Raw genomic sequence first — 72,089 nt, forward strand, 5'->3', positions numbered from 1 at the left:
TGTGTGTGTGTGTGTTTAATATAGGCCATGACACAAGTGTGGAGAATAGAAGAGCACTTTATGGCATCTACATTTGTCTATCTTCATATGGTGATCCCAGTGAGGTCACAACCTTGTACAACACAGATATTTCTAACAGAGCTGTCTCATTGATGCTCAGATAAGATTAGTTGTAAAATTGTAAAATATTGTTTGTTGTGTTGTAAACATGTTTTCATTGAAATATAATGGAAAATAGGAGAAATTGAATAATAAATCCTATTTGTGAATGAAATGACATACTGTTATCATCTTTGTTTTTGTTTTTATTGCATGTGGAATCAGTTAGTTAGTTAATTCTGAGGACCAAACATTTGCTTATAGCACTTTCTCAGAACAACAAATGAATGTCAGAGAATAATTTCTGTGAGTAAAGATGGTTGATGCTAATCCTGATGTCCTGAGTTCAATCTCTAGGAAACTCATATGACTCATACAAAATTTTATCTTCTTTCTACATTTGTGGTATGGCATATGCACACTCATATACCAGCACATACAAAAATAATTTAAAAACCCAAACAAGTGCCACTGAGGTCACTGACAACCAAATGATTTCCTGTTTTTACTACAGACATGTGACCAATAACAACATACATAAAATGTGAATAAACATTTATATCCTAGGATCCAAATCTCTAACAGCCCTGGTTAACATACTATTTATCTCTGGGAATTTTTAGAGGCAGTCCTGTTTTAGCTAAGTTGTTCTTTGTGTAAATTATTATTTCCTAAGCATTGGTAAATCCTTTATAACACCAATTATAATCTTCAAAGTTGCAGCTATTAAGTGGAATGCTACCTAGTACATAAGATGTCATTTACAACTTCCTTAAATTAACTCCAAATGAATGTTACACTTACATGTCAAATGCAAAATGCAGAACTTTGAATGTACTTGAAACTAGGCCTTTCCAAGTTTGGCAACCTGCATAAGCTTTGAGAGGTTTCTCTAAGAACCTGATGTATAAAGCAAAAACATCTCCACCTCCAATACTAGGAATAGGCTTTGGAGACCTGGTAAAAGAAAGGGTTTCTTCAGATCCTCAGAACCCCACACTTTTCACACAAGGGGCTGTGGTTATCAGTCCCAACACCACCGTGGACTTTCTTTATAATTTTCTTGAGTTATGCTGTGTTCTTCATTTGCAAAATTGTCTGATTAGCCTCCTTTTGACTTGATACACTTCATTTTAAATCTGAACCCATTAATTTTCATTAGCAAGAGACTGGCTGTTGAATTTGGCACAAATCTCAGGCAGCTGGGAAATGTCTGTCCTTAGATTGCAGTGCTGGTCTGGGAACCACTGTGTTGTGTTCCTTCTGCTTACCTGGTCCTGTCACTCAGTCTTCACTAGCCAATCTGAGCCTCCAGTGGATCCATCAGTCACATGCGTGTGTTCTTTCTGGAGCCAGCCATCTGGTTCAGCTATTTTCCTTCGGAAATTGGAAGTAGTCACATGTGCTGTGTCTTGGGCTCCTTCTTGGAGAGAGTGAGTCAGCTCAACAGCAGCACCATGGCGAGTGAGGAGTTGCTCTCCATGGATGTGGAGGACCATTGGACCAATATGAGTGAGGGGCCGCTGTCCCCAGGTGGGAAAGAGTGGCAAGCAAGGTGAGTAAGAGGATGCTGTCCCCATGCAGGCAGGTGGATCAACCCACTGAGGCTCTGGAGCTGGTTTGGAGGGTCCTCTTCTGGCTGGGTGGGAGAAAGCTTCCAGAAATAGAGTTCAGCATGTTGTTGTCTGCATCTGCCTGGTCCACCATGGCCCTATGTTGTCCTTGTAAGTCCCTGGGTGGGGCTGGGTGCTTCTGAATAACTTCACTCCCTGGGCTGTATCTGCACAGAGCATTGGGAGCAGATCTGTTCTGAGAACTGTCCCTGTTGTTAATGCCACTGTGAAATTCTGGTGCCTGTAGTGCTTATATTGTCAAATGTGGGGAAATTTCACCAGATTTGCCAAACTTAGAGGATGCCATGCCTGGGAAGAGTAATAGGAAGTACTCTGGGAGATTGGTAGATTTTACTAAACTACCAAATCCCCAGATTAGGGTCCTGTCTGACCATAGTATGGAAGGACACACCTGAGGTTTTTGCTCTCTACATCATCTGATCTCTGCTCACCCAGTAGGGTAAATACTAATGTCCCGAAATACAACTGGGTAGTCCTAGCTAATGAGGGACTCAGGAAGATTAAGCAATCAGTAGCACCAGTAGGAGGTAGCTTACAGGTTCTTTCATTCTTTCCAGGATTCTCCTCTTGTTTTGTTGTAGGGACCTTTAAGGAAGCCCACAAGCTGTGCCATGGTGTGTGTGAGGGCCACTGTCCCTAGACCAGCAAGAACAGGTTGTTTGAGCTATCAGAGCAGCTTGGAATGGGATGGAACATGAGCCAGACTGAGGTCTGTTGCTCCTACGGTAACCTGAGTAGTGGCCCTTGTCCTCTGAGCTTTGTGGAGTGTGGATTCCCTGAGGATGGGAGGCTCTGCCATCCTGGCATGGGAGAACATGAGCTTGTATTACCACTGCATCCTGCTATGTAATTGAGAATTGCTTTGAACACCTAATCCTGCCTTTGCTGCCCAGTGCTAGGTACACAGTCCTGCAAATCCTATCAGTCTGGATAATAGAATGTGCACATAAATGACCCTGTGTTTTGGATGAGGAATATGGAGTGCTCTAGGAGAGTGGAAAATGTCTTCTAAAATACAAACTTTCGTGACTAGGCACTGTCTTCTGGACTGAAATGGCAAAGCTGGAAGCAGTGTGCTTTCTGAATTGTTTAATCTCTGAACACCCAGTAGGGGAGCTGTTAATATTCTGAGGCCCAGGAGGATAGCCTTAGCCAATGAGGGACTCTGGGAAGGCTTAGCAATGTGGAGTCCTGGTGGCAGGTAGCTTGTAGTTTAATTCCAGGATTCTCCTCTGCTTCTCCTGTAGGGAGTTGTAAGGAAGACCAAAAGCTAAGCCATGGTGGGTATAGAGTGTTCAGAGCAGGTCTGTTGATCTGTCATTTGTGCTGGAATTCATATAGACCATGAGGCAGACTGTGCTTCTGTTGGTCCATATGGTGGCCTTGGCAGTTATCTTTGTCCTTGGAACTTCCCTGTGGATGGATTTCCTTGGGAGGGGAGACTCTGTAGCCCTGGCATGAGAGGATATAATGCTTGTAGTATCACTGTTCAGTGTGCACACATGGACATGCTTTTGGTGTGAAGTGAGAAGGCAGATTGGAAAACTGAAGGTCTGGTTTCTAGAAGTTCTGAACATTGCACTTCTCTTTCATGATTGTCTTATAAATGCTACAAATAATTTAGAAACTGATAGAAAAGTGGGGATGTGGACCATCTTTCAGTAATATGTGATTAGAACCTTCTAACTTTCTGCTACCACCAGCTACAAAAGTGTTTTTCAGTGAAATTTCATTCTAGGGAAAAAAAAATTCTGAGCTGCAGAGGTTTATCAGGTGTGCATGGTGTTGGGTGGGTGGATAGGGCAGAATCAACTCTTGGGCCATAATTTATGTGACAGAAAGTATTCATAACTTATAGGAAGCCTTTGTTTCATAATTTGGGAGCTGATTGGTGGTTCAAAAGAAAGTCTGCTACATGCCCTCAATTACTGTCTCAAACTGGTTGCTTCATTTTTCTTATTTATATGTCTATGCACAGAAATAAATATGAGCTGCTGAGTCCATTTGGTATTTCTTCTATTTATATGATTTCAGTGCAGCCCACTTTGTTTTGGATAACCAACTAGGAGGCTCATCCCTGGGAAAAAGAATTCTCCCTCTTAATAGTCATTAGTTTCCTGTAGTACATTGTCTAGGAAGAGAGTCTCATTAGACTCTTCCCCTGAAAATTCTACATTAGTATGTGTACTGGCCATATTTTCTCATTTACCTAAGATTTCTTGCAGGGCTCAGGGTCTGTGTACCTTGACAGCTGTGATTCTGGGTTCCCAGCTCCTGTATGATTCCAGCTCTGGAGGTCCAGGACTTTATCAGGGCCCTGTGGGTACACTGCATGGACTGTCCTGCTGTCTCCAGCAGCTTGATCTTAGAGCAGCTTTTCAATTTACATGACAAGCACTCCTCATCGTGTATCTATTCTCAAAACTGAGGTTATCATAGGATCCTTAGGTCCTCTGAATGAGGCTAAAAATATTTTCTAGCAGGGTATTTCCAGGGAGGGGGGAATGTCTGTGAAGCATGTTTTGTGGGCTTGTCTCTGAGGGTCTTGCCTGGGGGTACATCTGGAGATTGCTGTTCTTGTGAGGAGAGGACTGATGTAATTTCTGTTGAGTTTGCCTCAGGGAGAAGTTATGTTTAGTAGGTGATCTGCAGGCATGGCCCTGAGAGGGAGGAAGGCAGGGCTGCAGAAGCTCACAGGCCCTGTGCACCAACCCAGCACTTGTCTTGTCTATCTCAAATGTCTGTGGAGCTGAAGGGGGTGTTCATAGAGTGGCCCCAGCACTGATTATTTGCAGTCCTGGAACTATTCCATGCAAATCTCTAGAACCTGAATCGAGCTGGAAAAGTTGTTAACAAGGTGGGTGATGAAATCCTGGGAGGTGGAGGTCTTCGTGCTGCTACTGTGAATGTTCGGAGTGGCAGGATGCAGGAAATAACCCAGGAACAGCTAGCCATGTTCATATGGGTGAGAACCTGATGAAGGCAAATTGAGGTAGATATCCACCTACCATTTTAAATTACCTTCCTTCTACCAGATTACCTTCTGATTCTTTAGCCTCTAATCCACTCTCCAGACCCTTCTTTGCATCCAAATTCTTTCCAAATACTTCCTGGTGCCCAGCTGCTTTACAGAGCTTTCCATGGGTCCCCAGTTTCTCTCAGATTTCAGGTATTGATATGTAACATAATGTTCCTTGGACTGCATGGGTGATCCTCACAGGTGAGGTAAAACTGGAAATGTTATAAAGTAATAAGCTCATAACTATTGCTTTGAGACATTTGCTATTTTGTATTTAAAACACTTATTGTATTGTCTATTATGAGAATTATGGAGCTTCTTGATATTATAAATTATTACTGTTTCTATAGATTGTGGTTTTGGTCTGTTGGAAAGAGTTGTGGTAATTGCATTAAGAGTGGCAAAGACCTGCCAAACAACTGACAACAAATGTTGAAGAAGTAGGGTAAAAGAGTAATGTCATGAGCAAGAAAGATATGTGTAGTTAGTGTGACAATAGTTATATTTTATGATGCTGATGGTCATCACACCAAGTTAACACTCGCGATTACTAAGTTCCTAAAATTCCTTCCTCAAGGCTGCTCACCTGTTCTAAGTAGGTTTGCTGAGGGTCAGGTCCAGTCTCTAACATACATCTGTTTTGAGGATTAGGATCCTGGGAGTGCAGGCAGATGAGCCACAGAAGACCCAGCACCATGGACTAATGAGCCCTGACTACGAAAAGTAGTGGTGGAACAGAAAAAGGCATCCTGGGAAAGGGAGTAAAATACATACTGATATTGGACTGTTGTAGAGAAAGGCATGCTGGGAAATGACCTTAGGGGCATGATGGGAAATGTAGTTTGTAATACACTAATACTGAGAAAGGCATCCTGGGAAATAAAGTCCAACACCTAGTGATGATCTAATGTGAACTGGAGGTTTCCTCCCAACTCCAGAGCCATGACGGGATATGCAGTTTATAGAACAATGACGATGTAGAGAGAAAAGCATGATGGGAGATGAAGTCCAGACCTGAGAGACACCTAACTAAAGCTTACCCTAACTTTGACTCTGACCCTGACCTTACCTCCTGACCCTAACTCTGACCCTAACACTAACCCTAACCCTAACACTAAACCTAAATATAACCCTAAGCATAACCTTAACCATTAAACCTAACCCTGACACTGACCTCCTGACCCTAACTCCATGACCCTGATCCCATGACCCTGATCCCCACCCTCACACTGCTGAGGGCACTACAAACCTGCAAAAAGTCATGTCCACGTGCTGAGGCCTGGGACACATATTGAGGGCCCTGGACACCTGCTGAACAGAAGAGGAAGCACCTGAGGACACAGAATACCTAGGAAATAGAGTCCAAATGTCAGGGTGCTGTGGAGAAAGGCATCCTGGGAAATGAAGTCCAAAGCATACTGATAGTATAAAGAAGGAACAGGAAGTTTCCTTCTGACCCAAGAGGCATTTTGGGAAATGTAGTTTCTAGAACCATTCTAATGTACTGAAAAGGAATCTTGGGAAATGGAGTCCAATCCATACTGATGGTGTCATCAAAGGCATCCTGGAAGATGACCCAAGAGGCATGATGGGAAATGCAGTTTGGAACACACTGCTGATAGAAGGGAACCTGCAGAGGGAAAATGAAATTGTGGAGGAAACAGGAAAACAGCATAGGATCAGATAAACCTCCTGAGAGTAAAGGACATGCCCATAAATGTAACCACAAACCATAACCACTAACCATAACACTAAATCTAAACTAACACTAACTCGAACTCTAACCCTAATCCTAATCCTAATTCTAACCACTAAATGTAACCACAAACTCCCCCTAACCTAACTCTAAAAACCCCTAACCCTAACCAGAAAACACTGACTGTAACCCTTGACACTAACACTAACCCTAACCTGTAACACTAATCTAAACCTAACCTAACCCCCTGACTCAAATACAAAAATCCAATAACCCTTAACACTAATGCTACCCCCCTGACCCTAACCCTAAAACCCCTAACCCTAATACTAACCATTCATATGAACCTTAACCCTAAACCTAACCTAACTATAACCTTAACCCTAAGGCTAACCCCCTGACCCTGCACCACTGACCCTGACCCCCACCCTCACACTGCTGAGGCACTACAACCCTGCAGAAGGTCACATTAACATGCTGAGGGCATTGGACACCTGCTGAAGAAAAGGGGAATCTCCTGAGGATACAGGACACCTGGGAAATGGGGTCCAAAGTGTCATGGTGCTGTGAAGAAAGGCATCCTGGGAAATGGAGTCCAATATGTACTGATGCTCTGGATTAAGCACCTACCACTGAGCCCCCAAGATTCAACACCCAGAAATTGGAAATGAGTATCTGTGACTGAGCGCCCAGAAATTAAGACTGAGCATCTGGGAGTGAGCACTGAGCACCCAGAAACTGGGACTGAGCACCCAGAAACTTACCAGTTTTTGAGCCCCAGTACCCAGCCCTGGAAAGTGCAGGCAGCTGAGCCACAGAAGACCGAGTACCATGGACTCATAGCCCTGATTCCAAAGAGTAGTGGTGGAACAGAGAAAGGCATCCTGGGAAATGGAGTCCATCACATACTGATGCTGTAGAGAAAGGCATCCTGGGAAATGAAGTCCAGAATGCAGAGATGTTCTAGAGAAAGACATCCTGGGAAATGTAGTCCAACACATATTGATGCTGTAAGGAAGGCATCCTAGAAAATGATATGAGAGGTGTGATGGGAAATGTAGGTTATAATGGACAGACAATACAGAGAAAGGTATCCTGGGAAATGGAGTCCAAAGCACACTGATGGTATAAAGAAGGAAGAGAAAGTTTCCTTCTGACCTAAGAACAGAGGACACAGGGCACCTGCAGAGGGTCAGAGACACCTGCTGAGGGCAAAGGACATGCTTTAGTCAAAGCAGTAACACTAACACTAACAACTAACGATAACCATAACACTAACCATAACCAAAACCCAAACCCTAAACACAAACTCGACCTACCCTAACCCTAAACTTGACCCTAACACAAAAAAACCTGTAACTCATAATGCTAACCATTAACCCTAATTGTAAAACAAACCTAAGCCTAACCCTGACTAATACTAAACTAACCCTGACCCTAACCCTAACCCTGACCCGCAGACCATGAAACATTGACCCTGACCCCGTGACCCTGAGCACCACCACTGAGGAGGCACCACAACCCTGCAGAAGGTCAAGTCCACCTGCTGAGGCCCCACATCTGCTGAGGGCCCTGGACACCTGCTGAAGAAAAGGGGAAATCCTGAGTAAACAGGACACCTGGGAAATGGAGTCCAAAATGTCATGGTGCTGTAGAGAATGGCATCCTGGGAAATGAAATCCAAATATACTGATGGTCTAGACAAAAGCATACTGGGAGATGAAGTCCTACATGTAGTGATGCTATAGAGAAAGGCATCCTGGGAAATGTCCATAATGGATTAGTGCTGTAGAAAAAGGCATCCTGGAAAATGTAGTCCAATATGTAGTGCTGTAGAAAAAGGCATCCTGAGAAATGTAGTCTCACGTGTAGTGATGCTGTAGATAATGGCATCATAGGAGATCAAGGATAATGTCCTGATGGTGTAGAGAAAGGCATGGTGGGAAATGAAGTCATTATGTAATGATACCTATAAAAAAAGGCATCCTGGGAAATGAAGTCCTAATGTATTGATGCTGTAGAGAAAGGTATCCTGGGAAATGGAGTTCAACACATAGTGATGCTATAAGGAAAAACATCCTAGTAAACCATCCAAGAGGTGTGATGAGAAATGTAGTTTCCAGTACCATTCTAAGGTACTGAAAAGGAAATATGAGAAATGGAGTCCAATCCATGAGGATGGTGTCATCAAAGGCATCCTGAAAACTGACCCGAGAGGCATGATGGGACATGTAATTTGTAGTGCACTGGCAATGTGGAGAAAAGCATGCTAGGAAATGTGTCCAACATGGAGCGATGCTATAAACAGGGAACAGGATGTTTCCTCAAGACTCGAGAGCCATAACAGAGAATGTAGTTTCTGGTACACTGCCAATGTAGAAAGAAAGGCATGATGGGAGATGAAGTCCAAAATGAGGAGAAAATACAGAGTAAGGCTTACTGGGAAATGAAGTTCAGAGTGTAGAGACACCTAACACTAACACTAATGCTAACCCAACCCCTAACCCTCAATCCTAACCATAACCTACGGCTAACCCTAAACTAACCCTAAACTTACCCAGAGCATAATCCAAAACCTTACCCTAATCCTATCCCTAACAATAACCTAACCCTAACCTAACCTTAATCCTTAACCTCCTGACACAAACCCAAAATGCTAACACTAAAAATAACCTAACTTTAACACCAGACCTTACCCCTGACTCTGACACTCTAACCCTAACCCCTAACACTGACACCTTGACCCTGACCCACACCCTCACACTGCTGAGGCACATCAACCCTACAGAAGGTCATATTAACTTGGTGAGGCCCTATACCTGCTGAGGCCCTGAATACATTCTGAAGAAAAGGAAAAATTCCTGAAAATACAGGGCACCTGGAAAAGGGAGTCCATGGTGTCATGGTGCTGTGGAGAAAGGCATCCTGGGAAATGGAGTCCATCATAGTGCTGTTGTAGAGAAAGGCAGCCTGGGAAATAAAGTCCAAATGTAGTGATGCTCTAGAGAAAGGCATCCTGGGAAATGAAGTCCAGAATGTAGTGATGTTTTAGAGAAAGGCATCCTGGGAAATGAAATACTGATACTTTAAAAAAAGGAATACTGGGAAATAAAGTCCAAAATGTAATGGTGATCTAGAGAAAGGCATCCAGGGAAATAAAGTTGAAATGTCCTGATGCTATAGATAAAGTCATCCTGGGAAATGAAGTCCAGAATGTAATGATCCTCTAGAGAAAATCATCCTGGGAAATGAAGTCCCACATGTAGTGATGCTGTAGAGAAAGGCATCCTGGGAAATAAAGTCCAAATGTGCTAATGCTACAGAGAAAAACATCTTGAGAAATCAAGTCCAGAATGGACTCATGCTATAGAGAAAGGCATCCCAGAAAATGCAAACCGGATTGTACTGATGCTATAGAGAAAGTCATCCTGGGAAATGAAGTCCTTATGTAGTGATGCTGTAGAGAAAGGCATCCAGAGAAACAAAATCCCACATGTAGTGGTGCTGTAGTGAAAAGCATCCTGGGAAATGAAGTACAAATGTTGTAGTGCTGTAGAGAAAGACATCCTGGGAAAAGAATTCCAGAATGTACTAATGCTCTAGAGAAAGGCATCCTGGGAAATGAAGTCAATATGTAGTGGTGCTATAGAGAAAGGAATCCTAGGAAATAAAGTTCAGAATATAGTGATATTCTCTAGAGATAGGCATTCTGGGAAATGAAGTCCAGAATATAATGATGCAATAGAGAAAGGCATCCTGTGAAATAAAATGCAAAGGAACTGATTCTGAAAAAAAAGGCATCCTGGAAAATGAAGTCTAGAATATACTGATGATGGAGAGAAAGGCATCTTGGGAAATGAAGTTGACATGTAGTGATGCTGTAGAGGAAGGCATCTTGACAAATGAAGTCCTGAATTTATTGATGCTATAGAGAAAGTCGTCCTGGGTAAAGGAGTTCAAATGTAATGATCCTGTAGAGAAAGTGATCCTGGGAAATGAAGTCCCACCAGTAATGATGCTGTAGAGATAGCCATTCTAGGAAATGAGGTTCAAATGTACTGATGCTATATAGAAAGCCATCCTGGGAAATGAAGTTCAGAATATACACATGATATAGAGAACGGCATCCTAGAAAAAGGAGTCCAGAATGTAGTGATGTAGAGAAATCCATCCTGGAAAATGAAGTCCAGAATGTAGTGAAGCTGTAGCGAAAGGCATTCTGTGAAATGAAGTGCAGAATGTAGTGATGCTCTAGAGAAAGTCATCCTGGGAAATGAAGTCCAGAATTGAGTGATGCAGTAAACTAAGGCATTCTGGGAGATGAACATACAGTGATGCTCTAGGAAAAGACATCCTGAAGTATGAAGTGTGAATTTTGTGATGCTATACAGAAAGACATCCTGAGAAATGAAGTACAAAAATGTCATGGTGCTATGGAGAAAGGCATCATGGGAAGTAAAGTCCACGATATATTGATGCTGTAGAAAACGTCATCCTGGGAAATGGAGTTCTGAATGTACTGATGATGTAGAGAAAGGCATCTTAGGAAACAAAGTCCAGAATGTACAGATGTTGTACACTAAGGCATCCTGGGAAGTGAAGAGCAGAATGTTGTGATGCTCTCAAGAATGGCATCCTGGGGTATCAAGTTTAGAATGTACTAATGCTATAGTGAAAAGTATCCCAGGAAATTCACTCCAGAATATACTCATGCTGTAGAGAAAGTCATACTGGGAAATGAAGTCCCACATATAGTGATGCTGTAGAGAAAGGCATCCTGAATGTCATGATGCTGTAGAGTAAGGCATCTTGAAAAATAAAATCCTGAATGTATTGATGCTATAGAGAAAGTCATCCTGGGAAATGGAGTCCAGAATGTAATAATGCTCTAGAGAAAATCATCCTCAGAAATGAAGTCTGAAATGTAGTGATTCTCTAGAGACAGGCATCTTGGGAAATGAAGCCCAGGATGTAATAATCCTGTAGAGAAAGGGATCCTGGGAAATAAAGTCCCACCAGTAGTGATGCTGTAGTAATAGTCATTCAAGGAAATAAAGTCCAAATGTACTCATGCTATAAAGAAGGCATACTGGGAAATGAAGTCCAGAATCGACTCATCCTATAGAGGAAGACATCCTAGGAAATGGAGTCCCGAATTTAGTGATGCTGGAGAGAAAAGCACCCTGGGAAATGATGTTCAGAATGCAGAGATGCTGTAGAGAAAGGTATCCTGGGAAATAATTCGTAATATAATGATGCTGTGGAGAAAGGCATCATGGGAAATGAAGTCCGGAATGTAGTGAAGCTTTAGAGAAAGGCATCCAGTGAAATGAAGTCCAGAATTTGTTGATGCTATAAAGAACAGCATTCTGGGAAATGAAGTCCATATATAGTGATGCTCTATGGAAAGTCATCCTGAAAAATGAAGTCCGAAAGTAGTGACGCTGTACAGAAAGACATGCTGGGAAATGAAGTACAAAATGTCATGGTGCTGTTGAGAAAAACATCCTGGGATACGAAGTCCATATATAATGACACTATACAAAAAGGTATCCTGAAAATGAAGTACAAAATGTTGTGATGCTGTAGAAAAAGGCATCCTGGGAAATGAAGTGGATATCTACTCATCCTATGTGAGTTCCAGAGATGAAAGCCAGGAAATCACTTGGTTGCCAGTTACCTCAATGGCACTTATTTGTGTTTTGAAACTATTTATATATGTGCTGGCACGTGAGTGTCCATATGCCACACCAGAAATGTAGAAATAAGAGAAAGATTTGAAGGAGTGAAATGGGTTTCTGGAGTATGAGCTCATGACACCAGCCCTAGCAGCAACCACCTTTACTCACAGAAACTCCTCTCTGAAATTCATTTGTTGTTTGGAGAAAGTGTTATGAAAAAATTGTATGGTCCTAACAATAAACTAACTCATTCAACAGGCAAGAAAAGACAAAAAGTGATATCAGTATATAGTTTTTGTTTACAAATAGTATTTATTAGTCAATGTCTACTATTTTCCATTATCTTTAAAAGAAAATGTTTTCAATCAGAAAAAAAATATTTTACTATTTTAATATTTCAACTAATCTTATTTCAGCATCAAAGAGACAGCTCTGTTAGAAATGTCTGTGTTGTACAAGGCTGTGACCTCATCTTGATCACCATATGAAGATAGACAAAAGTAGACCCCACAAAGTCTTTTATTCTTCACATTTCTGTCATGGCCTAAAAACCCATAGTCACATCTCTCTCTCTCTCTCTCTCTCTCTCTCTCTCTCTCTCTCTCTCTCTCTCTCTCTCTCTCTCACACACACACACACACACACACACACACACACACACACACACGAGATTTTTTAAAGTAAATGTCACTGCTATTACATTATCTGGCACCTCTATAATTCCCTTTGAAGGCAATACTTCAAGATATTATGCCAAATGGATAACAGTTGAGGACATGAAGATGCATGGAACCTTAAATAATATATACATATACACAGTACATCAAGTTCTATTGTAAAATATTCAGTTGATTACTCATTAACTTAAATTATTAAATCTCTTCCAGATAAATGAAAATGTTTCTTTGGATACACACATAAGTATTTAATGTTTTTATATACTCTATTAATTATTTTAACATTAACATTGTTAAAATATTTTGAGAAAATAACAATTATTGGAAGTAAATCATCTACCCTTTGACTTGTACTCAGGAGACTGACACATAAAGATCATGAATTCATATATATTCATGATTAATAACTGACATTCAAGATATTCTCTCACATTCATTTGTTGATCTGAAAAACTCGTATGAATAAATGTTTGGTCCTCAGAATAAACCAAATAAATTCACATGCAATAAAAGAAAAAAAAGAGAGAGCAATACATCATTTTCATTTGCAAATAGGATTTATCATTCAATTTCTCCTACTTTGCATTATCTTTCAAGGAAAATATGTTTACAATCTGAAAAGATGGTATTTTATTGATTCAATATTACAACTAATTTTATTTGAGCATCAAGGAGACAGCTGTGGTGAAAATGTCTTTCTTGTGCAAGTCTGTAATGATATGTTGAACAAAAATATGAAGTTTGACAAAAGTAGACCCCACAAAATAAATCTCACTGCTATTACATAATCTGACATCTCTGGATAATTCCCTTAGAAGACAGTACTTTGGGATGAAGTGCCAAATGCATAACAGATGAGGACATGAAGATGCATGGGACTTTAAATAATGTATATATATTCATAGCACATTATTTTATTGTGAAATATACAGTTGATTACTGACTCCCTTAAATTATTACATCTCTTCCAGATAGATGAAAATGTTTCTTTGGATACATACATAAAATATTTAATGATTTATTCTCTCTTAATTATTTTAAAATTAACCTCATTAAAATGCATTTGTAAGTAAATAGGTTGCAACAACTCTGAGTTTGGTCCCAGATTTTGGCACCAAAATATGAGTTTTGCAAATCTGAGGAAAGGTGTCCTGACTACCTGAGAGTCAGAAAACACTTTGAGCTGCTTAGCACAGCTCTGATAGCTGAAACTGCAAAAAGACAGATCAGTCATAGAGGGCAAGGTATCCCAGACACCTCAAGCTACTCAAAACAACAACTCTGCCCTGAAGGTGTCTTGGACACCTGGAGCTGTTTAGCTTAACCCTGCAGGGAAGATATTCTGACTTCTCAGGAAAATCAGGCCTGGAAGTGCTTCAGCAGGGAAGGGTATCCTGACTCTTCAGAAAAGTCAGGCTATACCTGGTGTGATGGGTGATGGTCTCCCTGCAGGATATAGCAATCCTGGTCCTCTCCTGGAGACCCACTCCAGCTGAGTTTTGCTCAGCGCCCTCTTAAGGGGGCTTCCTAGCAAAACCCTGCTTCTCTGGCCAAAGAAATTACAAAAATGTAGTAATCTCCTCTGGCTCAGGACAAAAGTGTTACTTTTCAGCTCTTTTGCTCTATCTACTCAGCAAGGATCTTCTGTTCAGCTCCCTCTTGCTCAATCCACTTGAAACATCTCAGCAAGGTACTTTTGTTCTGCTCCTCCTTGATCAATACACTATGGTGTATCACAGTAAGGTTCTTCTATTCAGCTCCCCCTTGCTCAAAACAACTTGGGATGTCCCAATAAGGTTCTTCTGTGCACCAGTGAATGAAGGTCTTCACACACAAAACACTTTTGAGATTTTTATTTGGGAAGGAGGAGTCCAGAAGAGTAACTGCTTCTACCAGGGTGGAGAGTACAACTCTCAATTGACCAGGCAGGGCAGTTCATATAGGATGTTTTGGGAATGGAGTCAACCAATTAGTTTGGTTTTTTTTCTGCCCAGTGTTTGGCCAGTTTTGTGGGCTAGGACAAAGATGGTCCTAATTACAGGGACAAATTGTTTTTCTTTCACTGGCCTTTCTTTGCTTTTTGACACTACCTTTTAAAGGAAGGGCATATTTATTTCACTGACTCTGATTCTAGGGACCAAGAGTGTTATTTTGGCACCAGTTTCAGAGTCAGGGCATGTTTCCTTAGTTCATTTCTCTGGCTCAGGTCCAAAACATAAGTTGTGTTTCTTTCCCTTGTTCTGGGCCCTAGGGCAGGATTCTACTATCCTGTTCTGTGATTGGTTAGTTTCACAAGTTATTTGGCCAGGGGCAGAGATGGCACTGATTTGAGCCAAACTGTGTTTTTTTTTTAAACTGGCCTTATCTGTGTCATCTTTCCCTAGTTCTGGGCTCCAGGGTCATCATGGGTTTCTTTACCCAGTGCCCTTTCCCTACACTTTTAACAAAACAACAATCAATGGTAGTACATCAACTACCCTTAGATTTGTGCTCACAAGACTGACACATAAAGATCATGAATTCTAATGTATCCATGACTAATTACTGACATTCAAACCAAGCAAATAACAAACAACATTTCAAGGGAATTTATGAAAAAATATTAAAAATAAAACCATGAACAAAAATCCACCACCCTTTCACAAACACCCTTACTTAAAAAGTGTGATCACGTACTGCCTGAGAGTTAAATAAAAATGAACCACTTAGATGATAGCCGTCCCATTCTACACAAGGCAGCAGATAAATACCTCTGAATAAGTGAAAGTGCCAAAGAAGGTGAACAAAAGCCACAGAATGAATATAAGGACCACAAAATAAACTTTACTAATTGAATTTGCCTTATATCCCACACTTCAGTATCTTACTCAAATGTTGCCAAATAGAAGCTGCAATGGGATCTTCATATCACTCTTCAGTTAATTTGGTTAATAATTTACTTACATTATATCTATAACAAAAAAGACTTAAAACAGGTTTTTTTTTCATTGAAACTGAAAACTGTGTTAAAGTCTTAACCAAATTGTTTACATAGTTTTCTTTTATATGAGTACCTATCTGTTTTCTTATATCAAGAGAATATAAAAAGCTTTAAAATATTTACAGGGATAGAGACATGATCAAGGCTTTAATACAAGTTGATTTCCTGGAACAAGATCAGATTTTTGGATGACTTCCAGTAATTCTTGCAAGAAGAAGCTCCAAGGGTCTAACCTTCTTGGGAACCAGAATGTACATTCATATACCCAGAGGAAGACAAACAGACAGACCGACAGACAGACAGACAGACAGACACACACACACACACACACACACACACACACACACACACACACAGAGCATAATTAAAATAAAGTCAAATCTTTAAACTAATTTTCAATCATGAATGTTTTTCTATTATAATTTCGGGAGCATGGGTTTTGAGGCATCTAAAGGATTACAAAGTTTTTCTCAATCATGAATTAGTCCATGTAATAGAAAGCAAGCATGTAGGCTTGAAGTCAGAGTATTCTATCATTTTCAGTCTGTGAAAGATTTCAGAAAATTTAGAAAATGGTACCCGCTGGAAGAAATTGGTTTTGAAGGTTGGCCTGAGTATTTACATCTGCACACCATTTCCAATTTACACTTTCTGCTTTATGCTGCATGACAAGAATGTGAACTCTAAAGCCAGGTGGTGGTGGCACACGCATTTAATCCCAGGACTTGGGAGGCAGAGTCAGGCCTATCTTTGTGAGTTCAAGTCCGGCCTGGCCTACAGAGCAAGCTATAGGAAGGCACAAAGCTACACAGAGAAACCCTGTCTTGAAAAAACAAAACAAAAAAAAAAAGAGAGTGGATTCTTAGCTGCCTGCTTTAACGGCCATGTCTGACACTTGTTTCCATGCCACTTTTACGGGGTTCCTATATTTCTCTGGAATCAAGGGACATATTAAACCCTTTTCTCAGTTCACTTAGATATGATCCATTATCAAAGCAACAGAAAAGCAATAATATACATCTATGAAATTTTACACCAGAATTTATTATTTCATGTATTTGAAGAGAGGTGTCTTCTAGAAGTGTGTAGGTCAGTTAGCCTTCAAAAACAGAAACTCAAAAAGATGGAAAGTAATGGGCACAGTAGTGCACACCTTTAATGCCAGTACTCAGGAGGCAGAGGCAAGTGGATTTCTATCAGTTTGAGGCCAGCCTGCTCTACAAAGTGAGTTCCAGGACAGCCAGGGATATGTAAAGACCTTGTCTTAGTTACCTTACCATTTAACTTTATAGGCCTTTTGTCCATATTAGTTGACATGTGTAAACAACACAAAAAGAGACATTATAATGCTTGAACAGATTGTTGACACAGTTTAGATTTTTTTCCAAAATAATTTTGTGTGATGGAATGTAAGTATGTGGCCTGAAATCATAACAATTCATATAGATTCAGATTGCCTTTGGTATAAATTTTTTCAGATCATCAAAGTCTAATGTTATATTCAAAGAATTTAAAGACCAATTACACACTAAAAGTTTTACAGTTATAGGATTGCTCTGTGTTGTGACTAGGCATTACCACATTGATTACATTCATAGGGTTTTTCTTCAGTATGTGTTCTTTAATATACTTGAAGATGGCTGGGCTGTGCTAAGGCTTTACCACACTGTTTATATTCATATGGTTTCTCTCAATTATGTGTTCTTTCATTAAATTTAAAAGCACTATGATGAACAAAGCCTTTACCACAGTGATCACAATTGTATGGTTCACTCCAGTATGTGTTATATTATAACTTTGAAGATGAGAGTGATGAGCAAAGGCTTGTAGAACACTGATTACATTCATAGGGTTTCTTTCCAATAAATGTAATTTCATGCCTTTGAAGATGACAGTGTTGTGCAAAGGCTTTTTCCCACTGATTACATTCATAGGGTTTCTCTCCAGTATGTGTTTTTGTATGCCTTTGAAGATCACTATTACATACAAGGGTTTTAACACATTGTCTACATTCATAGGGTTTTTCTCCCATGTGTACTTTCATGCCATTAAAGAGCGTTGTGATAAGCAAAGGCTTTACCACACTGACTATATTCATAGGGTTACTCTCCAGCATGTGTTCTTTTATGTACTTGAAGATAACTAGGCTGTGCAAAGGTTTTACCACATTGTTTACATTCATAGTGTTTCTCTCCAGTATGTATTCTTTCATGCCTTTGAAGATGAGAGTGACAAGAAAAGGTATTACCACACTAAGTACATTCATAGGGTTTTTCTCCTGTATGTGCTCTTTCATGCAGTTGAAGAGCACTGTGTCGAGCAAAGGCTTCACCACACTGATTACATTTATAGGGTTTCTCTCCAGTATGTGTTCTTTCGTGCAGTTGAAGACCACTGTGATGAGCAAAGGCTTTACTACACTGATTACATTTATAGGGTTTCTCCCCTGTATGTGTTCTTTTGTGTACTTGAAGATTATATGGCTCTGTAAAGGCTTTACCACATTATTTACATTCATAGGGTTTCTCTCCAGTATGTGTTCTTTTATGTACTTGGAGATGATTGTGACGAACAAAGGCTTTACCACACTGATTACATTCATAGAGTTTCTCTCCAGTATGTGTTCTTTCATGCAGCTGAAGAGTACTGTGTTGAGCAAAAGCTTTACCACACTGATTACATTTATAGGGTTTCTCCCCTGTATGTGTTCTTTTGTGTACTTGAAGATTATATGGCTGTGTAAAGGCTTTACTACATTGTTTACATTCATAGGGTTTCTCTCCAGTATGTGTTCTTTTATGTACTTGAAGATCATTGTGACAAACAAAGGCTTTACCACACTGATTACATTCATAGGGTTTCTCTCCAGTATGTGTTCTTTTATGTACTTGAAGATGACTGGATTGTACAAAAGCTTTACCACACTGATTACATTCATAGGGTTTCTCTCCTGTATGTGTTCTTTTATGTACTTGAAGATGACTGGATTGTACAAAAGCTTTACCACACTGATTACATTCATAGGGTTTTTCCCCTGTATGTGTTCTTTTGTGTACTTGAAGATTATATGGCTGTGTAAAGGCTTTACCACATTGTTTACATTCATAGGGTTTCTCTCCAGTATGTGTTTTTTATGTACTTGACGATCATTGTGACGAACAAAGGCTTTACCACACTGATTACATTCAAAGGGTTTCTCTCCAGTATGTGTTCTTTCATGCAGTTGAAGAGCACTGTATTGAGCACAGGCTTTACCACATTGATTACATTTACAGGGTTTCTCTCCAGTATGTGTTCTTTTATGTACTTGAAGATGAGTGGGGTGTGCAAAGGCTTTACCATAATGATTATTTTCATAGGGTTTCTCTCCAGTATGTGTTTTTTCATGCCTTTGAGGATGACTATGACATTCAAAGGCTTTACCACACTCAATATATTCATATGATTTCTCTGTAGTATGACTTCTTTCATGCCTGCAAGAATAATTGAAACATTTAAAAGATTTACCACATTCATTACATTGTTGAGTATTTATATCTTCATGAATTAATTTTACAATTTTGTCTATGTACAAAGGGAACTGAGATCTTAAAGTTTTAACATGTTGTTTACACTCATGTTGTTCCCCTGCATTAAGGATGACTTTGCATATTTGAATATGCCTTGATGGTAAGAGCCTTTATTACCTGGCTAATATTTGTGGCTTCATTGTTCTCTGAGGTTTTTCACATATTTGAAGAGAACTGGGAGAATTTGGACATTTATGTCCCTTGTTCCATGGATAAAGTTACCTATACTGTGAGTCATGCTACATGTTCAAAGTTAACCGGGACAAACAGAAACATGTACACAGACAGTCCTAGTACCCATAGGGCTTTTCTTTGGTGTATTTGTTGATCTATTCTTAATGAATCTGGAAAACCAATTGTTTGTAAACTTGAATCACATTCAACAAGTATACTCAACATGGGACTACTACATGTCTTTTAAGTGTTCTGAGATTCAGAGATGTGCATAGCTTCCTCCCTGTCCTTATGTTTTTAGGCCTGGTATCCAAAGTGACATATAATATAACTATTAAAGAAAGAATAACAACAAGAATATTTCCACATTTCATTTACAGTTGGAATTTCTGTTCCTCATCAACGTGTGGTACAGGGAATAATGTTTCTGTACAACAACAACCCCTTTACTCTTGACTCGAACTACCTTTTTAACTGAAATTAGCAAAGACAGAACAACTATATGAGTAACTATACTATGGACTATTTGCTTATTAAAAGGTTGTGTATATATTCTTATCACATATTCAATGAGTATATCTTTTGTAATATGAAATACTATGAAAATAAATGGATTGCCATTTGTACAGCATAGCTTTGATGATGCTATTATTCAAATGGTGATTTGTCATAGGCATTTTTTGTCTTCCTTCTTAAAAGAATCACTTTCAAACACAAATTTCTTACCTGCCATGTGTCTTTATGAGCATTTAATGATCATCAATGCATTTTAAGCTGTAATTATTTACACTGTTTAATTTAATTAAAACATCCACATAAATTATATATATCCAGAGGCCCATTTCTATCAGCTTTTACAAGAAAATTACCTTCCATGTTTTTGAGAACTTTGACAATGTTCTTCAACTTCAAGATTTTCCCAGTTGTAGCCTAAAATATAGGACAAGAAAATGTATGAAATACTACAGGATACTGGAAATTTTATATTACTATCTTCAGTGATCCTTAGAACCAAATCTGATTTATTCATTTCATTCTTCCTCATTCTCAATCAGAATTGCAGAAGAGCATCAATAACTAAGAAACAGTTGTGCCCTTATTTAAAATGTGAAGGAAAATTTATAGTATTACCTATAGCTGTGAGGTTCATATAGGTCTCCAGCATCACACCTTCATAGAGATTCCTCTGTGAAGAATCCATCAATGCCCACTCTTCCTGAGTGATGTCGATATGCACATCATTATAGGTCACTGTATTCTAAAATATGCCATATATAAATATGCCAACCATATGTATAAAACAAAAAGCATGATACATCATTGTAAATGTGTGCTTCATTGAGAATATAGCCATATAATTCTGGTTAGAGCTACACAAATTCTATAAATCAGACATTAAAATGAAATCAAATTACTTCACAAATAAACTTAATAGGAGGTTGACCTCTATTATTTCTGAATGCTCTGAACAGGATACCACCTTGCAAGAGAAATGCCTATTAACAGAGATAGAGAGACAAGCAAACACTTCAATAGTACTGAGCACCCATCAGAGAAATTATATGAACAATTATTAACTACAGAGAAGATTTGTAAGCTGAGTATGTCAGCTCACGCTTTTAATCCCAGAACTTACAAGGTAGAAGCAGGTATATCTGCTTCTGATGTGAAAGTTAGCCTAGTCTATGCTAACTGTATCTGCACTGAATCTTCCATTCAAACAAACAAAAAAGATAAGATGAACTCAGAGATTTTTTTTTACTGAAGATCCTACAAAGAGTTTGGCATTCACTCCATTTCTCTATTCATTTTCCAGAAACCTGAATTGCTCCAGTTTAAACTGTACATTAATAAATCTTACTAAAAGGAACTGTGCATTTAAACAGTTACAAATAGAAAGAAGATAACATTAGCAATATCAATGATGGTCATAAACAATCAACACAGGGAATGAGAGATGGCTCATAAGTAAAAGATTTCTTACTGGTCTTACATATAGATGGGCTCAATTGTCAGAACTTATATGGTGGAATCACACAACTGTTCATTATTCCAAGATTGTGGGTTCTAAGACCCTCTTTGGACTACTGTGAGGACAGGTGTACATGTGGTCCACATCTATGTATATAGACAAAAGAATCATATTCGTTAAAAAAACATCAAAACAAACACAAAAAGCAAGAAGAATGTCACACAATTGTAATCTAATGACTCAGAAGGCCCAGACACTACATTTAGTAAGAGAATGGTATCTTCTGCTGAATTTCAAAATTGAAACTGGGGGGTAACGCTCAGCAAAACAACAAATGCTTGACATGTACAAAAACATATACTCTAGGACCATCACCCAATAATATATATTTAAAAAACCTGGAATGTTGAACAACCTTTAATCTCAGCATGTAGGAGCAAGAGTCAGGTGACTCTCTGATTTGGAGGCCAACTTGGTTTACAGAGCTACTTTTAGGAGAGTCAGGGCTACTCAGTCAAAGCTTTTCTTCAGAAACAAAAATAGGAACAACAAAATTTTAAAAAAAATCAGGCTAGCAAGGTGGTTTAGCATTGAATACCATTCCATCAATTGTATTTTATGTGATTTGATGATACTATCTATACTGGTGATGAAGTCATGGCAGCATAAGAAGGAAGCTGGTTCATTCATTTCAACCACAACATAGTAGAAACATAGAAAAGGAAATGGGTTGAGGCTATAGAAGCACATATCACCAGCCCCAATGAGATATTTTATCCAGAGAGGTTCCACAAGTACCGCAAAGAAAGTCACCAAGGAGAGACATGTGTTCAAATACCTCATCCATCTGGGAGCTTTTTATTCAATTAACTAGATTCTCACCCAGGTCACTATAGGCTCAAGTGTCATCCATGAAGAAAATGCATTTAGTCACTTCAATGATTCGCTTAGTCTGCAACAACCCCTACACTGTTGAAATGTCCAAAGTCTCTTTTGACACTCAAGACAAATTCTTGACTGTGGTATCTTCTAAAATCATTAAACAATTTAAATATTTCCAACATGTGAATGGCACAGAAAATCCATTACCATCCCTAAGGAGAGGAAGTAAGACACAGTGAGTAAAGATTGGACCAAGGGAAGACTGAAACCCAGCAGGGCAACCATTGAATCTGGTAGCTCTATGTCAGAGAAATGAGGCTTCATTTTTGAAGGACTTAGATCGCTCTCTCTCCACAACTTCCCATACATTTCTCTCTGCTTACTTCCACTCCATATATGCAGCTAGCACTCCATGTAAGATGTCTCATAGCTTAATTATTTCAACATCTTATGGTCTCAAAATGAATCTCAGGCTTCATCCTCATAGTATCATGCAATGAAGTCAGACAGTCTTCTCTCTGGAGCTCTTACCATACCAAACACAGATGCCTACAACAGAGTTGACCTGAAAATGCAGATTAAAAATGTATAATCTTAAATTTTACATCATTCTGGTCTACAGAACCAGTTCAACATCAATCATTCCTCCAAATTTGGTTACTAAGTTGTGATGGCCTCTGCCACGCTTAGACCAGAGATGCAGCAGTCTTTGAATAAAGTTGCTTCCTGAGAATGCCAATCAATTTGCATAATCACACCATTAACTGAGGGCATATAAGGGTGGATTCTTATCCTTGGGGAACCTACCTAGGCTTCTAATGTAGATTAAGGGCCTTCTTTTAAATGGTGATAATCTACCTGATAATTCCTGACTTTGTTCAGGATTTCACTACCTTCTGCAAATTCATAGTGCTGTTTTTCTTTACAACCCATAGACTTTTCATTTATTTATATCCACTTCTTGATTTTTTTAATGTAGTACTGAATGAATCATAAGTAATAGCTATCCAAGAAAGTCAATATTCCATCTAAAAAAACGGCCCCATTTTTTTTAATTCTGCCTTACTCAATCAATTTCTTGAGGGCATGGGAAAATAAGAAAAGTTAAAGTCCAAAATATCACATACATGTCCTCTATTTTAATTCCCACTGAAATCCTTTGACTTCAACCTCCACTGTTTGCAGTACTTTAACAGTATTTTATTCTCAGCACTAAAAAAATGACCAATTAAGCTCTATATGAAGCTTTCTATGTCTTTTGCCATCTAAATTTTGATATGTTCAACCATCTCCCCAAAGTCACCATTCCCACCACCTTTGAACCACAAAATCACTTTTGGTTTTCTACATTCTGTTACAAATTGCTTTTTTTCTTTCTCTGATTCAATCCTCTACACAAAAGCACCTCAGGTAACAAACATGTTTATATGGCTCATTCTGCCAGACCACAATCCATCATTGTGAGTGTTTAGGATAGAAATTCAATCTAACAACTGAAGGTAAAAAACATGTGGAATCATTGTTTCCAGGCTTTCTCTCTGACATGGTTATTGTCTCATGACAAGCTTACTGTCTTATGTACTGCAGGCCAAATTTCTTAGGGATGCTGCATGCTCAGTGGAAGGGCCATCACCTGGAAATCATCAATCAACAAAATCGCTCAAAAACTTAGCAACTAGCTATTCTGAATGGGGCACATCCTCAATAGATGTTTCCAAAAGTGACTGTGGGCTCTGAAATGTTGACATCTGGAAGTAACTAGCACACAGAGACAATAATGTATGAGACTTTACAAACTTAAACCCAATGAATCACCTACATCAATAATTTAAATAGCAAAAAAATTGATAATGATAACAAGTAGCAACACAGATACACCAAGAAATGAAGAAATACAAGTTTCTAAGATCAAGAAGAAAAAACTAAAATTGTTCCTCCACAGAAAGTCTCCAAATCAAAAACCTGAGAAACTCCTAACATAATATAGCAATTTTCCATACAATAAAAATAACTGAAGTTCCATCAATTGCCAGAGACACAATATAACTATATCATAACTAATAATAAAAAAACTCACAGCACACAGATGATACCATTGATAATAGGAGACAGAAAGACAGACCTACAAATATAATATTGTCCCTTGAAAAAAGTTACAAGTTTCTAATGAAAATCAAAAATCAGAGAAATCACTGAGCACCATTTACCCTGGTCACTCCAGTTCCTTTGTTACCAATAAGAGAAAAATGGGTTGGGTGAGGAGACTGTTCCACCAAAATTGGAATCATTCACTTGAAGCCTGATATTTCTACATTGTAGAAAATAGTTTTGGCTACTAATGCTATTTTATTCTCCTTTTATAAGGAAAAGGATGTCTGTTAGAAAATTTTAAAAAATTTTCTTTTCTATGATTGAAGATTAGATGTAAACCTGTATCAGAGTGAGGAAATAAATAATTTTAAAACAAATTAAAAATATAGATTTTTAAATAATCATTGTATGATTCTATTATATACTTCAACCAACCAAATTCCCTCTAATTGCTTTATAAGTCTTAAGAGCTTTTGCAAACAAGTCTAGACACATTTTCAGTATATATTTGTATGTATAAGAAAGAATATTTTCCATGTGTGTATAGGTGACAGAGCAAAGATCATGTAAGATCCATTGGATCTGGAATAGCAGCCTCCCAACTTGGGTGCTGGTATCTGAACTCAACCAAGAAGAATAATTGCTGAGTGACATTTGCAGCCCACATACTTCCAATAAACTAAATGCCTTTCACAGATTAGCCAAAACAGAAGCCTAAATACAAAAATAAGTAAATAAATGATCTTTGGGATCCTAATGAATCTGTATTAAGATGTTGGGTATGGGACCAGGAAGACTATCCACAGACCTTACCCACTCTCATGGTTCCAATACTCAGAGTTGTCCTGAGGCCTGAAACAGAACTCCAGCTGCAGCCTCCCCTCTCTCTTTTCACATCTCATGTGGATTTCAAAGACCATCTCCACCTACCCTTCCTTACACTTCTCATATCTGAGTCCCATCACCCAATGGGGCAGACACCCTCTGGTCAATTACTCACCACATCTTCCAGATACCAGCTAGGATGTCTGCAGATCTACCATATTGTCTCTTACCCCACACCTGATTTTAAAAGTTGCTCCTATCAGTGGAGTAGAATACCAGAGGCATCTTCCCCTCTTCCTTCTCCATGCCTCCAGTGCATATGAAGGTCATCTCTCCTGCATTCTTCTTCCCCCAGTTTACAACACCACCAAGCATTATCCCTTAAACACACAAGCCAAGAAGGCCAGGAAAAAGGCAACAGTCATTTAACATGCATTCTGAAACTCCAGAGAAAAAACACAAACCCAGGAACAAAACTCCCATGCAAAAAAGGTGAAGTTAGAAACCAGCACCTAGACTTATCACCCTAAACCTAGATGCCTGGCAGTGAAACATAATTAATAACAGGCAGGGCACTATGTCACCACCAGAATCCAGCTATCCTACCAGAGCTGGCCACAAATACACAAAAATAGTTGAAAAATAGTTTAAGGGGAAAAGCCCTTAAAATCAAATATATGTAGATGATAGAGGCCCTTAGAAATTAATAAACACCTTACATAAATTCATGAAAGCACAAACTAACATACAATGGGAGGAAATCAAACTCCTCCAAGAAAGCTAGGAAAGCACAAACAAGTGGAGTAAACCAATAAACAACTTAAATAAAACCAAGAAAAAACAAACAAATCACCAAAGGAAACAAATACAACTGTTTAAGACCTGAAAATGGAAATAAAATCAATAAAAGAAAAAAAAAAACGGAAACTGTGTGAATCCCAGAAATGAAAAATTTAGGACTACAAACAGGAATTACAAAGGCAATGTTGACCAATAGAATAGAGAAATGGAAGAGGGAATCTCAAACACTGGGGATACATTAGAAGAAATGGATACACCAGTCAAACAAAATGTTAAATATAAAAACTTCTTGATGCTAAAAAACTAAGAAATCTGGAACATTATGTAGAGACCAAATCTATAAATGACAGGAATAGAGGAAAGATTAAAAACAAGCAAACAAAAAAACCAAACCAAACAAATAAATGCAAAAAAAACAAGAAACACACTTAAACATCAAAGATGGAGATTACTAAAAGGTAAAGGCTGGAAAAACATATTTAAAGCAGTTGGAACTAAGAAGTAGGCTTGTGTAGCCATTTTATTATCTACCAAAATAAACTTCAGACAAAAATTAATCTAAAGACATGGGAAGAACACTTTATCAAAGAAAAATCCATCAATATGCCATTTCAATTATCAATATCTATGCCCCCAACACTATGTTATCCACTTTTGTAAAAGAAACACACAGATTAAATGACACATTGACACTTCCAACACAGCTGCTGATTGTAGGACTAATCGAGGCTCACCTTTCCCTTACCCTCCACTTCACTGCTGACCTGGTGCCTTAATTTTTTGATTGGCACTATTCCCCAACAGTCCCAGATATCCTTCTCCCTCTCACCTTAGCAGATTTGTTACAGGGTCCAGACTGCAAGAACCTAGCAATCAAGTAGGTGACATAATTATACCTGTGCTCACGTAACTATTGATTTTAATGCAATTGAGAGACAAAACCACAAATTTACAAAAGTTTAAAAGGAAGGATGGCATTGACAGGAGGGACGCCTTTAATCCCAGCACCCGGTGAAGGAGTCATGTCCATGGGATGAGACCAGAACAGATCCGAACACTTTGTGTGAGGCCAACCCAGGTCCCAGCTGCTGATCCTATGAAACCCAACAACTTGGAAGTGTTGGTGAGATTATTCTACTAAACAACCTGCCCAGCTGAGATACATTTTGGAGATGATTAAGAATCCTATATTCTGCAGTCTGAGGAAACAAGATCAGTTGAGGAGTTGGTGAATGAGCAAAACATGACCTGAGAACACAAAAGAAGGCGCCGCCCAGCCACTGAACCAGATCACCAAAATCATAAGCCTACACTGCAACAACTGGGAACAGGTAAGCAGCCATTGCTGGACTGTCAGATTGGGTCTCTAGCCCCTAGGCCCTACCCATTGGAGTCCCTGGGAACAGACAACTATCTTTCCCTGCTACCCCAAAAAAGAAAACCTATGAACCTAACAACCACTGAAACCATAAGCACAACCTACACCAACTGGGAACAACTGCTCTCTGAGACAGAATTCACTAACCCTGATTGGATTAAGCTGCTCCTGAAGAAACAGAGCCCAACAGCACCAATTTAACCAAGAACACCTAGTGGACCAAAAATAACAATTAGAACAAGAGAGGCACCTTCAGACACAGACACCTCCTGCACCAAGCAGAGGAAGAGATGAGTAGATGCCAGTGCAAAAATACAGGCAACAACATAAAGACCTATATGACAACATCAGAACCTAATGATTCTACACCTGCAAGACCTGAACATACTAAGGCAGAAGAAACAGAATAAATCAATCATAAAAATGACTTTAAAAAGATGATAGAGGCCCTTAAAGAGGAAATGAAAAACTCCCTTGAAGAAATAAAAAATTCCCTTAAAGAAATGGAAGAAAAAACAAACAAAAATTGGAAGAAATCAAAGAAAGCCAAGAAAAAGTAATTAAACAGATGAAGAAAACAATTCAAGATTTGAAAATTGAAATTGAGACAATAAAGAAAACACAAACTGAGGGAATGCTGGAAATAGAAATTCTGACTAAATGAACAGGAGCTACAGAAGCAAGCATTACCAACCAAATGCAAGAGATGGAACAGAGAATCTCTGACACTGAAGACACAATAGAGAAAATAGATTCACCAGTTAATGAAAACACTAAAGACAAAAAAGTAGTAACTTAAAATGTCCAAGAAATTTGGGACAACATGAACAGACCAAATCTAAGAATAATAGGAATAAGAGAAGGAGAAGAATACCAAGTCAAAGGCACAGAAAATATATTTAACAAAATCATAGAAGAAAACTTTCCTAACCTAAAGAAAGAAATACCTATGAAGATACAAGAAGCATACAGAACACTGAATAGGCTGGTTCCAAAAAAAAGTCCCCTCCATACATAATAATCAAAACACTAAATATACAGAACAAAGAAAGAAATACTAAGAGCCACAAAGGGAAAAAACCAAGTAAATATAAAGGCAGACCTATCAGAAAAGCACCAGACTTGTCAATAGAGACTATGAAAGCTAGAAGGTCATGGAAAATGTTATGCAGACACTAAGAGAACATGATGCCAACCAAAATTATTATACCCAGCAAAATTCTCAATAACCATAGACAGAGTGAACAAAATATTCCATGACATAACCAGATTTAAACAATACTTCTTCACAAATCCAGCCCTACAGAAAGCACTAGAAGGAAAAATCCAACCTAAAGAAGCTAAACACACACAAGAAAACTCAGACAATAGATAATCCCACAACAACAAATACCAAAGAAGGAAAATGCAACACTACCACACACACACACACAAAAAAAAAAACCCCCAGAAATTAACAATCATTGGTCATTAATATTCATCAGTATAAATGGTCTCAACTCACCTGTAAAAAGACACAGACTAACAGAATGGATAAGAAAACAGGAGCCATCCTTCTGCTCCAAAAAGAAACACACCTTTACTTCAAAGACAGACACTACCTCAGAGTAAAGGGCTGGGAAAAGGCTTTCCAAGAAAATGGACCTAAGAAGCAAGCTGGTGTAGCTATCCTAAAATCTAATAAAGTAGACTTCAAACTAAAATCAATCAAAAGAGATCAGGATGGACATTACATATTAATTACAGGAAAAATCCACCAAGATGAAGTCTTGATTCTGAACATTTATGCCCCAAATACAAAGACACCCACATTTATAAAAGAAGCATTACTAAAGCTTAAATTGCACATCAAACCCCAGAAATTAGTAGTGGGAGATTTCAACACACTACACTCAGCAAAAGACAGATCTACCAGACTGAAACTTAACAAAGAAATAAAGGACCTAACAGATGTTATGACTCAAATGTACTTAATAGATATCTACAGAACATTACATCCTAACACAAAAGAATATAACTTCTTCTCTGCACCCCCATGGAACCTTCTCAAAAATTGACCACATATTTCATCACAAACCAAATCTCAACAGATACAAAAACATTGGAACAACTTCCTGTATCTTATCAGACCACCATGCCATAAAGTTAGATTTCAACAACAACAAAAATTACAGAAAGCTTACAATCTCCCAGAAACTCAATAATGCCCACCTGAAACATCAATGGGTAAAGGAAAAAATAAAGAAAGAAATTAAAGATCTAGAATTTATTGAATATGAAAGTACAACATACCCAAACTTATGGGACACTATGAAAACAGTGCTAAGAGAAAAATTAATAGCTCTAAATGCACACATAAAGAAAATGGAGAAATCTCAGCTGGGTGGTGGTGGCACATGCCTTTAATCCCAGCACTTGAGAGGTAGAGCCAGGAGGAACTCTGTGAGTTCAAGGCCAGCCTGGGCTACCAAAAGAAGTTCCAGGAATGGTGTAAAGCTACAAAGAGAAACCCTGTCTCAAAAACAAAACAAAAAAAAAAACAAAAAAAAAGGATTGGGGCTGGAGAGGTGGCTCAGAGGCTAAGAGCACTGACTCTTCTTCCAGAAGTCCTGAGTTCAAATCCCAGCACCTACTTGGTGTTTCACAACCATCTGTAATGAGATCTGGCAACCTCTTCAGTATACATAATAAATAAATAAATGTTTAATAAAGAAGATGGAAAAATTTCATATCAATGACTTAACAGCACAACTGAAAGCTCTAGAACAAAAAGAAACAAACTCAACCAGGAGAAATAGACACCAGGAAATAATCAAATTGAAGTCTAAAATCAATGAAATTGAAACCAAGAAAACAATACAAAAAAAATCAATAAAACAAAGAGTTGGTTCTATGAAAAAAATCAACAAGATAGACAAACTCCTAGCCAAGTTAACCAAAAGGCAAAAGAGAGAGCACCCTAATGAACAAAATCAGAAATGAAAAGTGAGACATAACAACAGACAATAAGGAAATCCAGAGAATCATCAGGCCATACTTTAAAAAAGCTGTACTACACAAAATTGGAAAACCTGGAAGAAATGGACAATTTTCTGGATAGATACCACATACTAAAGTTAAACCAAGACCACATAAACTATTTAAATATTCCAATAACCCCAAAAGAAATAGAAACAGTCATCAAAATTCTCCCAACCAAAAAAAAAGCCCAGGACCAGATGGTTTCAGTGCAGAATTCTACCAGATTTTCAAAGAAGAACTAATTCCAATACACTTCAAATTGTTCCACACAATAGAAACAGAAGGAACATTATCAAACTGTTTTTATGAGGTTACAATTACCCTGATGCCCAAACCACACAAAGATTCAACAAAGAAAGAATTGCAGACCAATATCTCTCATGAACATTGATGCAAAAATACTCAATAAAATATTGGCAAACCAAATCCAAGAACACATCAAAAAAATTATCCACCATGGGATTGGGGATTTAGCTCAGTTTTAGAGCATTAACCTAGTAAGTGCAAGGCCCTAAGTTTGGTCCTCAGCTTTGAAAAAAAAAAGAGAGAGAGAGACAGAGGAAAAAAAAAAGCTGTCCACCATGACCAAGTAGGTTTCATCCCAGAGATGCAAGGATGCGTCAACATATGAAAATCTGTCAATGTAATATACCATATAAACAAACTGAAAGGAAGAAAACCCGCATCATCATCTCATTAGATTCTGAAAAAGCCTTTGACAAAATCCAATACCCCTTTATGATGAAGGTCTTAGAGAGATCAGGATTAAAAGGAACATACCTAAATACAATAAAGGAAATTTACAGCAAGCCAACAGCCACCATCAAATTAAATGGACAGAAAAAGTGGTTGCACTAAAATCAGGAACAAAACAAGGCTGTCCACTCTCCACATACTTATTTAATATAGTACTTGAAATTCTAGCTAGAGCAATAAGACAACAAAAGGAGATCAAAGGGATAAAAATTGGAAAAGAAGTCAAAATTTCACTATTTGCAGATGTTATGATAGTATACATAAGTGACCCCAAAAATTCTACCAGGGAACTCCTACAGTTATTAAACTCCCACAGTAAAGTAGCAGGATATAAGATCAACTCAAAAAAAATCAGTAGCACTCCTATAAAAAAAAATGATAAAAGAGCTAAGAAACAAGTCAGAGAAACATCACCCTTTTCAATAGCCACAAATAACATAAAATATCTTGGGATAACACTAACTAAACAAGTGAAGGACCTGTTTGATAAGAACTTTGAATCTCTTCAGAAAGAAATTAAAGAAGATATCAGAAAATGGAAGGATCTCTCCCATGCTCATGGATAGGTAGGATTAACATAGTAAAAATGGCAACCTTCCCAAAAGTAATCTACAGATTCAATGCAATCCCCATCAAAATCCCAACACAATTCTTCGCAGACTTGGAAAGAAAAATACTCGATGTCATATGGAATAACAAAAGACCGAGGATAGCTAAAAGAATTGTGTATAATAAAGCAACCTCTGGAGGCATCATCATCCCTGACCTCAAGCTCTACTATAGTAATAAATACAGCTTGGTACTGGTATAAAAACTGAGATATAGACCAATAGAATTTAATTGAAGACCCTGACATTAATCCACACACCTATGAAAACCTGATTTTTGACAAAGAAGCCAAAACTATACAGTGGAAAAAAGAAAGTATCTTCAACAAATAGTGCTGACATAACTGGATGTCAATATGTAAAAGATTACAAATAGACCCATATCTGTCACCATGCACAAAACTCAAGTCCAACTGGATCAAAGACCTCAACATAAATCCAGTTACACTAAATTTAATAGAAGAGAAAATAGGAAGTACACCTAAACGAATTGGCACAGGAGATCATTTCCTAAATATAACACCAGCAGCACAGACCCTGAGCACAACAATTAATAAATGGGACCTCTTGAAACTTACAAGCTTTTGTAGGGCAAAAGACATGGTAAATAAGACAAAAAGACAGGCAACAGAATGGGAAAAGACCTTCACCAACCCCACATCTAACAGAGGACTAATCTCCAAAGTATATAAAGAACTCAAGAAACTAGGCATCAAAATACTGAACAATCCAATTAAAAAAATGGCCTACAAAACAAAACAGAGAATTCTCAAAAGAAGAATCACAAATGGCTGAAAGACATTTAAAGAAATGCTCAACATCCTTGGTCATTAGGGAAATGAAAATCAAAACAACTCTGAGATACCACCTTACACCTGTCAGAATGGCTATGATCAAATACACTAATGACAGTCAATGTTGGAGAGGATGTGGAGCAAAGGGAACACTCCTCCACTGTTGGTGGGAATGCAAACTTATACAACCACTGTGGACATAAGTAGGGCGGTTTCTCAGAAAATTAGGAATTGATCTACCTCAAGACCCAGCCATACCACTCTTGGGCATATACCCAAGGAATTCTCAATCATACCAGAAAGATACAGGATCAACTATGTTCATAGCAGCACTATTCGTAATAGCCAGAACCTGGAAACAACCTAGATACCCATCAACTGAAGAAATGATTAAGAAAATGTGGTTCATATACACAGCAGAGAAAACAATGACAGCATGAAATTTGCAGGCAAATGGACGGAACTAGAAAATATCATCCTGAGTGAGGTAACCCAAACCCAGAAGGACAAACATGGTATTTACTCACTCATAAGTATAATCTAGATATAAAGCAAAGAACAATCAGACTGCAACCCACAGAACCAGGGAGGCTATATAGCATGGTGGACCCTAGGATGATTGTGGCTTATAATAAGTTTTGGTTTTACTCAATTACTGGGCAAGCCTCAATGAAACATCTCACTGTCACTATTAGGATAAGAGTTTATACTGTATCAAGCTGATAACAGAAAAATAAATAAATAAATAATTATAAATTAAAAAATGATACATTGACTCTCACTCATGGTTTTACAGTGGTAGACTTCAATACCTCACTCACACCAATTGACATGTCATCTAGATGAAAACCAAACTGAGAAATATTGGAGTTAATGGATTTTATAAACAGTATGATCCAAACAAATACTATAGAACGTCCAATAGAAAGAAAAAGAATACACCATCCTCTCAGCAACACATGGGGTTTTCTCCAAAGAAGATTACATACTTGGACCCAGTTCAAGTCCCAACAGATACAAGAAAATTTACATAATTGTGCATAATAACAGACCACTATGGATTATAGCTGGATATTAAAAAAAATTAAATCTCATGAGAACTGAACAACACTCTGCTGAAGAAAATGGGTCAAGACAGAAACAAAAAAAGGAAATTAAAAAGTTTCTACGACTCATTTCTTAAAAAATAATTACACAACATGCTCAAACTTAAAGGACACAACAAAAATGGTGATGTGATGAAACTGTATATAACTGAGTGTCTACATTAAAAAAATAAAACTCTATCAAAGACACAAGAAGTAAATAATAATACCTGCATATGCAGGAAGTACAAGTAGATGGAAAAGCCTTTGGAGTATTTTTAACAATGCCCTTGGAGGAGGAATATCGCCTCCATAGGCAAAAGTCTGCCCCCAGCCCTAGTATGGACTCCTGGCTCCGGGAATTTCCAACCGCCTGGGCTGAGACGGGGGAATGGGGCTGGCCAAACATCGACCTCCAATATATGTGGAACTTAAAGCTAATGCGGACCCAGTAAAAGTCCGCCAGTATCCCATGACCTTAGAGGCCAAGAAGGGAATCACCCCCCACATACAGTGACTTCTGAAAGAGGGGGTCTTACGGCCTGTCCAGTCTGCATGGAATACACCCCTCCTTCCAGTTAAGAAACCACAAACAAATGATTATCGATCAGTCCAAGATCTCTGGGAAGTCAACAAAAGGGTAATAGACATTCACCCCATAGTACCTAACCCGTATACCCTGCTAAGTATGCTCCCACCAGACAAGAAATGGTATACTGTTCTGGATTTAAAGGATGCTTTCTTTAGTCTTCCACTTGGCCCGAGCAGCCAGGGCTACTTTGCTTTCGAGTGGCATGATCCAGATATTGGAATAAGCGGGCAACTGACCTGGACGAGGCTGCCACAAGGATTCAAGAACTACCATATTTGATGAGGCCCTCCATGAAGACCTGAGTGAGTATCACACCCAGCACCCCCATGTCTCTCTCCTACAACATGTAGATGACATACTGATAGCCACTAAGACAGAAGGAGAATGCCTCAGGGGAACAAAAGACCTTCTAAGAACGCTGGGGGCACTAGGCTACCGAGCCTCTCCGAAAAAGGCTCAGATCTGCAAGAAACAGGTAGCCTACCTGGGATATGTACTGAAACAAGGAAAAAGATGGCTGTCAGAGGCCAGAAAAGAAACGGTGTTAAAGATACCCGTACCTAAAACAGTCAGACAAGTCAGAGAGTTCCTGGGCTCTGTGGGGTTTTGTAGACTCTGGATTCCGGGGTACACTGAAATTGCTCGCCCCCTTTATGAAGCCACAAAGAAACAGATTCTGACTTGGAATAAGGAGAGGCAAACTGCCTTTGACACCATCAAGCGAAAATTGCTGGAAGCCCCAGCCCTAGGCCTCCCGGACATCAACAAGCCCTTCCTCCTCTATATAGATGAAAGGAAAGGGGTGGCAAAAGGGGTGCTGACTCAGAATGTCGGGCCATGGAGGAGGCCTGTTGCCTATCTATCAAAGAAACTGGACTCTGTAGCCGCAGGGTGGCCCCCATGTTGCACATCATTGCAACTGTGGCTTTGCTGGTCAAAGATGCTGATAAACTAACCCTGGGACAGAACCTTGTGGTGGCTACCCCCCATGCTAAAGCAACCCCCCATAGATGGCTTAGCAATGCCAGAGTGACTCATTACCAAGCTCTGCTTTTAAATCCAAGCAGAATCACATTCCAGGCACCGACCGCTCTAAACCCAGCCACCATACTGCCAGACCCAGACCTAGAGACCCCTATCCACGATTGTGCTGAGATCCTAGCCCAGGCACACTGTGTCTGACCCGATCTCCGCTACATACCACTGACAGATGCAGAAGAGACGTGGTTCACTGATGGGAGCAGCTTTGTACGAAATGGACACAGGTATGCTGGGGCTGCAGTGACCACCACCTGTGAGATTCTCTGGGCAGAAGCTCTGCCAGCCGGCACCTCAGCCCAGAAAGCTAAGCTGATAGCACTCACTAAAGCCCTGCACCTGGGCAAGGATAAAAAGATTAACATTTCTACTGATAGTAGATATGCATTTGCTTCACTCCATATCCATGGGGCAATATACATGGAAAGGGGGTTGCTCACCGCTGAAGGGAAGGCTATTAAAAATAAACAAGAAATACTGGACTTGCTACAAGCATTATGGCTCCCAAAGAAACTTGCGGTAATGCACTGTCCGGGCCACCAAAGGGGAACAACCTGGGGGACCAGTTAGCAAAGAAGGCAGCCTCACTAGAGATCACAGCGGCTCTACCTCTACCGACTCTACTCTACCCGTTCTGGCAGATCCAGGCCCCGCAGCTTACCCCCCACACTGCATTATAATTCAGATGAGGAAGCCTGGGCTTCTCAGATAGAGGGAGCATATAAAAAGGAGGATGGATGGTGGCGGCTACCCACAGGGAAAGTGCTTCACCCAAGCCTACTGTGAAAACGTATCCTCCAGAGGATCCATCAGACCTCTCACTTAGGGACCCGGAAGCTGAGAGAACTGATCTCTAAGTCCCCCTTAAAAGTTCCTCAAGCAAATCAGCTGATTGACAAGATTGTAAAGGAATGTAAGGCTTGCCAATTGGTAAACTCCTACAGAGTAAAAGAGAGCCAGGCACTCGAGTCAGGGGGACTCGTCCAGGTACATATTGGGAGATGGACTTCATGGACATTAAGCCAGGTAAATATGGATATAAATACCTGCTTATCTTTATTGACACCTTCTCAGAATGGACTGAAGGATATCCAACCAAACACGAGACAGCACATGTAGTGGCCAAAAAGATATTGGAAGAAATCCTCCCCAGGTTTGGTTTCTCTCACCTGATTGGGTCAGACAATGGCCCAGCCTTCACCTCACAGGTGAGCAGAGGGGTAGCTAATGCATTAGGGGCCAAGTGGAAGCTACACTGCGCCCATAGGCCGCAAAGTTCTGGACAAGTTGAGAGGGTTAATCGGACCCTAAAAGAGACCCTAACCAAATTAGCCTTAGAGACTGGCGGTGACTGGGTAACTCTCCTCCCCTTTGCCTTGTTCCGTGTAAGGAACTCCCTTTATCAACTGGGGATGACACCCTTTGAAATAATGTATGGTCTACCTCCACCTCTTGTGCCTAGCATCCAGACTGAATTGATTCTGCCACCAGAAGTAGACCTTCTTGAGAGTCTAAAAGCTCTGTCCTGAGTGCTGGAAGACATTTGGCCTCAACTACCGGCTCTGTACTTACCCTCCTCTCTTCCTGAGCCTCATAGTTATGAGCCTGGAGACTGGGTTCTGATCCGGAGACATCAGCGAAGATCCCTGGAGCCACGGTGGAGAGGACTGCTGTGGGATGGTCTGTATGTCAAGTGTGTTGCTGATTGGTCAGTAAATAAATCACTGATTGGCCATTGGCTAGGCAGGAAGTATAGGCGGGACAAGGAAAAGAATTCTGGGAAGTGGAAGGCTGAGAGAGAGACACTGCCATCCGCCATCAGGACAAGGAAGATGTAAGGTACCAGTAAGCCATGAGCCATGTGGCAAAGTAAAGATTAATAGAAATGGGCTAAATATAAGAGTAAGAGCTAGACAATAACAGGCCTGAGCTAATGGCCAAGCAGTTTAAATAATGTAAGAGTCTGTGTGTTTATTTTATAAGTGGGCTCTGGGACTGGTGGGACTTGGTGGCGGGAGCTGGAGAGAAATTCTCCAGCTACAGAGGACCCTACCTCGTCATCTTGACCACCCCAACAGCCCTCAAATTGGATGGCATCTCCACTTGGATCCACCACACCCATGCCCGACCTGTGGTGCCTGCGGCTGAGAAACATCCAGATGAAACCTGGAGAGTGTCCAAACATCCTACTGACCCATTGAAACTTAAGCTCCAAAGCCATGATCCCAATCCTGTTACTATGTCTGGTGGGGACTATGGTGATATTTTATTTGTATTAAAATGTTATTTGTATGTTAATAAATAAAGTTACCCAGGGGTCAGAGCTATTAGCAAGCCATAGGAAAGCAGGGCAGTGGTGGCGTATATTTGTAATCCCAGCACTTGGTATGCAGAGCTGGGTAAGTCTCTGTGTGTTCAGGGATACAGCCATTATTGGACACACATGCCTTTAATCTCAATACCAAGCAAGGAAAACCTGGAGGCCTATACAGACAGGCCATGACGAGGCAGTCATGTGGTTGGGTTTACAACCAATGAGAAGGCAGAACAGGAACACTATATAAAGACATTAACACAGGGGTAGTGAGTTCTGAGAGGTAGGACCACTGCAGGAGGAAGGGTAAGGTTTTAGCTCTTAGCTCTGACCTCTTGGCTTTCTTCTTTGCATTGGTTCTGTGTTTCTTATTTAATAATATTTAATAAGAAGGTTGGTTACATCTACATTTGGCGCCCAACGTGACAAGAATCCATTAAAAACCGCTTGGCTTGGCTTGGCGGCAGGTCCGGTTTCTGGCCTGGGCGGCCTGGCTGCCTAGCTCGGGCCCAGGCCTGACTGACCAGCAGCTGGAGCTACTTGCAACTGCTACAAACAACTCAGGCCTGCCCTGCCGAATAGGGCCCATACCCGTAAAGCCAAGGCTTGACTCGGCTCAAGCCGCTACTCTTTCTCTTCTCTCTCTCTCTCTCTCTCTCTCTCTCTCTCTCTCTCTCTCTCTCTCTCTCTGGATTCACACCTCGAACACCAGGAAGCTGTTTTGAAATTCCCTGGGATTCTACTGTTCTACCCAGACTTGGTAAGTCAATTACCATATCTATTTAAAAGAGAATTTTTTTCTACATTAAAAAAATGGGCTTTATGTGTACATTGGAAGAAAATTGGGCTTTGTTTGAAATTTTAGGCACTGTGACAATGGAACAACTATATGAAAAGATTAATATTGATCAAATTATTCAGTTTATTACTTTTCTTATCCTCATTTTACTATTTAAAAAGATAATCAATTTAAGTGCCAGGATAACAGTCTTAGAAAGACCTGTTAAACCAGTAAAAATGAATTATAGAGAAATTCAAATTCAGACAGATGAAATAAATAGTGAAGTTGTTTCAAAATTGGATTATAAGGTTACAGAAAAAAAGCCAGTTTTCACACAATCACCCTTAATTTATCCGGTAGCCATACAGCAGCTACCTGATAAAGAGAATGAAGAAAATACTTGGGTTCCAGTTAAAATGTTAGACTTATGAAGATTTAAGGAGGCAATAGCGTCTTATGGCATGCACTCCCCATATATAAAGCAAATGTTAAACACCTGGTCAACTTGTAATAGGATTCTACCAAAGGACTGGCGGGATTTGTCACAGGCTGTTCTTGAACATGGACAAAATCTCCAGTGGAAAATGTGGTTCAATAATGAGGCTAAAAATATAGAAAAATGCTGTGGGATAGTCTGTACGTCAAGTGTGTTGCTGATTGGTCAGTAAATAAATCACTGATTGGCCAGTGGCTTGGCAGGAAGTATAGGCGGGACAAGGAGGAGAATATAGCTGGGAAGTGGAAGGCTGAGTCAGAGACACTGCCAGCCTCCATGATGACAAACAGCATGTGAAGATGCCGTTAAGCCACGAGCCACATGGCAAAGTATAGATTAATAGAAATGGGTTAATTTAAGCTGTAAGAAAAGTTAGCAAGAAGCCTGCCACGGCCATACAGTTTGTAACAAATATAAGTCTCTGTGTTTACTTGGCTGGGTCTGAGCTCCTGTGGGACTGGCAGGTGAGAGAGAATTGTCCTGACTGTTGGCCAGGCAGGAAAATTCTTGCTACAGAAAAACAATGGAGGGAGAGTAGAATACAAGTCTGCCAGTATCAGCTTATTGGAGAACAATATGCTTCAGTACAAACACAATGTTCATATGATGTCCAAACCCTAGTTCTATGTCGAACGGTAGCTTTGAATGCATGGGACAGAGTTGAAGAACCATGGAAAAAAAAACTGAGTTATTTACAAAGGTTATACAGGTCCCAAAAGAATCTTTCACAGATTTCTTACAAAGATTGACTTCAGCAGTAGAGAAAATGGTCCCGAATTCAGAGTGTAGTCAGATAATAATTGAATCTTTGGCCTTTGAAAATGCAAATGCAGCATGCAAAAGAATAATCAGGCCATTAAAGGCAAGATCTGCACCTTTGGAAGATTGGATTAGAGAGACAGTTAATTTTGAGGCTCATCACCATGATGATATGTGGATAGGACAGGCAATTTCAAAAGGTTTGAGAAATGTTAGATGTTTTGGATGTGGAAAGCAAGGACATTTGAAAAGCGATCGTAAACAGGTCATTCCTAGAAATAATGTTTCTTCAAAGAACACTGGCAACAGAATGCCCCTTCCTTCTGGAGTATGCCGAAGGTGTGGTAAGTGAAAACACTGGACCAATGAATATAGATCAACAAGGGACAGACAGGGTAATCCTCTGCCTCAAGCTTCGGGAAACTCCCAGAGGGGCCTCAGGAAGGCCCTGACAGTAAATCCAGTTCAAACCTTTCCTGCAGTTGTAGAGGAAACCCCTACTCAAAGCAGCTAAATAACCAAATGTCTATTGGAATAAATCATGTTGGTTGAGATGATAAAACAGAGAAAATAGGAAATTCATGAAAAAACATAAAGAAAACTTTTTGGCAAACTTCTATTAATGAACAAAGACCAAAACTAACATTAAAGATAAATGGTGTTTTGTTGTCTGGTCTGGTAGACACAGGTGCAGACATTAACATAATTGCACCAGAATTTTGGCATCCTGTAGAGAGCCGTGCACGGCCGCGCCTCAAAGATGGCACCGGCATCTGGCTTCTGCCTTCCCGATGGCAGGTGTTCTCTGGGATAAACAATTCCTTATTTGGCTTAGGCACGAAATCTGGCTTGCTTGCGTATGTCTGACCCTATCGGCATTGTCCACGTGGCACTACGGGGTTGGTATCCCAGTGGCTATAAAGGGCATGGGCTGGCTTTCCCCAGAGAGAGAGAGAAGATGGCTTTCCCAGGGGTCAGAAGATGGCTTTCCCTGGGGTCAGAAGATTGTCTCAAGGTTCCTGAATAAGCTGCTTGGAGAAGAGCCTGGTGTTGCGTCTTCCTTGCTGGCCGAGGCGGACGTGACAAGTGGTGGCCTGTATGGGGAACCTTTAAGGCTCAGAACTCTTCACAGTCAGGGCAGTGCCCTGGTAAGTCCCCAGGTAAGGTGGGGATCTGCGACAAAGGCAGGAAAACGTAGAGCCGCAACAAAAGCGGACGGGAAAATTAAGTAGAGCCATGACAAAAGTGGATGGGAAAATTAAGTAGAGCCATGACAAAAGCGGACAGGAAAATTAAGTAGAGCCGCGACAAAAGCAGACGGGAAAATTAAAGAGTAGAGCCGTGACAAAAGCAGATGGGAAAATTAAAGAGTAGAGCCACGACAAAAGTGGACGAAAAAATTAAAGAGTAGAGCTGCGATAAAAGCGGACGGGAAAATTAAAGAAAGTGAAAGCAGGTGAAGGCAAAAGTGCTGCTAGTATCATGGGCGCAATTTCTTCGCACCCAATTTTTCTGGCTCTTAACGAGATGCTCCTTTCAAAGAAATTAAAGATTAAGAAGAGTCTAAAGGAATGTGATGTCGTGGCACCCTGGTTCCGCAGTTTCCAGAAGCCTCACGGTAGCTTCCTGGGAAATGTTGGACCATGATTTAGACTTCGCTGCAGAACAAGGGATGCTTAAACATGGGGTTAGACAATTTTGGAAATTAATGAAAGGGTGTCTCTAAGAACAGCACTGCAGCAATGCGGTAGAGAATGGGCAGGCAGCCTTAGAAATGTTGCAGGAGGAAAGATCAGAAAAGGCCATGTCTGCTAAAGCAGCGTCTACCAGAAGTAAAACAAAAAAGGGGGAAGAAAAAACAAGGTTATATCCTGACCTTTCGGACCTAGAGCGTTTCAATTCCCTGATTCTATTCCCCTGATTCTGATGATGTAGGGTCATTATGTGAAACCTTGCAGAGCGTGAGAATAAGAAAGAAAAGGGGTAGAAATAAGGGAGAAAGAGAAAGAATTAAAGGATGTGAGTCTGAGTGTGGAGCCGCTCCCTCAGCTCCTCCACTGTTTCTGGAATCTGCCTCCATGTCTAGAGTTGTCTCTATGGGGAATTCTTTTAACCCGGAGGTTTGGAGACAGGTTAGAACTGAAATGCAGCTAGCTCGCAAAGTGTTTCTCAGTGCCCAGACTCAACAGAGATACCATGAACCTTTGGATTTTAAGGTCATCAAGTCTCTAGCAGAATCTGTCCAGGATGAAAATAAGATATGTGAGTTTGTAGAAATTCTGTCTTGTTAAATCTACGTTAAGAAATCTTTATGTTGAGTGTGAGTTTAGGCTTAAGCACGTGTTATATATGAGTTTGTGAAAAGGTGTAAATGTTGATTGTGAATCTAAGCTTAATGTATATGGTGAAAGAACCTGAGACATACAGAAGTTAGTGTCCTAGAAGACTGCAAAGCAGGCAGTCTGAGCAGTTTTCAAAAGCTCCAAAAGCCGCTAAGAATGGCAGACGCCAGAACCAGCACAACAAGGCATCCGCAGCTGGGATCTGTGGAAAATCAACGCAACACAAAAAAACCTGAGCTAACATCAAAAACGGTGCGGTTTAGAATACTACTATACCTAAAAAGGTCTCTGGCTTGAGAATAAAAGTTCAGAGATGCTTGTTTGAACAAAAATTAACTGCAGAAAGTTTTGGTTGTAAAATGTCTCTTCATATTTGGAAGTGAAAGCCTGATACCAGAATTTATTTCTTGTTTGAACTTTTTGAACTTAAAATGAGATAAAGCTATATGCTTTATTAACTGGGGCCCTCGGCCTCAGGGCCAACAAATATATGGGGCAGTGGAGAATCAGGAGCAAGGCAGGAGGTTCTGTTTGTGTTTTCCCACAGGACCGGCTACACCCTATCTGGGTACCTGAACAATTGGTGCGACGGGCCCCTCAGACGGAGAGACGTGATGACACCACGGAAGCTGATGTGCCTGATCCTGATATCCCTGATTCTGACAAGCATGCCATCGGGAGCAGCTGAGGATCGACTACTCTGGGCTCTTATAAAAGCCTGGCCATACCCTTTACCCATAACATCACATTGTAGTGTATTGCTTTATTTTTGGTTTGACTTGCTGCAGGAGCAGAACCCAGATCCTGCGTAATGAGATCATTGTGGTCAACTCCACCCATGTGCACCTGGCCTCCGCTGCGAAAATGATGTCTTGACTACAAAATTCTATCACCTTTTTAAAGGAGTGGGCAGGATTAGGTGCCCTGGCAGGCCTACTGGTACTTATCTCCCTGATGTGCCTGTGGTGCATTGTTCGTTTAAGGGTTTCTCAGCAGCGCAATGCAGCCATGATTATCCAAGCCTTTACAGCCATAGAGGATGGACAGTATCCCCAGGCCTGCCTGGCCACATTAAAAGCTTAATCGCGTAGGATGCAAGGCTAGTGCACTGCACTTGGGTCTAGCTGTATTGCAAAACCCAAGAAGAGCAAGTCTAATTGCATGTGGGTTGATGCCCTCATTCCCACCTCTGCAAAAAAGGGTGTCGGATGGATCAAGTGTTCTCTGGGTGGATGACACCTGGACTAACACCAGTACAATGTCCAAGTTTTATTTTGGCAGAGATTAGACCTCTGCTCTTGCCTGCTGCTTAAAACAATAAAGGGGGAACTGTAGAGAGCCGTGCACAGCCACACCTCAAAGATGGCGTCGGCGTCCAGCTTCTGCCTTCACGGTGGCAGGTGTTCTCTAGGATAAACAACTCCTTATTTGACTTGGGCGTGGAATTTGGCTTGCTTGCATATGTCTGACCTTATTGGCATTGTCCACGTGGCACTACAGGGGGTTGGTTGCCGAGTGGCTATAAAGGGTGTGGGCTGGCTTTCCCCAGAGAGAGAGAAGATGGCTTTCCCCAAGGTCAGAAGATTGTCTCAAGGTTCCTGAATAAACTGCTTGGAGAAGAGCCTGGTGTTGCGTCTTCCTTGCTGGTCGAGGCGGACGCGACAGAATCCAACTTGGCCTCTTCAAGAGGTAAACGTACAACTGTTAGGAATTGGGACATTATCTTGAGTGAAACAAAATGCAAGATGGCTTGAATGTATAGGTCAAGAAGGACAGAAAGGAAAATTAAAACCATATATGGCTAACATAGCTATGAACCTGTGGGGTCGAGACTTGTTACAACAATGGAATACTCAGATTAATATTCCTCCAATCTCAGAAACAAATCATAAATTAGTACATGTTTCTGAGAGAAATATTAAAAGATATTACTCTAATGAGTGTTCACCAGCTATCCATGTCATACAAGAACAGGGCACAACAACTGATAATTTTCCAAAAACACCAACAGCTCTACCTTTAAAATGGTCAACAAACAAGCCTGTATGGGTTCAGCAATGGCCTTTAACAACAGATAAACTCCAGGCTTTAGAAGAACTGGTACAAGAACAGTTAAATGCTCAGCATATTGAAGAATCAACCAGCCCTTGGAATTCTCCTGTATTTGTTATTAAAAAGAAATCTGGTAAATGGAGAATGGTAACAGACCTTAGAGCAATTAACAAAGTAATTCAGCCAATGGGCTCTTTACAATCTGGAATTCCTTTGCCTACTCTGTTACCAAAAGGATGGCCTCTCATAGTTATTAATTTAAAAGACTGTTTCTTTTCAATACCCTTACAAGAAAAAGACAGAGAAAGATTTGCTTTCACAGTGCCTACTTATAATAATTCTCAACCAGTTAAAAGATTTCAATGGAGGGTTCTCCCACAGGGAATGTTGAATAGCCCAACTTTGTGCCAATATTTTGTACAACAGCCATTAGAAGTAGTATGTAAAAAATTTTCTAAATCTATAATTTATCATTATATGGATGATATTTTATTAGCTGACTCAAATGCAGATACTTTAGAAAGAATGTTTGAAGAAATAAAGAAAATTTTGCCTTGCTGGGGATTACAAATTGCTCCTAAAAAGATACAAAGAGGAGATTCTATTAATTATTTAAGATATAAAATAGAACTTCAAAAAATTAGACCTCAAAAGGTGCGAATTAGGAGAGACAGACTACAGACTCTTAATGACTTTCAAAGATTATTTGGAGATATTTCTCATCTAAGAACTATTGTTGGGGTAAAAAATGATGAACTGAATAATTTGTTTAAAACCTTAGAAGGTGTCAAGGACTTAAATAGTCCAAGAGAATTATCACTTGAAGCTGAGAAAGAATTGGTCTTGGTAGAAAAGAAAGTACATGAAGGGCACGTAGATCGTATTGATCCAAAGCTGGATTGTAGTTTGGTTATTTTACCTTCTAGGCATTCCCCAACAGGAATATTAATGCAAAGGGAAGATATTACATTGGAATGGATATTTTTACCAAATAAACCAAATAAAAAATTAAAAACTTATGTGGAAAAAAAATCTGTGACTTGATTTGGAAAGGAAAATTGAGACTTTGTCAATTAGCAGGAATAGACCCAGCAGAAATTGTCATACCTTTAACTAAGGAGGACATTGAAAAATTATGGATAGAAAATGAAGCTTAGCAAAAAGGTTGTAGAAATCTTTTGGGAGAAATTAACAGCAAATGTCCCAAAAGCAATAGAATTGATCTTATAAAGAGAGCTGATTAGATATTGCCTCGAAATGTGAGGAAAAAACCCATATCTGGAGTTTGTACATTTTATACAGATGCCAACAAACAAGGAAAGGCAGGTTACAAATCAGAAAATTTAAGTAAAGTGGTTCAAAGTCCTTATAATTCAGTTCAAAAATCAGAATTGTATGCTATTCTGTTGGTATTAATGGACTTTTCAGAACCTCTCAATGTAGTAACTGACTCTCAGTATGCTGAAAGAGTAGTATTACATATTGAGACTGCAGAATTTATCCACGATGCTTCAGAATTAACTTCACTATTTATTCAGTTACAAGATACAATCAGAAAAAGGAGTCATCCTTTATATGTAACTCACATCCGATCCCATACTGGTCTGCCAGGCCCTCTAGCACAAGGCAATGATGAGATTGATAAATTATTGATAGGAAATGTGCTGGAGGCTTCAGAATTTCATAAAATAGTAAAGAATTTCATGTAAATAGTAAAGGTTTAAAAAAGGATTTTTCCGTAACCTGGCAACAAGCCAAAGAAATAGTAAAGAAATGTCCTACTTGTTCCTTGTACAATCAAACGCCATTACCAGCAGGATATAACCCAAAGGGTACTCAGAGGAATGAAATCTGGCAGATGGACCTGTTTCACTTTGCAGAACTTGTAAAATTGAAATAAGTAAAACACACTATCGACACTTATTCAGGATTTCAATGGGCAACTGCTTTGAGTTCCGAAAAAGCTGATTCTGTAATCACTCATTTGCTAAAAGTTACAGCCATTATGGGTATATCTGCACAAATCAAAACTGATAATGCTCCATCATATATCTCTGTTAAAATGAAACAGTTTTTTGCTTATTATAATATAAACCATATTACAGGTATACCACATATTCCTACAGGTCAAGCAGTTATAAAAAGATCAAACAGAACTCTAAAGGATATGCTAAATAAACAAAAAGGAGTAACAAAACCCCCCAGAAATAGACTACATAATGCTCTATTAACTTTGAATTTTCTCAATGCCAATGAGAAAGGAACAACAGCAGCAGAGAGACATTGGATAATAGAAAAAACTACAGAATTACATCAACCTATATACTTTAAGGATGTGCATACCTCAGAATGGAAACCAGGATATGTGTTACATTGGGGACAAGGTTTTGCTTTTATGTCTACAGGAGAAGATAAGCTGTGGGTACCACCAAAATTGATAAAGGTTCAATTTGAACAAGAGAGACCTCTATTAGAGGAGGTGATAGTTCATCAACTATAATGAACATCCAATTTAAACTAACTTACACCAGTAACACATGTCTTTTCATTTAATCAGATAATAACTTGCCAAAAAGGAACATCCCCAAAGTTAGTCTTGGGGAAAGGTTTTTGTTTTTGTCTTTTAGAAGAATGAAGGTTAAGGAATCTGAAGAACACTGGACAAATGAGACAACTGAAGAAAAGGGACAAATCATCTATCCCAGGAAGCAGAGTGAAATGGCATATGGGTATATATTATCTAAAAAATTTTATGTCTTCCTAAATGTTTAATTCTGCTTTTCTTTAAAGATTTAACACTATTTAACTCCTAATAGTTACAGTTCAATTAAAATTTAAAGCTGACTTTGGAGTTGGAGAATGGCTCTCTCCTTTAAACTCAAGCTTTTTGTTAAAAGGAAAATGCAAACTCCCTGTATCATGCAAGAAGAAAAGAGCCATCTTCTGCTATGGGACAGGAGAAAAGCCAAATTAATTAAGGGAATTTTCTATTACTAATCTCAACTCATTGATTCTGTTCTAATTCTTTAAACTTTTCTTAAAGTATGAATTTTATATCAAAATTTACAAGATTTATATATATATATATATAAACTTATATATATATATATGTACATACATTTTAAAAACTTTGTTAAGATATAAATGGTCATATAGAGTACTAACTAATTCTAAAAAGCCGCATATATAGTCTTTGTGTTCAAGTCTCTTATCAGTTTTTTGCAGGAAATCATGGTCAGGCCTAACATCAACTTAAGTCTCCAGGAAGAAGATGGGGCCCCTCAACAACAACAATTCCACGTGGACAATAATAACATCACTAAGCTGACAAACATCATCTACAGATCAGCTCTGAACTACAAAAATTGCTCAGAGCAATTTTGAGAGAGCTTGCTGACATAATCCAGTCTCAAAGACTATTTGAATAAAGATTTGAGATAAACCCTGAACCTTGGCATTATATACAGACTGGATAACGAAGGAGGATATAGTTACCTTTCCTAGAATGTGACAATTAACCTACAATTTTTCTTTCAGGATAAAGATACCTTCACCCATACCCAGCAGGAAGCAATTTCAAGAATACGATGCCCACATTCCCAAAGAGGTGGTGTGGGCAGGTGGTTTTATTTTTTGATCTTTTAATGGGTTTTGGGTCTAGAATAATTTTCTTTGATTAGGGGGTTGGTTACAAGTTGTTGTCAAGGGAAAGGAAAAGGGCTAAGCAAAGGAGATTAGATTTAAGGTTCTTATGAAAAAAAAGAAAGAAAAGAAAAATGTAAATACTTTACATTGGATTGGATCATTTTATATTGTATACAAATTATATATATTGAAATTGATATTGTTAGAAAATGCTATATGTATATTTCTAATTGTACCATTCATTTAACAATGTAATGCAATTTTCTGATCCTTGAATGTTGTTATTACCAACTATTAGGATATAAAGAAATGAAAGTTAGTAGTTAGACATTGTAATAGAACTTGTAGTTATATTAGGTATGTTTTCAAGATTGAGTAGATATATTTTACATAGACAGGTTATCTTCAGACCCTTCAGAGATCTACAGAATATGGCATTTAAAATGTTTTAATAACTTAGAAAATTTTTCTTTTTTGTTATGACTATGAGACATGTCGGCTGCTGGAAGTACCAATCTACTTCAGAGAAAATATGGGCATTGAAAAAACTGCATATAGAGCTAACTTTCATTGTGGGAAAAGTTAGCCACTGGACAACAAAGTATCCTCGAACCAACTGCTAACAAACAGGACAGACAGGACATGAAACAAAGGAGTACTGATTCTTGCCAAAACAAGTATGGTTATGAGTATCTTTGGAGGCCAGGATAATATGGCACCATCCTTGAAGTGGCCTTCAAAATCCGGAAAAGGTACAGTGCCCTTTTCTTCAAAGGGAGCTGAACAGGCAGTGGGACCGATGGCTTCTGATGTGCAATGGAACAGCAGCTGAAACAGTTATTCTTAAAGAATAACAAAGCTCATGCTTCTCAATAGTAGAATGGCATTTAATAAAGGGATGTGGAGAAGAATGGGATGATGAGATGAAGCCACATACAGCCATAGCCAAGAATAATGGACAGCTGAATTAAAATACATCAACAATTTCCAGAATTTAAAATCCTGAATCAGGACATGACAATAGTGGAATTCAGGTGTTTCTGGTACATGGACTGCTCTCACCCAATGTGAGCTTGAACCGTTGACCTTGTGTACATCCTACTTTACTTCTGTTCTTAGTAATTACAATTAAACTTTGCAGTAGTACTTAACCTTAAAGAGGTCACTGCTATGTTCCTTTCCACCTAGTGAAATAGTCTGGCAGTTACCTACTTCCGTGTCACTAGAAATGGTTCAGTACAAGTACTCTATATTGGCAACTGAGACTGCATGATGGCAGTGCCTGGGTTTGTCTGTAATGAGTCACTTTGCCAAGTGCAGTTGAGACAGGAGTGAAACATAATGAGGGAAGCCTTCCTAGCTTGAGAATAGGTCTTGAGTTCACTGAATGAGTGCAGCAGTGCAGGAAGTGGGAGGAGGTGTAGGTCAGTGTTTCCTGACCAGATTGCATGCCATTCTGGGCAGTGACGTTGGCGTGATCTGAGCTAGCCAAGAGTACGTTGGGTAATTAGAAGTTTGAGATTCTTGGTCAAACTGAAGACTTATTTGGGCACCAGAAACCTTAACAAGTAATCTCTCACTTTGAGCCACATACTTCGCTTAAAGTATGCTTTACACCCCCCACCCCCCACTCCAATCTGTTTGGGGTTAGGGTTTGAGAAGTGAACAGAGACATGTGAAGAGGTTTGTTTAATGGCATACTGTACTGGAACACTGAAGACCTGCAGCAGATGTAAATTCCAAGTCTTGTTATAAATTTTTAAGATTGTGAAATTATCAAAATGCACATGAATCAAGTTTTAATACACTGTCTGGGTGGATGAGGTTGTCCATAGCACCATTTCTTTCTTTGGGTTCTCAGGGTAGAATGAATCTCTCCATTTATGCAGAAAGTTGATTTAATAGAATGTCTCTTAACCTTTGGTCCAGGTAGTCCAAAAATTGCTGCTACCAAAGGAAATTTGAAGAGTCCAGTAGTTGTTCAGTTCATTTGGCTAAATAATTCAGCAGGTTTTAAGTATATACCAAAATACCAAGGAAGTATATTCTAATGCTGGTAAAGGAATGAAACTGGTGTCTAGTTCTAGGGCAACGAGGCAAACAGAGAGACGGAGCTTCCTCCTTCAATATACTTATATATGTATGCCGCCTCCAGAGATGCAATACAGATTAAAGGTGGATCTTAAAATGAAGTTTCATTTGGTTCTTTTGGTTTTTTGTTTTTTGGTTGGTGTTTTTGAGACAAAGTTTATGTGTGTAGCCCGGGAACTCATTCTGTAGATCAGACCATCTTCAATCACAAGGAATACCAACTGTTTATTCCTCCTGAGGGCTTGGGCTTAAAGTATACACAGCAACCAAGAAGCTGAAGAGGGATTTCACCTCAAATGATCAAGATCGAAGATGGTTCTTAAATTTCAAAACCTTAAAAAAAATCCTTCACAGGTATACCCAACTATTTGGGTTTTAGCTAATTCCATAAGCAGTCAGTTTGGCTACCAAAAACAGCCATCATAAGAGCCTAGAAAGAAGAAATCAAAAAATTTTCTTACCCGCAAAAGGCAGGGAAAAACGTGCTTTTCCTAAACAAAGGAAGTATGTTTATTTTACTTAGGAAGTCTGGACATGTTCTTGAAGAATTCTCCCTATTCCAAAACAGGTGAGTAAACAAATCCACTTCTGAACATGATCACAATGTAAAAGCAGAGACATTTAGTGGTATTCTAACTGCAATGTCATGCAGAAACATGTAAATTACAAAAATCCTGGAACGAATTATCTCTGGCATGTTCATCTTGTATCACAAGGTCTTAGCTTAAAAGCAACAAATGACACAGTTAAAATTATATTACTTTGGTGCCACACCAGCAACGGTGTCGCCCGTGTGACAAATGCCGATTTGGTGGTCTCACGAGGAAGGGGGCACGTGTCTCTCATGGCTAAGCCCCTGGAGGTCCCCTGGCAATCAGCCCGAGCAATGGTTCCTGTATACATTGTTCCCTAAAGACCAGCCTTCCATGGATGGTTGGCAAGACTCCTGCTTCTTTCTTCTTTTTTCTTTCCTGACAATAACAACCTCCCTGTGCCTGGACTCCCATAGACACTCGCTTGATGTCCTCAACTGTTACACCGGCACTGTCCCCAATGATTCAAGCCCTTGGGCAGATAGCCCAAAAAAACCCTACTTCAGTGGGGGCACTCATGGATGGATTAGAACAGAAAGAGCTAATGATTCAGGTTCCCACAGATTCTTAGGAAAAAAATGTAAAAGTAAAAAGATTGTTAGGTAACCCTCACTCAGCTCATGCAAACTCTCAAGAAAGAGAACTTAGGAAACTGACAACTCCCACAAGAATGGCTGGAAAGTACATTCAATACCGTATTAATGGGAAATATTGGACACCCCCTCGTTGAAATTCCAGATGTAGAAATTACTTAGATCCACCCCCTTTTACAGGGGCTTATGACTATGAAGGCAATCGGTTGGATAAATCATGGGGGAAAAGAATGTTGTGGAATCAGTTGCCTTTTATGGAAAGGCTGGTTAGAAGCAGAAAGGTATGATGTACATATGATAGGCAGACAAGGTCAGCTATATTGAGGAGTATAGCACCTGTGCTAAAGAGGTGGGCTAAGGCTCTTGGCAAGGACTTTTTAACTGTCTTTAATAAATTACTAGAAATGTATCACTAGTTATTGAGTACGTAATCTGGCTCTTAGGGTTCAGGCCACAGCACGTCTCTGCCTGAAAGGATTAATCATTCTGAAAACCACATTGTGTGACCACAAAAGATTGCATCTATTGTTTTCCTTTTGCCTCTGGACTTAGTTCCTTGTTAAGATTGTACAAAATCTCAGGCTGATGTTCAGTAAAATTGCAGCAGTTTCACAGCATACTCTGGTGTCTCAATTATCCAGAGCACCTTCACCCCGTTATCCCTCAGTCTGGTGGCCCTACTGAGACCCAGTAGGCGAGAGGTGGCACCCAAACGGGGACGTGAAGGACAGGTAATTTTCTCTCTTCTTTCTCTTTTCATAATTAGGGATCGCCTCCTGCCAGGGATCTGCAGTCCCGGCGGTAAAGGCTCACCGGTTACGTACAGGTAATCAGAGGTAAGCATGGGACAACATCTTTCTAGAGAAGACAAGTTATTTGCATCAGTGATCAGATACATGTTAGCAGACAGGGGCCTGAAGGTTTCTGACAGTGCTCTATCAGAATTTTTAACTTTTGTTAAAGGGGTTTGTAGCTTAAGTTTTCCTGCCTGGCCCACAGTCAGGGTATATCTCTTTCACCTGCCAGTCCCACAGCCTCTCAGACCCGACCAAGTAAACACAGAGACTTATGTTGCTTTCAAACTGTATGGCCGTGGCAGGCTTCTTGCTAACTGTTCTTATAGCTTAAATTAATCCATTTCCTTTAATCTATATCTTGCCACATGGCTCGTGGCTTACCGGCATCTTCACAAGCTGTTTCTCATTATGGCAGCTGGCAGTGTCTCTCTGACTCAGCCTTCCACTTCCCAGCTTTATTCTCCTCCTTGCCCCGCCTATACTTCCTGCCTAGCCAACGGCCAATCAGTGTTTTATTGATTAATTAGCAACACATTTGCCATACATCCCACAGCACTTCCCCCCCCTTTTTTTTCAAAAAGGAAGGTTTTAACCTTAACAAAGTAAAATTACATATAATTTGGGAATTTGGGCGTAGCTTCTCTTACTACTTCCTGCTGGAAGGGGGCGCTGTATCTTATGGGGAAACAAAGAAAATTTTAGAATTATGGAATAGTCCATGAGGCTGTATCGTCTGAGCCAGATGCCTACAAACCATTCTGGATGTTGGATCATCTGGGCCATGGTGTCATTGGAGACCTTCAGGGGGTCTTGGCTAGTCAAACCTGATGTATCTTAATCTTGAACAAATTCATAGCCTCTGGCTTTCTGTGGAAACAAAAGCAGAGTCTCCTTTCCAAAGTAACATATCCTTACATCCAAATTTTGAAGTCAAGGTATCTTTAAAATATACATTTTGGTTTAACTCAACATCTTTTATGATCAAATGTTTTTCTGCAGTTAAAAGTCCCAAAGACAACATAATCCAGATTCTCTGTGTAATATCCATTTTTACGTGGCTTATTTTTATACTACCTTTACTGTCTCTTTAAAGACTTTATTTTTTAAAACTATGTATTTGTTTCTATAACTCTATATATCACCTTTTTTGTCTCTTTCAAGCCTACGTATATTTTACACACATTTAAACTATTACATTTGAATCTGTCTTATTGTGAATCTGTTGCTTTAAACTGCAGCAGCTGTGGCTGCTGGCTCCGCCCACAGCTTCTCAACATGGCCACGTTTACCACCAGCTCTGGGAGCTATCATGGGTCTATGCTTTTATCCAAGCAGCATGTAGTCCAGAAACTTCTTTTTTTGTTTTATACTAGCAATGTCTAAATCCACCATGCAGCTTAATGTGCCACTTGCAGAGGCCTCATTCCTGCCATACTGCAGGTCGAGCACGCACGCTAGGAACCCACCAGTAGCTCAAACCAGCAGCTCAAACCAGCAGCTGCCGCTCATTTGAGAGAGACAATTAGGAACTGTTTTTAGCTCCGTTTTAGAATCTTTTTTTTTCTCAGTTTTTAGGTGGAAACTCTTGCCACCATGTTGGACGCCATTTGTAGCTAGAGTTTTCCTGCCTGGCCCACAGTCAGGATATATCTCTTTCACCTGCCAGTCCCACAGCCTCTCAGACCCGACCAAGTAAACACAGAGACTTATGTTGCTTTCAAACTGTATGGCAGTGGCAGGCTTCTTGCTAACTGTTCTTATAGCTTAAATTAATCCATTTCCTTTAATCTATACCTTGCAACATGGCTCGTGGCTTACCGGCATCTTCACAAGCTGTTTCTCATCATGGCGGCTGGCAGTGTCTCTCTGACTCAGCCTTCCACTTCCCAGCTTTATTCTCCTCCTTGCCCCGCCTATACTTCCTGCCTAGCCAACGGCCAATCAGTGTTTTATTGATTAATTAGCAACACATTTGCCATAAATCCCACAGCAGGGGTTTGTCCCTGGTTCCCCGAGGAAGACAGTCTGACACTGACGGAATGGACAGGAAATTATGCTACCCCTCAGTCTCAGACTGCTCTCCCCAAAGATGTTTTAGAAGCTGTGACCACTAATGCAGTCACTGCTTGGAGAAGGATACCTCCTCCAGGGACCAAGGGAACTCTATTATCTGGGATTATACAAGAAAATGAGGAAATATATCAGGCATTTATTTCTCTTCTTGGGGAAGCTATCCACAGGATGCTTTCCCCATCTGAAGGGATGGATATGCTTCTAAAACAACTGGCTTGGGAAAATGCCAATACCTTATGTAAAGATCTGATTAGGCCTGTCAGAAAAACTGGGTCATTACAGGACTACATAAAAGCATGTATGGATGCTTCACCAGCCGTAGTGCAAGGAATGGCCTATGCTGCAGCCATGAAAGGTTAGAGATTCAATGCCTATGTAAAGAAAGCGTTTGGGGGAAGTAATGATGATGAGTCTCCAACATGCTATAAGTGTAAAAAATCAGGGCATATGCAGAAAGAATGCCCTTCTACACAGGGAAAAACTTCCCGGCCTTCTCCGGGGATTTGCCCTCGTTGTAGAAAAAGAAAACATTGGAGAAATCAGTACAAGTCAAAGTTCACTAAAGAGGGGGTTCCCCTAAAAGAGGAACCTCAGTCAAAAAACTAGGCAAGGGGCGTTCCCTTAGCCCCAAACTCAAAGAGGAGAAGTTGGAGGACAGGGAGATGAATCCTGTACAACGGGACAATCAAGCTTTAAATCCTCAAGCCCCAAAATTTACAATTTATGATCTGCCACAAGGAACCCCGGGGAGTGCAGGATTGGATCTGTGCTGTTGGGAGGATGTACTCTTGTCCCTCTGGGAGGGAGTTACAGACATATCTACTGAAATAGTGGGAACCCTGACACCTCAAACGGTAGGGCTAATATTAGGAAGGAGCTCTAACACAGCCACAAATTTTGAGGTCTTACCATGGGTTCTTGATAGAGATACAATGAGTGACATTAAAGTCATGATCAGACCATTAAAGCAGACTATACAGTTACATAAGGACAGAAAATAGCTCAGATTGTACTATTACCTTATGTAAATCTGCCTGCTACAATCATGAAAGGAGACAGAGGCCAGCATCAATATGGATTCACTGATTCTAATAAATTGGTGGCTTGGGTCCAAAGCCTAGGCAATAGACCCTTTAAAATGATACAGCTACAAGGAAAACATATTCGGGGCCTTCTGGACACTGGAGCTGACAGAACCTGTATAGCAGGAAAAGATTGGCTTTCCTCATGGCCTATACATAAAACAGGATCCTCTCTTATGGGGCTAGAAATGGCCTCTGGGGTCATACAAAGCTCAAAAATATTAAAATGAAAGACAGACAATAAGAAAGACATGATACAGCCTTATGTGCTGCCCTCCTTACCTTTCACCTTGTGGGGTAGAGACAATAAAATCCTTGGATATCCAATTGGTATCAGTAAACTCAGAGACTGATCAACATTTTTCATAGGGGCCACTCTGAGTACCATTTATACAGATCCTATAAAATAAAAGTCTGACCAGCCTGTGTGGGTCAGTCAGTGGCCCCTTACACAAGAAAAAATATAGGCACTAGAGCAGTTAGTAACAGAACAGTTAGAAAAGGGGCATATAGAAGAGTCCAATAGCCCATAAAATACTCCTGTTTTGTCATAAAAAAAGAAGTCAGGAAAATGGAGATTATTACAAGATTTGAGAGCTGTTAATGTCACTATGGAAGATATGGTGGCCCTACAACCTGGTCTGCCATCTCCTGTGGCTGTACCGAAGGACTGGCATATCATAGTCATTGACTTACAAGATTGTTTCTTTACAATTAAGTTACAGCCACAAGATTGTCAGAGATTTGCTTTTAGTATACCATCAGTTAATTTTAAGAGACCTTATAGACACTTTCACTAAAAAGTCTTACCCCAAGGAATGAAGAACAGTCCTTCATTATGCCAAAAATTCATAGATATGGCTCTCCTGCCTATCAAGAAGTCTTACCCTGAAGCATATATTATCCATGATATGGATGATATACTGCTAGCCCATAAAAAAAAAGTAAAAAAAATGCTCGAGGTAACTAACCATTTACAGTCTCACTACTTATGGGCTTATAGCAGCCCCCCCAAAAATTCAAAAGAACAGACCTCTGGGTTATTTGGGCCAATAGATACATGATAATTGTATTACTACTCAAAAGGCTTCCACCAAGGTAGATAAATTAAAAACCCTAAATGATTTTCAAAAGTTACTAAAAAATATTCATTGGGTAAAAAATTATTTGAATGTTACTACTGGCCAACTAAATCCTCTATATCAAATATTGAGAGGGAATACCCATCCTTGATCAAGTAAAAGTTTTAATTCTACAGCATTAGAGACCCTACAAATAACAAAGGAAGCTTTAGAAAAAGCAAAAATAAAGCAATTAAATTATAGCAGGCCTTGGGATTTATTGATTTTTGCCACCGATTATACTCCAACAGCCTGTCTTTGGCAGGCTGACATATTAAAATTGATACATCTTCCTCACATACAAAAGAAAAATTTTAGCCTCTTACCCATTTTTATGTGCTACTTTGATATATCGGGGACGGGTTCGTTCTCGAGAGTTATTTGGTAAAGAATCTGTTAATATTATCATTCCCTATACAAAAAAACAAATATTTTATTACAAGAATCTGATGATTGGGCCATAACTCTTGCTGGTTATGTAGGTAACATCGGGTTCCATTACCCCCAAATCCCAATTATAGAATTCATTAAAGAAACCCCCTTGATATTTCCATGGGTCTATGTTTCTCAACCTTTAAGTACAGATGTGGTGGTTTTTACAGACGGATCATCAAATAAAAAGTCTACGGTGTATACAAAAGGGCTTGATTATTTTTATAATTTGTAATTATAATTATAATTTATAACCCCCTAGTTAAAAATAATCAACAGACTTCAGCTCAGCAAGCAGAAATAAAAGCGGTTCTGCTTGCCTTAAAAAATTTTGCCCAGCCTCTCAACATTTATACAGACTCAAAATATGTGGTTAACTTATTTCCTGCTATTGAGACAGCTTTGCTGACAGGCCCTTCTACTATACTTCCTCTCTTAAAAGAGTTATAGAACCTATTGTGGGCCCCCCAAAAAAATCTTTATGGAACACATCAGAGGTCACACTAAGTTACCTGGACCTCTGAGTTTAGAAAATCAGATGGCTGATTTACTTACAAAAATAAACCTCATGACTATACAAAAAGCCCAAGATAGTCATGCACTACATCATCAGAATGCTACTACTTTGAAACATATGTTTCATATTACAAGAGATCAAACAAGACATATAGTAAAAAAATGTGCCCGTTGTCCTCCCGTACATAATAGTCTAAAAATAAAAATAAATCCAAAAGGTCTCAAACCAAAAGTACTATGACAAATAGATGTTACCCACATTCCCTCCTTTGGAAGGATGGGACATGTGCATGTTAGAGTAGATACTTTTTCTCATTTTGTACATGCATCAACACGATCTGGTAAAACATTAAAAATGTCACACAACATTTAATACAATGTTTTATGATTATGGGAAAGCCTTTACAGATAAACACTGACAATGGCCCGGTTTATACATCAAAAGGGTTTACTTCCCTGATGGACCAATGGAGTATAGCTCATACAACTGGGATACCCTATAACCCTCAAGGACAAACAATAATTAAAAAAACACATCAAACTTTGAAATTACAGATTGAGATGTTACAAGCTACAAATCTGTATTATTCGCCTCATCATGTTCTCAATCATACACTTTTTGTTCTCAATCATTTAAATACCAATGCACTATATTTAACCCCTGCTCAGATACATTGGGACTAAGTCCTAACTAAACAAAGACAGCCAAAAGTCATTTAAAAGGATCTCCTTTCTGGAGCCTGGAAAGGCCCAGATGTACTTATAACCTCGGGACGAGGGTATGCTTATGTTTTTCTAACAGAATACAGACTCTCCCATCTAGATCCCTGACAGGCTTATCAGACCTGCACCACAAAAAAAAGATAAAGCAAAAAAAGAGACAAAAACTCCAAAAAAGGACACTGGAGGCAAGAATGCGGAAGCTTTCAATTTCCCCGAGACCACTGCCGACACTAACACAGATACATCATCTCATGACTAAAGCTCAAACGATTACAGCGTACAAAAAAAAAAATCCACCATCAACAAAATTTATATTTCTTACTATACTGTCATTGATTTTTGCCACCATTGCTTCTCCCTCTCCCTCTACTTATTGGGCTTATGTTCCTAAGCCCCCCTTATTACATGCTGTAGGATGGCTTGATCCAGAGCCATATAAGGTATTAACTAATAATACAAAAGTTCTCTGAGGTTTCCAAGATTCAGATAAAAGAACAAATGCCTCCTCCTTTATAAACTTTGCAGACAGCTCTGATTCATTACCCATCTGCTTTGCTCTACAAGAAACAGGTCTGCCGGGTTGCCTGCCATCAAGCCTCCATACCTTTCTAACTAACGCTCCAAACAAATCTGATAAAAAAAACCTCAGTCTAGATGGATTTGGGAAACTCAATTTTTCTCACTCAGATTAGCAACGCTGAATGAGAGGTTTGCAAAAGTAGACTTTATGCCTCTAAACTCTTATGTTAAAAAGTTTAGGGATCCTAATCAGTTTTGGGATAGTAATATTACAACATACCCTACATGGTTGCGCTGTGGCTTTCCTCATGCTGCAGCTAGTTATTCTCCTGCTAAATCTAACATTAAGATTTGGAACTTTTCTACATCCTCTGGTAAAAAAAAAAATATAACAAATATAATGCTAACAATTCAGCCACTAAGTTTCCTGGATATACCTTTAACAGATTTAAAAAACAAATAACCAAATGGTTTTCACCAGGGTATATAGAGCCTATATGGGTTGCTAGAACACTTTCTGGTAATATGAGACAACATCCGGGACTTTTTAGGTTGGTAGCTGCTTCAGAGATGATTTTGCTGAAATGGCCCAATGAGACAATTTCCATGCCCATAACGGTGCGAGCCTGTATTTCCTATCATTTTGCTATGTTATTGGGATACTCTGCTCATGTTAATATTTCTAAGTTAGACACTGCCTCTTATCATGTTACTTGTCATGCATGTATAGTTACAAATTGTATCTCTCCTAAAGAGAGAAATGGTCTACAGGTTATGTTGCTTGTCAGACATCCTCTGTTTGTCATGATGCCTATTCAATTACATAATATGACTTGGTATGATAATTCTGCTTTACAAGTTCTGAGACAACTTCATAAATTGATCAGGCCAAAAAGGTTTGCTACTACCTTGTTACTTGGTATTACTACATTGATCTCTATTATTACTACCTATGCAGTGGCAACCACTGCTTTGGTACAGAAAATTCTAACTGCCCAATTTATAAATAAATTAAATAAAAATATTTCCTTTGCTTTATCTAAACAAACTGTTATAGATAAAAAATTAAAAGCTAAGATTAATATTTAAAAAAAATGGTTTTGGTTTTAGGACAGGATGTAACTAATATTAAAAAACTTATAGAGACACGATGCCATCAAAAATATAAAACAATATATGTTACCCCACTGCCCTATAATTCTTCCTCAAACTAAAAAAAGGTCAAACATCATCTACTCTATGTATGGAAGGATACCTCTATTACCCATGATCTAAAAGTGATACAAAAAGATATCTCAGCTATGAGCCAGGCCCACTTATATTCAAATTCCTTATCTTCTCTGACAACAGATATAGGACAGGACATCAAAGCTTTAAACCCTTTAGATTGGATTCGATATTTTATTCTCATTGGAGTTCTAACACTTCTTATCCTTTGTATTATCTTGATCTTTCCTTATATGGTCAGGTTGCTGACAAAGTCCATAGGAGCGGTCAAAAGGGACGTATATGCCTTGGGCCTTAAAAACAAAAAAGGGGGAACTGCCACACCTGCGACGGTGTCGCCCGTGTGACAAATGCCGATCTGGTGGTCTCTCGAGGAAGGGGGGCACGTGTCTCTCGAGGCTAGGCCTCTGGCGGTCCCCTGGTAATCAGCCTGAGCAATGGTTCCTGGATACACTGTTCCCTAAAGACCAGCCTTCCGTGGATGGTTGGCAAGACTCCTGCTTCTTTCTTCTTTCCTGACGATAACAACCTCCCTGTGCCTGGACTCCCATAGACGCTCGCTTGACGTACCGGACAACTCCTCAACTGTTACACCGGCACCGTCCCCAATGATTCAAGCCCTTGGGCAGATAGCCCAAAAAACCCTTACTTCAGTGGGGGCACTCATGGATGGATTAGAACAGAAAGAGCTAATGATTCAGGTTCCCACAGATTCTAAGGAAAAAAATGTAAAAGTAAAAAGATTGTTAGGTAACCCTCACTCAGCTCAAGCAAACTCACAAGAAAGAGAACTTAGGAAACTGGTAACTCCCACAAGAATGGCTGGAAAGTACATTCAATACCGTATTAATGGGAAATAGTGGACACCCCCTCGTTGAAATCCCAGAAGTAGAAATTACTTAGATCCACCCCCTTTTACAGGGGCTTATGACTATGAAGGCAATCGGTTGGGTAAATCATGGGGGAAAAGAATGTTGTGGAATCAGTTGCCTTTTATGGAAAGGCTGGTTAGAAGCAGAAAGGTATGGTGTACATATGATAGGCAGACAAGGTCAGCTATATTGAGGAGTATAGCACCTGTGCTAAAGAGGTGGGCTAAGGCTCTTGGCAAGGACTTTAAACTGTCTTTAATAAATTACTAAAAATAGATCACTGATTATTAAATACGTGATCTGGCTCTTAGGGTTCAGGCCACAACATGTTTCTTCCTAAAAGGATTAATTATTCTAAAAACCACATTGTGTGACCACAAAAAATTGCGCCTATTGTTTTTCTTTTGTCCCTGGACTTAGTGCCTTATTAAGATTGTACAAAATCTCAGCCTGATGTTCAATAAAATTATAACAGTTTCACAACGTACTCTGGTGTCTGTGTCTGTCTGTCATTGCCGAATTCCAATTATCCTAAACACCTTCACCCCGTTCTCCCTCGGTCTGGTGGCCCTACTGAGACCCAGTTCGCGACACTTTGGAACCTATGCAACCTGTTAATCTTGATGCTCAAGCTAAAAGATAACTGTACTGATGCCATTGTCACAGATGGAAAAGATAGAGAATAGAAATACAAAAATATTCAAGGGCAAGTCACTTAACAGCACTGTATACCCTGCTCTTAGATAAATGGTTATGATGAACTATATTATCCTCAAGATAAAGCTGCTTTTGCCTCTGAACATTCTGGCTCAGTGGAAGGCCAAAGCATCTTCCATGCAAGACCATAGGGACATTCTTTTAACTATCCCAGGCTGATGTCTGTCTAAGGACTGTGACATCACTGTAGAAAATTTCATTTTTTTCCATTTTCTAACTTAAAAACATAAATTATATGGGTGTTTTCTATGCATGTGTCAGTGCACAGTACTTACAGAGGCCATAAGAAGGCATAAGATGCCAGGAATGAATTTAGCTAATGTGTGGGCTCTAGAAATGGAACCTGGGTCTTCTGTAACAACACCCAGTGCTGTTAATTGCTGAGCTATCTCTCTAGCACCTCTTTTTATTTAAAATTTATTTCCATAAATTGTTAATTAAAAGATATTATATCCCTTTTCCCTTTTATCTCTTCATTCACTCCCTTCCCAAATCTCTTCTAAATTTTTCCTTGTTAAGTGTGAGTGAATCAGTATGCTGAAATACATGAATACAACCTGCTGGATCCATTTTTGTTGGTTGTATATATATGGATAATTGGCTGACCATGTTGTCATGGTCACATATAATTAGGGAGCTCATCCTTGCCTTTTTCTCTCAAATGGAGGCAAATTCTACTTTTCAATCAGCATCAGCTATCTGATCCTAACTAGGCTGCCTTGGACAGGAAACAAAAACAAGAATATAAAACTTATGGTAGAAAATATCTCACCAGTTAGGAGCCCTGAAAGATTTTTCAGAGCATTAAGCTTCCTTTCCTAGTACATACAGAATCTCACTACTATCTGTAACTCTAGTATCAGGGGTTCTGACACCATCTTGTAGCCTCTATGACCACTATTAAGAAGAGGAGACATAGACCATAAAAACTATTTTTCAAGCTGTGTGTGGTAGTGCACTTTTTTAGTACCAGCAATCTGGACACAGAGGCAGGGAAATCACTCTGAGATTTACAGCCTCTGCAACATAGTCTACACACACACTCACACACACACACACACACACACACACACACACAGAGTAAAAGAACAAATTTTAATGAAATACAAGAATAGGAGCATTGGAAAATAGGAGCATTACAATATCTATTAAAGTCTTTCCAAGTGTCTCCCACTAGTGCTCTTAGAACCATTTTCAAAAATAAGTATGGCCAAGTATGTAAGCCCATGCCATCAATTCCAGCCACTAGGAGAAACTGAACATTTGAAGGTGGGACAGCACTTACCACATGACCTGAACTGCCCATCATGAGCTGGGTGTTATCTGACCTACCAAGTCATGAAATAGGACATGCACAGCAGCAACCTATTATCCAATGGAAGTGGTATACAAGTGATTGGGCCCAAGCAGGTCCTGAAGGCACAAGAAAGCTATATGAAGAAGTTGCCCAAATGCCTATGGTTTCTACTCCTGTTACAATGCCTTCTGCTGCCAAGCATGCACCTATAGCCTCATGGGGTATTCCCTATGATGGTTTGACTGAGTAAGAGAAGACTAGGGTCAGTTGCTGGTTCTGTGGATTGTGCAGGTACCACCCAGAAGTGGACACAGTGGCATTTCAATCCCTTTCAGGACAAGCCTGAAAGATATTGGTAAAGGGTGTAGGGGGCCCAAAACAGCTTGACCACACAGCTGCCGTGACAAGCTTAAGGAACCAGGCACCGGTGCCATGACAGGCTTACTGGTAGGCAACATCTGGATCCATAACCTGATACCACCCAGGGATCCACCCAAAGATGGTTCAGCAACTAAGGGAAAGTACGTGACATCAAAACATTCCAACCATTTCATAAGAACTGATAAAATCAAGATCAGCAGATGTCTGTGAGGGTGTCAGATCCCCTAGAACTGGAGCTACACACAGTTGTGATCTTCCATGAGGGTACTGAGAATTGAATCCAGATCTCCTGGAAGGGCAGTCAGTGCTTTTTAACCACTGAGCCATATCCGCAGCTCCATCATTCAGTCCATTAACTACAATTTTAAATGATGGCTTTTGAACTGGAGACAGAGTTTACTTTCTCCTTCCTTGGTGATTGATGTTGGTGTTTCTCTTTTAAGCATCAATTTATTTAATATTTGAATTTTAATATATTAAAGAATACATGCCTACTAGATTAAATTAATAAATTGCTTTCTGCTAAGTAACAAGTATCCATCAACTTGATCAAAACAAACAAACTAATCTTGCTATGTATCTAATGGTTCATACTATTTTATACATTTTTCATTACAAATAACAAATTCTATGCTTCGTTGTTTTCCATATTCTTTAGCTTCATACAATAGGTAAGGTATTTTCTGCAAATCTCTACAAACTGGTATTGAAGTCTTTGCTAAGAATGTTTCAGATGTGCAGTTAGAGTATAAATAAAAACATAGGACTAAAAGTATAGAAATTTAATTAACTGGGAATCCCAGTGTGTTAGTCAGTGTTCTCTAGAGTAACAGAATTTATGGAATGGTTTTCTCTCTGTCTCTGTCTCTGTCTCTGTCTCTGTCTCTGTCTCTCTCTCTCTCTCTCTCTCTCTCTCTCTCTCCCCCCTTACTCTCTCTCTCCTTATCTATCTACATATCTATCTAAATGTATACATATATATGTACGTATACACAACACATATATATTTATATGGGAAATTTCTAGAATGCCTTACAGGCTGAAGCCCCAAACTGGCAAGATATAAATGGAAAGTTGATGAAGCTAGTAGCTGCTCAATCCCATAAGGCTGGGTGTCTCAGCTACTTTCTTTATATGCTGGACTCCTATGGAAGTAGGCTTCAATGCCAGTTAAAGAATGGATGTGCTGTCAAGGCGAGTTGAAACAATGAAGAAACACATAACTAACCTTTTTCCTTTGTTCTTCCAGCAGTAGGTGTAACCCAGATCAAAGGTGTTTCTTCTAGCCTCCAAGTCTGGATTAAAGATATGTGTCATCCAGCCTCAGAATCTGAATCAAAGACACATTGTCTTCTTGCTTCAAGATCCAGATCACAATTGTGCTCTCTATTTCTGAATTAAAGTTCATTCTGAATATAGTCAAATTGACAACCAAGAATAGCGATCACAATCAACCCCTTTTCAACTTGACAAAACCATATCTTCTTAGGCCATGATTAATTTCCAAATAAAAATAATAACCAGGTCACAATTATGCCTATACATAACATAACTCTCCCACATACAATTGCAAATGCATTATGTATTTAGAATAGTGGCAATGTCCCTTGGGGGATAGCTTTCTAGTATCTCAAACTTACATCTGATAACTGTGAAAGCAATACAGACTCCATTTTAGGGAAAAGCCACCACCTTATACCACCTACTGTACTCAGTTCCAGGAAGGACCTCAGGAATATGCCATGACAACTCAAACAAATACAGAGCAGTTTGCTCCTGAGGACATTATTTCTGAGTTTTATGGCCCTTGAAGCTATCTAGATAATCTTGTTGAGTAGCCCAGATAACTATGCTCAGCAATTCGTGGGTCTCCACCAAAAAAAATCTAACCCAATGTTTCCAAATACTCAAAGTCTAGACCCATAGTTTCAAAAAATCACCTTGTCCCATATCTCTTCTACACAATTCCAGTTTGCCAAAGCATGTAATTCTGAAATTTCATTTTTTCCCATAAAACCTCTTTTCCCCTGGACTTGTGGCTGCTGCATCATTTCTCTCCATCTACAGTTGGGTGGCCCAGGTTTGAGCCTGAAAATACAAGGACACTTATGTTCTTGCATTAGAAACTGGCTCCTTTTTGGTCTCTTTTTTGTTTGTTTGTTTGTTTGTTTTGTTTTTTGTTTGTTTGTTTTTAAGACAGGTTTTCTCTGTATAGTTTTGGTGCCTGTCCTGAATCTTGCTTTGTAAACCAGGCTGGCCTTTAACTCACAGCGATCCACCTGGCTCTGCCTCCCAAGTGCTGAAATCAAAGTCATGCACCACCACCACCTGGCCAAGATATTCTCTTAATTGATGTTGCAACGTATTATAAGTATACTAAAAAACATACAGTTATATGTACAAAGGCATTATTAACAAAATACAACACAAACACTCATTTCAGTTATAATCCTCATTTATGCAACTGGTCATATTGCCTTAGATGGTATTTAGAACTACCTTCCTCTACCACCCATTTTGTATTTCTTCCACCCTCTTCAAGTACTTCAGCACATCTGGTTCTTTTCCTGGAGGAGTGACCCATATCTTCATTCCTGATGGATCTGTGCCTTTTGTCATCCTTCCTGGATTAGATTATTGTAGTTTCCCCATGACTTTAATCACAGGGCACAGTAGCACCAAAATAAGCCCCAAAAGATCTCCTGCACTCCAGACATAATCCTTCTTTCCTTCATCGTGGAGAGACAGTCCAATTTCAAACAAATTGTTGCTCTTTAAAAGTAGATTCAATAATCTACCCTTACATCCTAGCGTATCTACACTATCCCCTTTTTTTCTTAGGGAAGAAATTGCCTTTATAATCAACCACCTTTAAATAAAAAATATACAATTATAAATACTTTTTGGGAATTTTAGCATAGCTTCTCATACTACTTTCTGCTGGTTGTGGGTGATGGTAACTTATGGGGAACCTAAGACAATTAAGAACTATGATCAAGTCCTGACTGGAGTAATCTGTGACACTACATTGTCTGAGCCAGTTGCCTTAAAGTGGATTTTGGATGTTGGATCATCTGGAGACCACTCAGGTGGTCTTTTTTGATTAAACCATGAGAGCCTGGAAGCAATCCGCAGGTTCTTATCTGTGGGAAAAAAGGCAGAACCTCTTTTCCAGAGCAACATGTCCTTAGACAAATTTTTAAATCAAGATATCTTTAAATATACATATTGATTTAACTCAGCATCTTTTAAAATCAAAAGTCTCTCTGCAGTTAAAAATCCCAAAGACAATATATTCCAGATTCTGTGTGTGATTTCCATGTTTATGTGGCTTATTTTTTGTATTACTGTTATTGTCTTTTTAAAGACTTTATTTTTTTAACCTTTCTACTTCTTTATATAACTGTCTATATTCATTTTCTTCTGTCTTCCAAGGCTATGTACATTTTTACATACACTGTAAGCCATTTAAAATCTTCTTCCATCTGAATCTGCCTTACTGTAAATCTATTGCTTTAAATTGCAGCATTACTAGAACTGAAATGGCAGCTTTGGCTGCTGGTTCCACCCACCTCCATGTTACAACATGGCGGTAGTACATTTACTTTCAGCTCTGGGTCTGGGAGCCATGTGTACCACCAACTCTCAGAAGCAGTAGCTCTATGCCTCCATTAAAACAGCATGTAGCCCAGAAACCTCTTTTTTTTTAGTAGGAAAATCTATATACACGGCACACCATGTTGCATGGCTTACAGAAACCTCTGTTTACTCAGCGGGAATGTGCCATGCTGTAGCTTCAGCCTGCATGCGGCAAACTTGCCATAGAGTAGCATGCATGTTGCAGTGTCCTGCCACTTGCATGAGACATGAAGCAGGAACCTGTTTTTGGCTCCATCTAGAACTGCTTATTAAGTATTCTCAGGTTTTACGTGGAAACTTGAGCCCTTTGGTGCCATTTGTAGATGAAAGTTTATCTGTGTTCCTCACCTGGTAGCCCTGCAGTCCCACAGACATTCAGATCCAAGTAAACACAGAGAAGCTTATATAAATTAAAACTGGTTGGATATTAGCTTAGATCTACCACTGGCTAGCTCTTACATTTAAGCTCAGCCCATTTCTGTTAATCTAAATGTTGCCACGTGTTCTGTGGCTTTACCTGTGTGCTGTTACATGCTGCTCCCTGGACGGTGGGCTGGTGTCTACTCACTCATTCTTCCTCTTCCCAGAAATTTCTTTGTCTGCTTATCCTGTCTCTACTTCCTGCCTGGCTAATGGCTAATCAGTGTTTTATTAAACCATTGTACGAAAGTATTATCCCACAGTAGTTCTATTTCTTAAATAAGAAGTACATCTAGTGTGCTATTTTCTTTGCTTATTTTCCCTTACTTTGAGGCAAAGTTTTGATTGTTGTCAATACATAAGTGAATTCTAGTACTATAAGTAAGACTTCCACCAATGAAAACATTAACAGAAAACTCTATAAGTAAAAGAAATACTGAGTTCTGTTACACAGAAAGATGATTGCAACAGAAAACCTCAGGAAATTAAGTCCATTTGATGTGTTCATGTGGGTATAGATAGGTGTGTGTATACCTATACTATCATATAAAATCACATAAATTCATGAGCAATGAGGGAAATCATCTCAAATGAAGAAAAGCTTATGTGAACCCTTGCTAGTGGTATTTCATTCCAAGTCTACTTGGCTCAATTTCTATTATGTCCTGTAACAGAATTTAATAGTTCTTAGAAGACATGGAAAAAGGCAACTCACTTTATGGATGCAGTGAGATCTATGTCATCTGCATGGATAAAGCCTTTGATTAGCCATGAAGTTGTGATCTCATTGTCAGGCCCCTCCTATTCACAACCACTCTCATTTGTCACAGAAAAGCAGAAAAGGGATCTGCACCACCACTTCTCTCACATTGTACTACTGCCTCCCATATGGGGACCCACAACTCTCTCTCTTCCATTTTATAATTTTCTGTTTTATCTCTCGCAAATTTAACTATATGTTCAGAAAAAATTTGATCATCCTTCTCTTATTATTACTACTTTTTATTAATTTCTTTTTGCACAGACTTTTTCCTCTAAATAACTTTGACATTATCAAGCAGTTATTTAAGGTCCAATGTGTGTTGTGGGGTTTCTCTTACACAATGTCAGTTTTCCTATAAGTATGGATCATGTGAGCATTAGTAGACTTCTGCTCTGATCATGACTTGAGAGTGTGTGAAACACAGCCAAAATCCACTGACTTTTCATAACTTATGCTGTTCTCTTTGTTTCTAATGGTCACATTGTGAATTGGGTATGATCTGAATTTATGAAGTCATATTCAAAGAACTGAATTACACAGAGAATTCAAGATGGAAAATTTCTCACAAGACAACTGATACGTCAGATCACATCTATGCAGGAAAGCTGTGGGCTCCTAATGTACTATAATTCACTAGTATAGACTAGTGTATATTCTTCTGTTTTATGATGTTGTGTGTACACATGTCTGTATGGTGTGTGTGTGTGTGTGTGTGTGTGTGTGTGTATGTGTGTGTGTTTCTGTGTCATAGCTCCTTGACACAGTGTGAAGGGAGTTACCTCTGTCCTTAGAAAACATTGGTTCTGTATAACAAGTGTCTTTGTTAAATGTTAAGAAGAAGTGCCTGTATTGAACAAGTTATGTCAACCACAATGTGTCTTCTCTTAATTGTGTCAATTAAGTGGAGTAGTTGAACACTAAGGTGGAAGGAACTGGTGGGTCTCTATGCTGAAGTATGTGCTTGAATAATGTAAGACTCTGCTCACTGCATACCTGCTTTATCATTTGTCTGATTTATTCATGTACAAACTTATTAATATATAGGCATGAAAGCATGTTGTTCCTTTTTATTAAAATTTCAAGGAAAATACACAGTACTTTCCATTTCCAATGTACCACAAACTAGTTCAGATGACATATTTCCATATCCTCAGAGCAGTATATTTGGAACCATCAATAAAGAGAAACAAAAAGGAATATGGAGCAAAGATTTATGAGTAATAGATTATTCCAGTCTTAAGAAATGACTTTTAATTGCAGTTTGACCAAGGTAGAGATGCCAGTTTATTAGGAGAAATAAGGCAGCATTTAACTCATGTCTAGTGTAACATATGTTTGTCATGGTCTCAGAGTGGTTCTCTGCCTTATGTCCAAGAATGGACATATGTCTGTTTGGGGACAACACATCCATTCAAATTGTGACAGACATAATCTCTTTGATGTTAAAATAAAAATCTTTGGTATAGAACTTTGTGGTAGAAGCATGGTTAAGGAAGGTATCATTTCAATGCCCAGGCAGATTCTTCACCTAATCTCAATGAATCCAATGTGCCTTTTGCAGGTGTGGAATTGACACAGTTGAATGAGAGACTAGATGATAACATATAATTAATAACCATGAAATTCATACACCAGGTTTGTCATATAGGAAGACATTAGTTTGCATGCTGTTACCAAATAAATTTTGGGGAACATACAGGTAAATTAACATAACTGCAATTTGTTATGCCCACTGTGAGTAAGGAGAAGCACATGGCTGGTGTTATTTGTCATCATCATGCTTCTGTCTTTCTCTGAACTGATTATATTTAATTCTACCCCCAGTTTTATTTTCTTCCTCATAGTCTGGGTTCCAGTCTGGATTCTTTCTGCAGAGCCTTGACATATATATCTGGACTGTCGTGAAAGGTTTATTCATTTATGAAGGAGATGGTTATGCTGCAGAATTCCATCTCTAAACAAGATCATTGCATCTTCAGTTTAGTATTTTCTCTTTAATCTTCTGTAGGGCTTTTGAAATTTGGCTTTTATTCCAAAGTGAGGGAGTGGTGTTTATTGGAATCCTATGGAAAACATATGTATAAGTTGTCGTAAGTAAAAACTGAATATTGAAATTTAAACACCATGAAGCACATGTGAATTCCTCCTTTGAATTTCTGCAAAGTACATGAATGTCACGCAGCACTGATTCTAGTAAATACCTTACATTAGTGCAAGAAAAAGACAAAACAAGTTTGCCAGGTTACTTCCAAATATTAATGGTGTGTTTGAGTAACAACTATCCAATTCATCCCTGGGTGAAGTAATGTCACTGTAAAAATAAATTTGTGAAAGTTTTTATCTCGAGTCTCACTGCAAATTTGCAGAATCTTAGTATTATAAATCAGAACATGGAAACCAATAGGGAAAGTCAGTGGAGACTTTAGAGGGGAATACATTGCCTTCATGCTTCTTGGACACAAGCAACTAGGTTTTTTACCCACTTAAAGAATTATTTTTATCTAAGACTACCCCACAGATACTGTCTGTTATCCTCCATTGAAGCCTCATTTTGCTTTAATCACACACCCTAGAGAAAGAGAATGTGAGGGCCCTTAATGCTTCTCAAAGTCAGCTGTGCTCAGCCTCAATTTGCAATGCAAACCTGACTCTGCTATCTATAGTACATCAATTTAACCATGCTGCCAGGTCTGCACTAAAAACACTCATGATGCTGGCCAAACAGACTACCTACCTGATAGCATAAAAGTAGGATCTACAGTTTTGTCTGCCTCTGGGAGCTCATGTTTTTCTACATCTCTGCTCTGTTAAAGTACACAGAGTGAGCTTTTTGATCCTGCCTTCCAGTCTCTTAGTGTGGTAGAAAGTATATGAGACTTTCTTGTTTTGAAACCTAAAACATTATCAGGAAGGTGAAATTTTGAGAAAAGTTTCCTGAGTGTATCCAGATGGAAGAGAAAAGAGACATGGCTTTTTCTCAGGTAAATGTATATATGGAAGTAAGATTTGTTGCCTGTTCTACAAATGCTTTTTAGTGGTGATCCCAAACCTGTACATTACCTCTCAGTTTTTACAAGCCTTTTTTTCATTTTCTGATGTGGTTGTCAAGGTAAAGATTTTTGAATGCATGTCATATGAGTGTGTGCTGCTTTTCACTGTTTTCTCACTTTATTTTTTTCAAAATAAATTATCTGTGTTAATGCATAGTATAACTCTTTGTCAATGGATAATGTTTAAAGTATTATTTTTGTGAAAGGCAAACTGTGTTATATAATAAGTTTAATTGTTTAAATTTAATACATACTTCCAAACAGAATTTGCCAGTCATAAGGTGGTATGAAATTGTCTTCTCAGGCAAGTTTTCTTCTGTTTTTTTTGTGGGTTTTTTTTTTGGTCTGTGTGTGTGTGTGTGTGTGTGTGTGTGTGTGTGTGTGTGTGTGTGTTTGGCTAGATTCAAAGAGTCTATTTCATCATTTCTCTTTGCTACCTATTAACCTTACAGTGAAGTTGCAATGCCCTTCAATTGCACTGACACCTGCTAACAATCACTACCCTGGGAGCTGATGCAATATTACATTCTACGTTATATAGTACATTCTTTGAACAAATGAACTAATGGAGAACTTATAGGCAAAATGTATGTATATTCATGTGGATTTGGCAAACAATCAAAAAGTCTCAACAAGGAAAGTTTAGGTGGTTGGAGTTGAAGTGTCTTCATTATCAACCAAAAATATTAAACTGAGTCCAGGGATACCATTATTCAGATACAGCATTTGCAAGTGAAACCAAAAGAAGAATTTTCACTGTTTAAAATACACTTAAGAGAGAATCTAATCATTTGTCTCACTGCCAAACTGTAAAATAGTGGAATTTTGGAATGGATCATGGAAACTAAAGGGAATGCTTTATTGGAGACAATGGTGTGGTATCAATTTCCTGCTGGGCCTTGGCTGTAGGCAAGTATATTACTTACCCTGTATGAGAAATACTTTCAGCTGGGGCCACCCCTCAGAGTCCTCCACTATTTCAAATAAAGGTACAAGTTATGTCTTAATTAATGATCTCAGGGAAATGGAATGTGAGGAAGGGGTCACTAGGACATTTTACAGCCATGTTCAGACTCAATTTCAAATGTCTGTGCACAGTATAAAGTAGGACACTGATGCCACATACCCAGGTGATAGAGATTTCCATGAACTTAAGGAATAAAGGAATTCCTCTCAATGCAGGAAAGGAGAAGCTGAGTTTTGATCTGTCTGTACAAGTTCATGTTTCTACATCTGTGCTGTGGCACAAGTCACTTTTTTTCCCCTGCTTTCTGGTCTCTGCATGTAGAATTGGGGAATATAGGTGCTGCTGCTTTTGCACACAGAATAGTGTCTGAAAGGTGAAACTTTAAGATAAACTTCTTGACAGGAATCATAAGGAAAGGGAAGGACAGATGGCATGTTCTCAGGTAAAATCATGTA

At 39.2% G+C, this 72,089-nt stretch overlaps 1 pseudogene; it reads right to left on the reverse strand.

Moving 5' to 3' along the window:
• Positions 1–17,888: 17,888 nt before the first annotated feature.
• On the reverse strand, positions 17,889–37,593 carry LOC131900955 (zinc finger protein 431-like; annotated as a pseudogene).
• Between the last annotated feature and the right edge of the window lie 34,496 nt (positions 37,594–72,089).

This window comes from Peromyscus eremicus, unplaced genomic scaffold (genome assembly GCF_949786415.1).
Source record: "Peromyscus eremicus unplaced genomic scaffold, PerEre_H2_v1 PerEre#2#chrX_unloc_1, whole genome shotgun sequence".
Taxonomy (NCBI): Eukaryota; Metazoa; Chordata; class Mammalia; order Rodentia; family Cricetidae; genus Peromyscus; species Peromyscus eremicus.